At 39.0% G+C, this 72,089-nt stretch overlaps 5 protein-coding genes across 5 annotated transcripts in view; 3 read left to right on the top strand and 2 right to left on the bottom strand.

The window, feature by feature from the left end:
* Positions 1 to 1,078: 1,078 nt before the first annotated feature.
* LOC139739711 (large ribosomal subunit protein bL20m-like) lies at positions 1,079 to 11,277 on the top strand. The gene is made up of 5 exons (XM_071650321.1): positions 1,079 to 1,205; positions 7,144 to 7,254; positions 8,984 to 9,061; positions 9,917 to 9,982; positions 10,490 to 11,277. The coding sequence occupies exons 1-5, from the start codon at positions 1,119 to 1,121 to the stop codon at positions 10,676 to 10,678; spliced, it is 531 nt and encodes a 176-aa protein (XP_071506422.1). The 5' UTR covers positions 1,079 to 1,118; the 3' UTR covers positions 10,679 to 11,277.
* Positions 11,278 to 13,853: 2,576 nt separating this feature from the next.
* LOC139739654 (ubiquitin-conjugating enzyme E2 J2-like) lies at positions 13,854 to 38,039 on the bottom strand. Its single transcript, XM_071650266.1, has 6 exons — positions 37,929 to 38,039; positions 34,496 to 34,831; positions 33,773 to 33,916; positions 25,354 to 25,492; positions 22,959 to 23,039; positions 13,854 to 22,234 (listed from the first exon to the last, which is right to left on the bottom strand). Exons 2-6 carry the CDS (start codon positions 34,615 to 34,617, stop codon positions 21,992 to 21,994), a joined length of 729 nt encoding a protein of 242 aa, XP_071506367.1. The 5' UTR covers positions 34,618 to 34,831; positions 37,929 to 38,039; the 3' UTR covers positions 13,854 to 21,991.
* A 6,054-nt stretch (positions 38,040 to 44,093) lies between these two features.
* LOC139739682 (beta-1,3-galactosyltransferase 6-like) lies at positions 44,094 to 45,369 on the top strand (the record flags this gene model as incomplete). The annotated part of the gene is made up of 1 exon (XM_071650292.1): positions 44,094 to 45,369. A coding segment is annotated over one exon (1,023 nt), but the record flags the coding sequence as incomplete, so codon positions are not given.
* Positions 45,370 to 50,365: 4,996 nt separating this feature from the next.
* LOC139739709 (beta-1,3-galactosyltransferase 6-like) lies at positions 50,366 to 58,879 on the top strand. Its single transcript, XM_071650320.1, has 2 exons — positions 50,366 to 50,410; positions 57,584 to 58,879. Exon 2 carries the CDS (start codon positions 57,621 to 57,623, stop codon positions 58,599 to 58,601), a length of 981 nt encoding a protein of 326 aa, XP_071506421.1. The 5' UTR covers positions 50,366 to 50,410; positions 57,584 to 57,620; the 3' UTR covers positions 58,602 to 58,879.
* Positions 58,880 to 69,819: 10,940 nt separating this feature from the next.
* Positions 69,820 to 72,089, bottom strand: part of LOC139739681 (7SK snRNA methylphosphate capping enzyme-like) — a 25,236-nt gene continuing 22,966 nt past the window's right edge. Inside the window, exon 4 of the mRNA XM_071650290.1 lies at positions 69,820 to 70,676. Coding sequence (XP_071506391.1) covers positions 69,820 to 70,676 — 857 coding nt within the window. The remainder of the gene's footprint in view (positions 70,677 to 72,089) is intronic.

Raw genomic sequence — 72,089 nt, 5'->3', positions numbered from 1 at the left:
TTTATCCGACAAGTTCCTTCATGAAAAAAAAAAAAAAAAATGGTCCCTGTTCTCTCGCAGTTAGTCTCTTTTTCAGCCACGAGGCCTTGCCAAAAGGCTAGAGAAGCTAACACATGCCATCAGCATGCACGTACCAGAACTTAATATTTGCCCTAACCGTATAACAGCAGACACATAGCGCGCATAAAAATATTTGTGAAATATTTGTGAAATAATTGAGAAATTAATCATATGTAAAATAATGATATTACGTAGATGAAGGCGCAAATATTCTTATCTAAATGACGCGTCTCAAATACAACAACTCTAACAACAACTCTAACAGCAACAACAACAACAACAACAACAACAACAACAACAACAACAACAACAACAACAACAACAACGACAACAACAGGGCCTATGGCACAGTGAAGGAGTGGTGCATGTAGTAGTCTTGGCGCAGACTCCTTTACGACCAACAAGGGTTTGTGACTGCTCGCGTACCGCTACGTGTTTTACCATACGTACGCCTAGCCAGTAGCCTAGCCTGCAAACCAAAGAAAAGTGTCTTTGCATACCACCGAGCAGTTGCCAGATGGTGATTGCGGGAACCAAAAAGGGTGAAATTTGGTGATTTTTGAAGTTGTTTGGTGACAAAATTTTAGCCTGGTAACCAAATCAAAATTTGGTGATTTTTGGTAACTTTTTGGTGATTTTCAGACCAATGAAAAATTATCACACTATTTGAAAACGAAAATGCATTTTGCAAAAAGTTTTCCCCTTATTTCCTGTAGAAACATAACATGTGCCCCTTTTTGTCAATCGACACACACAAACACTGGATATCCATACACATTGTACACGTTTTGCATTTAGTGTGTGTGACTACGGCGCACCGAAAATTGCACCGAGACTCGCGCAGAGTGCTTGATTAAGGTTTATTGACATCATATTGTCTTGAAATTGAAGCCTTACCTACGCTTTTCCAAATTTGGTGATTTTTTATGGCTTTTGGTTATTTTTTACAAGCCTTTTGGTGATTTTGCTCTGTTGGGACCTGGCAACGCTGCCACCGAGCCGATCCTCATGCCTTTCGAGAAGTGGAGGAAGCAAAGTGGCGTGTAGATAGTTACACAATGGTGCATTTGACAGCAGCACGATTGCTTCGCAACAGGGGCCCGGACCGTTACTGGAAAAGGAAGTTCATACTTGATCAATCAACGGTAATTGCTCCCGTACTTCTCACAATTTTCAAGGTTTCAGCCAATCGAAGTAGAGAGAAACATCATTGTGTAGTCCCACTCGTACTCTCCTGTGTTGTAACATTATGTTTTGGAGTTTACACGTGTAATCAGTCAAGTTGTGGGCCAGGTGCACATGGGGGTGGGGAGGGGCCGGGGGCAATCCGGGGTTTACGTCCTCATACAATTGTTGGGATGATACTGTATTGTAGTCTTCATCAAAGCTGTATTCGAAACTAGGCATGTGCGTTGCCTTGTAATCAGGTAATGTTAAATAGTATTCTAGAAATCTAATGTAATGATATGATGCAGTGATGACTGATGTAAAAAATATTTTAGGCATAAATTAGTCTAAAAATAGCTAACGTTAGATCTAGATATCTAGATCTATAGAAATCCTATCTAGATTTCTACTAATAATTCTAGTATGAATAAAATGAGTGTGTAGATTTAATTAAAACTTTTATGTCAAAACATATTTTAAGTTAAATTTAACCCTGGTGCATTCCTTCACTGTCTACACTTCTGGAACGTCCTGGATTGAATAGCTTAATACACAACTGTACCGGTACATAACATATGTATCTAAGTTTACAGTTCCTCGTGCTAAACTTGTACAACTTGTACATATTCAGACTGGTCCTGTAGTCTTGAAAATAAATTTTTCTTTGTTCATCTTCTCAAGTGCTTCGATTCACAATCAGGGTTACATCCTCGATGCTTTATGTACGGTATACAGCTAAGCGATGATCAGCTAGCGTGTGTATGTTTAGTTCCAAATCACATAGATTTCACACAAACAAAGTGTAGAAATTTCATAGTGGCTAGCATACTGCTGTAGTATTAACTAATAGACCAAGTCAAGAAAAAACAAAACAAAACATCAATTTGGACAGTGAAAACTGTTTGAGGAACCAAATTATACCCATGGTGATTTATGCATTTAATCTACGTGATGGAGTACATCCTATGTGCATTAAAACTATCTAAAAAAAAAAAAAAAATCTTTAAAGCTTAATTTCATGTCAGAATACCACCACATACAGCTGTACAAGAATCTTGATGCAAACCTTCACAGCTGGAATACTTTGGGCTGGTGGCAGTTCTTCTTCTTCTTGTGTGTGTGTGTGTGTGATAATGTGTGTACATGTACTGACTGTACCTTTTCATTAACTATACACAGCCCAGTCGCTGTACATGGTACGTCGCGACAGGGCTGTACGAGCGCGACCACCAACCACTAGGAGAGCGACGTAATCGTATCACGATAGCTTTGACTTTCGATACTTACGTTCGTTTTTGTCACCTCAAACTCATCGAGTATACTCTTCAATATTTACTCTACATCTGATGCTATCAGTATTCAAATGTACGTAATGAAACTTACCGAAATTGATCATCATATCCAGCAGGTCCACACCGTACACAATCTTTCACGCCAGGCCAAATTCAGATATCGGGTGGTCACATGATGTGAATGCCCTTTCAAAAGGTCGCGCTGTCGACCGTGCTGCTACACTCAAGCAGCGTACGCACTGTTACCAGTATACAGCTATAAACTGTACTGGGCTTATGGCGGCGGCTGGCGTCTGGTCGGGCGAGGAGCATTGAGCTCCATACCACGGTTATTGTGTAGCAGACGCCAAGGTTTGTTCGACACTTTCAACGCACACGCGCTCGCTCTAGAGCACATCCGGTCACGCATGCGCATAAGTCAAGGCGCCATTTTGAATCCTGCAACGACGAAGCCCGACGGTCAGGAATTGCGCCAGAAAGTGTCATTTTATTTGTTCCACGGACTTATCGCAAGTGGTCTCCATGGACCCAGTGTGGCGAACTATTCTTCTGTAATAGAAACATGCATTTAACGTGAGTAAAGTATTCTGTTTAAAGGAGAAAAGTATACATTTTCCTAAGTTTTGTAGTTGTGTTGAGGTTCCTCACTTTGAGGCTGCATGCCGCGCTCGTCAGACGCTGTTTTCGCATAGCGTAACAGCGTCTGGTCGGGCTACCTTTTCATGTGCTTGATGTTTGTTGACATCCTTGTGGTTTGGTATGTTAATAAGGTGTTGAGTCTCAAGAATGAAGAAGGGACATTGATATGATTATGAAAATGCATCAGATAATGATCATTTACATATGGAGTTTGTGACACTGCACTGTACAAATGACACTGATAGTGTAGTAATGTAGAGTGTACAATGCCAATGGCAAGCTGATGTACAATTGTAATTCTCACTTTAGACTTAGAGCTACAAATTAGTTTGTCATGTTAATAGAATGCAATGTTTGAATAAACTACCACAATGTGTATACAAATATATCTCTATCGAAGAAAAAGGACGACTCCTATTACCTCTGCCAAGGAAGGACTTATTAAAGGACAAGTTCACCTTCATAAACATAAGGATTGAGAGAATGTAGCAATATTAGTAGAACACATCATTGAAAGTTTGAGGAAAATCGGACAATCCGTTCAAAAGTTATGAATTTTTGAAGTTTTTGTGCAGTAACCGCTGGATGAGAAGACTACTGCAGTGTGTGAATAATTTAGATGTCACATGCGTACAACAATATAAGGAAAATATAAAGAGAATTTCACAAAATTTCATCTTATGAAAAAAGTTCACATTCCCCCGACTCGTTACCGACAAAATGTTATGGGTAATATTATTCCCCCTGCCTTTAGAAAGAGCCAAGTCAAGTGCTCTTTTATTATGTGAAAAAAGTGAAAATATGTTGAATTTTCTTTATATTTTCTTTATACTGTTGTACGCATATGACTCACAAGCTGTAGTAGTCTCCTCATCCAGCGGTTCCAACACAAAAATTTTAAAAATTCATAACTTTTGCATCGATTGTCCAATTTTCCTCAAACTTTCACTGATGTGTTCTGCTAACATTGTTGCATTCTCTCAATCCTTATGTTTATGAAGGTGAACTTGTCCTTTAAGGAGGTTATGTTTTCATTAATGTTGGTTTGTTTGCTTGTGTGTCTGTCTGTGTGCAAAATAGCTCAAAAAGTTATGGATGGATTTGGATGAAACTTGCAGGAAAACTTGATAATGACACAAGGAACAGATTAATGAATTTTGGTAGTGATCTGGGAAGTTTTATCGATTTTTAAAGGATTTTTTAATCTTTTGGCTGATAGAGTCAATGAACTTTGGAGTTCAGGCTACCTGGTATGCATATTTGAGGTTTGCAAACGTGCTGAAGTGCATGCTGTGCTGGGGAAAGGCGCCACGCACCTTGAAGAGCTCTGATGACGTAAACAAAAGGCTTCTATGCTGGGAAATTGGATGATCAGCATGTGTTTATGGGTGGAAATCAGCTGCTTGGCAGAGGTTGGCACTCTCAGAGTGCTTTACTAGTTTACAGGCTTTTTTTTCTCTCTCAAAACTGGTAGCAACCATGCAGTAGAAAGGTCTACATGTACAACCTGTACATTCTGCTCTACCGTGTTCAAGGGAATTGTTACGACAATGATGCCAGATATACATTGTATGTGAGATTGTTTTCTTGTTGGTACAGGGGTTTTACTTTGGTGCCATTATTTTGATATTTTGTATTAAAGTCAATGGAAGAACAGTGTGCTTGTATGAAGCTTCACATTTCATGTGTTTCAATTAGCATTCGTAATTAGCCTTTGATGTGAAAAAGCATGGCAATAACCCATTGCCTTTTACACTTCAAAGTGAGGACAATTGTTTGGTCTCATCAACTTTGATGGAAATATTTGTAAGAATAACTGTAATGACACTGTAGCCAAAGCTATGAAAAGAGCTCAGTGTTGAATATGTCGCTTTGTGTAAGGTTTTATTCACATGAGACACAAGCTTGCAGTTTCTTCTTCTTCTGTAGAAGTGCATCCTTCATAGTTGAAGATCAGCGCACTGCAGAGTGGTCTGCATGCCGTCATGGCACTTTGAGAGACGGGCTCTCAAGGGCCAATCATTATTTACATAGAGTGAAGAATACATTGTGCAGTAATATGTACATGTGAAGTGCTGCTAAAAATTTTTTGCATGACTGGATGCTAGATGAGGGCTTCCTTCAATGCCTTGTTAAAGACATCGAGTGATGGGAAGATTGCAGGATCCTTCTTCAGGTTGTTCCATTCTCTGCAGGTGCTGTGAAAGAAGGATGAAGAGAGAACTTGTGAGCTGGAGTGTGGGATCCAGAATCGGCTAGCATGGCCTCTGGTATTTGACGTCAATGGTGTGAGATGGTCCTTACAATTAATATCAACTAGGTTGAACCGTATCTTGTAGAGCATTGCTAGCCGACTGTGCCGACGTCTGCTCTGTAGTGTAGGCCAATGGAGATCATTTAGCATGGCGCTGACACTTGATTGGCGGTCATAGTTGTTCATGACATATCTTGCACTACATGTATTTTGCTGGACCTGCTCAACTTTCTTGATGTTTTGTTGTGTGTGTGGATCCCATGCTACTGCTGCATATTCTACTGTGGGTCTTATGTAGGTCTTGTACGCTGCTTCTTTGATCTTATGAGGACTCCGTCTGAAATTACGCTGAAGAAAAGCTCGAGTAAAGTAGCTCTCTTGGAAATTATGTCGACATGGTTGTTGAAGTTAAGGTTGCTATTGATGTGAACCCCAAGATATCTGGCAGATGCAGCTTCTGCAAGACGTACTCCATGAATGTTATAGGTAGAAGTGACTGGTTTGCTTTTCTTTGTCACACGCAATACTTGACACTTTGCTGGGTTAAAGCGCATGTTCCATGTGTGCTCCCAGGCCTGCAAGTTATCAAGATCGTCTTGGAGTAGTCTCGCATCATGGGGAGATGATATCGTCTTGTACAGAGCACAGTCATCTGCAAAGAGCCGGGTTGTAGAGTTTTTAACACAGTCCGGAAGATCAAAGGCTAAGAAGAGTAAGGGCCCGAGGACACTCCCTTGTGGCACACCAGATGCCACAAGCACCTCTTTGCTGACTTCACCTTCAACCTGGACCTGCTGTGTGCGATCTCTGAGGAAGTCTTCAACCCACTGCAGAATACACCCTCTGACTCCATAGTGTTCGAGCTTGTGGAGGAGCAGTCTGGGGGACACCATATCAAATGCCTTTGCAAAGTCCAGTAGGATGAGATCAGTCTGTCCTTTGTCCTCTATTCCTCTTGCTAGATCATTGATGGTCAAGACCAGCTGAGTGTCACATGATCGTCTTTTCCTTGCTGAGCATCGCATAGGATTTCATGGACTGTGAGATAGTTCATCATGGCGCTATGGATGACATGCTCACACAGTTTAGATAGGATGGCAGTTAGGGAGATAGGCCGGTAGTTGGCTGGAGATGACCTGCTTCCCTTTTTGAAAACGGGAACAATCAACGCCTTCTTCCATGCTGATGGTTCAGTTCCTTGGTCAAGGGAGGCCTGAAACAGAAGTGTAAGTGCTGGTGCAATATCTTCTGCAATTTCTCTAAGAAGTCTGGCAGGGATACCATCTGGTCCTGTCGCCTTGTGGGGATTCAGATTCTTGAGTAACTTGACAATCCCCTTGTTGTTGATGGTGATACGGTCCATTGGTAGGTAAGGGGAAGGTCCAAGGTCAGGTAGGTTAGGAGTGTCGTCAACAGTGAAAACAGATGCGAACTGTAACTCTGGTAAAGCAATGCTGCAAGTGAGTGCATTCAAGTGGTAGTGATTCCTTGTAGCAAAGGTAGATGCAGTGTTAATGTGTTCTTTAAATAAATGTTATGTAGCCATTTATACTTCAAGAAAGTCATGTCACTCTTTTGTTTGTTTGTGAAGTTGTGCAGTGGTTATTATTCACACTATCTACAGCACCAGTATATGGGGATACCAAGATTTGCCAATTTGTGTAAATGAAGAAGACCTAATCAAAATGTTTCTTTTCTTTGTCTTCTTTTTCATCTGTTGCTGCTGTCCAGAGATACTTTGGGAGACGCAGAAATTGTTACTCTGTAGCCCTGCGAGCTGTGAGGAGAGCCTGGCAGAATGCCACCAAGGGAAGGCGTAAGAAAAAGGGAGATATAAGAAGGGTAAGTGGAGGGCAAGCATAATAAACTTGGCTCCATCCTACACATTGATGTGCATCTACAACTTGCCTGTTACATTTAAGCAGAAAATGTGTCCTAGGGGTTGTAATATAAAATGAGTTTGTATTCATAATGCTAGAGCCATACCTGTCTTAGTGGCCACCTCCCCGTAGAGACCACTTGCTTAATGCGGTATCTTCAAACTTAGATTATTTGTCACAGTACAGTTCTATATTTTCAAGTTGGCTTGAGTGAATAGAGTGCCAAACTGGACACAATCAGAACAGAATGGTAGCAGTGTCATCAAGTTGAACATTAGATAAGAAAGTTCTGGAATTCAGAGGCTTTGCTGTGTCTTCACAAATCGGTGATATTAGCCACAACCACATTGTTTGGTCTCAATTTTTGTCCAAACTTGTTTCAACTTCTATCATTTCGTTCATCTGATTTTCCTCTAAAATTAAAGTCAACTTTCAACATTTTTGAGATTTGGCAGCCACCTATTTGTACATATGTGACCGCCCAGCTCAAAACCCACAAAAGGTAGACCAAGATGAATCTTTGCTTAACAGTAAGCTCTAAGCTATAAAACGATATGTAGCTTGTTAAAATTGGACCATCCTAACACATCAAATCAAAATGTGATTGATATAAGGGAGAGAGAGAGAGAGAGAGAGAGAGTTAGGAGGTGCGGTTTCATAGAAAAGGGACAAAAGAGGATCGAAAGATTGATTACGGTCACTCAGGCATGTTGTGCAGAAGTGTCAATGAAACTCACAGTGAAAGCAGCATCTATCCCCAAAAGTATGGTCCAGAGAAACTGCTTGGTGGCTTTAAACAAAACTGAAACTGAGATGTATCTCAGTTTAAGTTTTGTTTAAAGCCATCAAATTTTGACAGTTGGTAGAGAAGAGATAACTCTCCCAGGTAAGACAAACTTTAAACATTTCAGTTGGCCAACCCAAATGACTATGTACACGTATTGTGGTTGATTGCAGAGAATCCTAATCTGTAGCATGACTTTTTGTGGATTTTGAGCCAGGCGGTACTCTGTCTTCCATGGGCAATGTTTCATTTTGTGTAGCAGCCACAGACTGTGAGTCTTGTCTGTTGACCTATCCACCCACCTCTCTACCAGTCCGGCTTCGGAATTGCAGCAGCCTCAATACATTCAAGTCTGCACTGAAGACTTATCTTTTCCAGCAACTTTGTGAATGATGTGTGACACTTTTTGGGAGCTGGGCGCCTTTGAATGTTGCTACAGATAAATGGCACCATACAAATGCTGTTTCATCATCATCATCATCATCATCGTCATCATCATCATCATCATCATCATCATCATCATCATTTCTAACTACTACTATTCTTTCTGCCAATGGTTCTTTGATACAAGTGTACCACATACTGACCCCTTTCACGGTCAAGTACTCCAAGTGAAGGAATGAGTTTGAGGAAGAAAAAACAAACAAACTTAAGGTGTTTGTAATGGGGTGTGACACCTGTGAGCACCGAGAGCATGATGCTGTTTGTTAACAAAGTTTTTGATGATGCTCTTCAGAAATCAGTCTCCAGATGAAATTTGTTGAAATCAGCACGCATTACAAAACAGAGCTGCAGTCTCTGAAACTACAAGAGAGTACCTTTAAGAAAAGAACAACATTCAAGGAAGACTTTGTTTTCTTTAAATATTTAATTTGATATCTGTGTTATCTTTGTCTCCCAACTATAGCTGTGGAATATGAGGATTGGTGCAGCTGCTCAAGAACATGGCATCAAATATGGAACATTTGTTGGAAACTTAGTGAAGGTTAGTTATAGTTATACAATTGTATAAGGAATATTTGTAAAATTACAGAATACACAAAGCTAGTTATTCTGTTTGTTTTTATTGAGATTTTTTCCTGTTGTTTATAATTTACTGTATGCTGTCACAATTCCTTTTTTTTTTTTCATCTGTAATCTTTGAACATTTTCATTTTGCTCCCGTGGGCAAAGATGCTGATGGTATACTGATACAGGTAATGACCAATTAAGGAGGGAGGTGCGTCAAAGTAATATCTCTTGTAAAGCTTGAGTGAGTGTCAGACTCCACTGGCTCATTGATGTTTCTTGAAGTTGAAACAAAATTGTTGATCTTTAGAATACGGTACTCAAAATGGGCTAGGATACTGTACCGGTATGTTGTTTTCCCGGTTGTATGTGGGCACCACTGGTGTTTGCAGCATTCTTGTGAAAATTCATGCAAATGGTCCATGTGGATCATTTTCAGATCCAATAGTGTACTGTGCAGAAATAATGAATTCAAAGACCCATCACATGCCAAGCTACCCAAGTACATGTATCACAATACATGTTTACTGAAGATGGAATGAGAATGTAGCAAACACAGCAAAAGAGGGAAAAGAATGCGAGTTAAAAAGGACTTGGACAATAGACTGGCTTACCAGCATATAGAAATTCTATGCATGTCTTTTAGATGATAGTTGTTCTTGGCAACCTGAAAGCGTGCTTGAGGTTTGCTTTACATAGCAACAACTAATGCATGCAAAGGGGTACTGTATTAAAAAGCATGGTCTATTCACAAATTATGATAACTGTTGTGATATTGAAACATTGTCTGGGACAAACCATTTTTTTTTTGTGTATCCCCTGTCTGTCACAGTACAACATTCAGCTGGACAGGAAGGTGCTCTCACACTTGGCCATCTATGAACCCAAGACATTTCAGGTGAGTTGGCACACCTACCCCTCAGTCTTCACATGTATCTTGTAGGGAAGCTGAGTGATCTTTTGTTTGTAATTCTTCCATATTGCTGTAAAATATGTTTTGTATGAATATGTCTGATCATAGTTGATTAGACTTATGCAAGGCTGACACGACTTTGAGAACAAAAGCAGTAAATATGTGGACATGTCAGCCATATGGGGGGGGGGGGGGTGTGTGGAGGTGAGTCATGGAATAAAGTTACAATGCACAGAAAAGTGGACTTTCACTGCATTTGAAAGTTGAATGCTAGTCAGTATCATTTTGTCACGCAGAAATTACATCATTTTAGAATGTACTTTTGAAATGAAAACTCCATGTCAGGACAGTTAAACATACTAGTATCGAGAGTGTCTTTTATGTTCGTCATTAATATCTTTTATGTTCATCAATGGAAAGCACTGATTTCTGTTTCATTTTTCAATTTTTGTACACTCCATGAATATCACCTTTTTGCATATCACCTTTTAGTGTTTGGCAGAACTGGCAAAGAGAAAACACAGAGAGGGAATTCTGGCTGCCTTTGAGAGAAACCCAGAAGGCATCTTTACTCGCCTGACAACCCAAGACGATCTGTTGGAGGAGAGCATCAGGAAACTAAGGCTAGACTCCAAGGCGACATCCTCTTCACCATCCTCTTCACCACCGGCTTCTTCATGAACATTGTGATCCTGTGACCCAACGTCTTACCATAGGGCCAAGGAATTGTGTGTGGACATCGAACAAGACTTTCCCACTGTTTTCAATGATGTATCTTGGAAGTGGTGGAAGAGAGGATATCGTACGTTTTTAAGTACGTACCTGTAGCTGGCACGAGCAAACTTTACTTGGCCTCCAGAAGGTGATGTTAGCGCTCTGGTCCCAAGAGCACAAAGACTTTGTTTTGATAACTCTCCTTGAAATTGTTATAACCAAACGGGTGCACTGAATGCATGTTATTAACGGTTTATACAGTGCTGATAACAATGACTTGTTTCACAGTGGTACAAGTGTAGCAAGACACTCTCTTGTGCATGATGGGGACCTTTCTGAGCAAAGCCTAGTCTTGATTCTGGACTCTTTTTGTTACCACTAATACCAGTATATCTTTATTGAGCTGCTAAACCTGTACACATCAAATCAAGCGATGGTGTCCAGGCAGATTGCTCTCAGCCGACAACAGAGGACAAAACTTCATGCACTTGTAATTCATGCATTTACTCCCTCAAACTATTCATGGAAAGTCATTGGCACAGAGCAATCGGTATGGATTTTTTTTTTTTTCCCCCATCAGTTCTTGGGATCACGCCATCACTCGACTAAACACGTACAGGTTTGGCAGCTTGAATGAATAAAGATATCATACAAAGAGTTCAGAATCTGGACTATGCAAAGTTAATCCAGATCCATCTTTCCCAATATCTCTGGAATATCTGAAAAGTATAATTGACTGATCATCAAGCTAAGGAATCATGATGAGTTGTACATCTGGGCAGACGAGGCTCCAAATGGGACTCACAGAGCATCTAACCCTCCCAGCACCACCATCTTCGAATGTCAATGACTTTGTGCATGAACATGCTGGCAGTGATACTAAAAGAGTTAATCAGTTATCTGTGGCTAGTTCATGTACAATTGCAGAATGTGTAATTGCATTGTTGAAGAAGTGTTATGTGTATTCGGATACACTTTACGTGGCTACCAAATGCAACCAAATGCTTTTGAGCAAGTTACCGTGGGACTGAAGACACAGGCCCCAATTCACAAAGGTGGTTTAAACCTGGTTTAAACCTAGATCATGGTCTAAAATAAGCATGAAATAGACATACCTTTGACATGCCTGTATCGATGTGCGTTTGTTACTGGACGTCTGTTGGCGTATGCAATCTGTCAATCGTATTTGTGCGGAAGAAATTTGCATAAACTATGGTTTAAATTTGTACCACCTTCGTGAATTCAGGCCTTTATGTCCCCTCTGAAGGACTAGGCAATGAAGGTAAAGTGCCATGCAGAGGTGGCACAACTGTTGTTGCTAGCACAGGCAAGCCGTGGACTTAATGACTGATGAGAGTGCAGTGTCATGCACTGAACCACAATGGCTCCTCAGTACAGTATAGGAATAATAAACGCTTTGATAAGTGAATTGGTATGTCTTTGCAGTTTGTAAATTTGTGTTCCATCTTTTGTCATAATATTATTGACGTGGGTTGTGAGCTGTGTGTCTGTGTAATATTTATGTATATAAATACATGTACATAAAAGTATATATATATAGTCAAACCTGTCTATAGTGTCCACCCAAGGTCCACCCGTTATAGACAGGTGTATCCAACTTTGTGTGCATTGCCTATATACATGTACATCGTCGCTGGGGTGACAAGACCTTGTATCTGCAATTTTGGTGAAAATGACTTTTTTTGATTAATAGTCAAATAATGGGTTAAGTGATATCCTGTCAAAATCCCAACCGTCTTACTCCAAAAATGAAGCCACCACGGCATGTCAAAGGAAAGACTATCCCATTTGCTACAGTGCTTTGGCTGCCATGTTTTTTGGCTCTCCTGAACATTTGACATTTTGTACATACGAGGTCTTGTCGCCCCAGCGACGACATGTAGCATCGTTGTATACCGGGTACATCTATAGGTCTAAGTACTTACATGTACCTGTATGTGTGTATGTATACACACATGTCTTTCATGCATTGAACAATGCCTGTGTTTATGAAATTGTTGCACAGTAGCATGTATACAGTTGTGAAGAAAGCTTAACACTAGTGCAGTATTATGACTGAATGAGTGATGAATGCAGCAGTTGCCCAGGAATGACTGGTACGACTACAAAGCAGAAAAACACGCTGAATTACTGGCTCGGCTACGGCCTGTGGCCGCCAAAGACAGGTTAAAATCTACCATGGGAAACAAAATTTGTGGCCGCTGGCCGCGTTAGACAGGTGGCCGCTATACACGGGGTCTTTAACAGGGCTTTTTTCTCGGGGGGGGGGGGGGGGAATTTTTCAGTGGCCGCTGTAGACAGGTGGCCGCTAAGGCAGGTTTTACTGTTTATATGTTGAGAATTCACATATTGGCTCCATGAAGAAATGAAGAAATAAACTGGTAATGCATTTTTTTGCCAATAAAGAATGAGTCATTCGACTCAAATTTTCAGCTGCCTCCGCCTTTTTCATTGTCAAGACTCCTGAAGAAGGCGAAGGCGGAGGCCGCTGAAAATTTGAGTCGAATAAACTCATTCTTTATTGACAAAAAAAAAATGCATTACCAGTTTATTTCTTCATTTCTTATATATATATATATATATAAATATAGTAAGTTGTCCACGTGTTGGTGTGATACTATCATCAAAAATAAAATTGAAACCAAGTTCATGTTGTATTCATTCACCAACAGTTTATTTCGGCACACACATTTTCGAGCGGTTCGCTCTTTCTCAAGTGTTGCTTTTGTGTGCCAAAGGTGAATACAGCATGATGAACTTGGTTTTAGTTATATATATCTATATATATCTATATATCTATATATATCTATCTATATATATATATATATATATATATATATATATTATATGTGTGTGTGTGTGTGTGTGTGTGTGTGTGTGTGTGTGTGTGAATAAACACCCTCATATAACTTCATCTTATCAATATATCTGTGTGTTGAATGTGTGAGAGAGAGATCAAGATGGCAAAGAGAGTTCAATGGACTCTGACTAAAGTGATTGAAAGCAACATATCACCTTCAGACAGCAACTTACTACACATGTATTGACAAATTGAAACAGAAATGTCCATGTGCAGGATCAAAGTCTTCTCTTCTTTATTTACATATATACATTGTATATATATGCTACAATTCATAATCATGTTCTTGTTTTCTCTGTAAGACAATGAACCGAGTACTTTCATTGACGACTACTTGATATGACTGAAACTGCCGCTCGCATGCTGCTATACCATTTTGTAATACTAAGCTAGGGCACTGCAGTAAAAGTGAACGAGTGAAAATGAAGGGGAAAAAACCCCCCACAAATGCTAACTGCAATGATAGATAAACCACTGATGGCTATTAAAAAAAAATGTGCCCTAGATTGCACAAGTACACTGCATATTGTGAATTTTGATAGCCAGATTCTGATCACAGTTAAAGCCTTGAGTGAAAAAAAGATTGTGTAAAAATCATGTTGCTAATTCCTAAAAAGCCATGAAGTTTGTGAGAAATGTCTATAAACTGTACCTTGGCACTTCTGCTTGCTCCTGAAATTGCAGTATTTCATGGGTTTTTCTAGGAAAAATAAGAATTGTTAGTAGGTGCATTTTTTATGAGTGCCTCTGCAGGCCTGGAAGTAGGTGCCTACCCGTGCTTTAAATGACAGGTTGTTAAATGGTTGCTACATGTGCACTAACACAAAGTAACTTATTATTTTGTATAAAACATCACCAATTTCATCTCCAGCCACTACCTTCCCCTTATGCAGTGCAATAGTTTGGTAAACCAAGTTGAGAAAATAAGGTAATACTGCTATTCAGCAAAAGTCTATAGCAGCATATCATTTGGCTGATAAAATCTAACTGTCAAAGATGCTGCTGTGCTGGACTACAGGGTGCACAGTCAACATCCTGTGGATGGGAACATATTTTAGTCACTAGTTGATTGTTTGTACAATCTGTTGTGCTACTATGCTATTCTAGCTAATCCTCCAAATGTTACAGATGTTCAACACATCATGATTTCACGCCATGTGCCATGACACTTTTTCCGCTGGCTAAAAACACACATAGGCCTATCTGTGGTATAAGCAACGACAGATATCAAAAATTTTTACTGTGCATATGATATGCACAAACTTTGTCCCTTCAAGCAGAAGGTATGTCCTTTTGTTTCAATAATAAATCATTATCAATTATTTATTCAATCAGTTTTGTTTTTTGTTGTTGTTGTTGTTTTTTTTTTTGGGGGGGGGATTTCAATTGTTGTTCTAACAAACATGACACAGTGGAACCTCAATATAAAGGGGTTATCTGACAGGTCCCATTACTTTTATATAACGAGATACCTGATGTCATGAGGATATTTCAGTGGTCCCAAATAGCTTGTTTAATACAGTATAACGAGGTTCCCCTGTGTCTACTATAACTGGGGGCTGTGCATGAAAATTTTGAATCGCATAAATTTCCCTGTCAATGTGTGAACGTAACAGTCACACACAATGTTTTCTTAATATAAAGGATCAGCTTTTACATGCCTTTGCAGTAATCATTGTGCCACCTTCATTCTAGATTAGTTATCTTTGATCATGGAATCATGTTCATTTCATAGCATCACAAGCCCAATTAAAAATCTTGTAGAGAAACTTAATAATTCTACTCAAAACATGCACATTGAAAAATGAGAACAGATTGTTTGAAGCATGTGAGCATATGTTTGAAAATTCCCCAACATGATACACCGCACACTGCAATGGACACTGCTGCATAAAAACGGTAAGGCCTATCTTTCAATTTACTGGTGTACATGGGATGGTAATCTTAACAAGCATCTTTCTTACAGATACATTGTACTGTGGACGAGAGACTTGTCTGAGCACCTGTTTAAATAGACATCCGTACTGCCATAGAGGTCATAGGTCAAGCTGTGGCCAATATGCTTAATTTTCATGATGGAGGTCAATACAGGCACCTGTATGCAACACATGGACATATTTGCACAAATCTTTAATGTCTTCTTGGCCAGTATGCGTTTGATCTATGCACTGCAGCAGCATTCAACAGCTGTAAAATAACATATCCACCACCTTCACATGTACAAAGCCTATGTATAGTATGATATCACTCCAATGCATTGAGTATAGAGTATGGTGCAGCAAACAACGAAGCACAACAATTTACCCATACATGGCGGAATTCCATGTTGTAATTCTCGCCATATGTTTCCCTTCCAACGCTGACTTCTATTTCTTGTATATAGCTTTCATATAACCACTTACACAGGGTCTATAAAAATATCATTAACAGCTTACAATTATGCATATATATGCCATCAGAAGATTAGTCAACAAACTGATTCAGAGGCCTGGCTTCACTATAATTATACTCACACAACTCAAGCACTGTATGGACTACTGGATCCCTGATTCTGTCTTTAACCTGTTGCAGTATGAGGACAGACTGATTACTACAACATGCATTTTCCCACAGACACCTGCCCGAGTATACTCGGGACTCGTCCTCAACGGGTTAACATACGCAGTAATACAGTAAAGTAGACGTTGACTCTACTCACATCCTCCTTGCTCTAATCAGTTTTAAAAACCATCAGGCATCAATTATGTGCAGAGTTCACTGGGTTACAATGAAGATGTATGGGAGACACATGTATGCTACTAAAGATGAGCCCATTAACCAGTGGCCACACTTGCTTTCCCACCTATAGCTGCTGTCCAGTGTGTACAACTTGTATCTTTATCCTCCAGTATACCAGGTGAATGCTTACCTTTGATGTTGGTATGTAATCATATGATATCCCCCATTTGCAAAATATCACCCATTCACAAAGTTTTAAGAATATATCATGCCTTATACTCCAATGAAAAAAAAAGTGTCATTAATTACTATAAACAACTTTGTAGTGACATAATGTGTGTTGCAAAAGCTTCATTCTGGAACTAAAAGTTACCTACCAAAGATGTACTTGCTCATACCTGATTCTGAAGTATACATCTCTACACACACATCTGGTATCACCATGCATCACAAACTATGTACGCATGCACTTGTACAAACAGTGGGCATTTACAACAGAACCAGTGATTCTGTAATACCTGTTTCACAGCAATATTTTAGTGCACATTGTTTAAAATGAGCTATTTCAGATTTTCTTTTCATTCTAATGTTGACTTTTCAGAGAAAAGATATGATCACTGTTGATGGTTTGATACCAAATGAAACATAGAACTCCACATCCAGGGAATAATGTGAGTTGTCTTTCATAATCCTTCAGCATTTTCTGTAAGGATCCCTGACGTAAAGATATCAAGGGCCTTGTAATTTATGAAAGGACAGAAATAGATATGATGATCCTCTTCACATTGGTCGAAGTCTTCAGAATGCATACTTCAACATTGATAACATAACCCATGATCAATCTATGTTATTTGTAGCATACTGCAGTTTCCAAGTAGCTTTTTAAGGTGAGGACAAAAGATCTACACTGCTAGTCTATAATGTCAGTTGGTTTTCTATTTGGTAAGGCACTGGTACACTTTCCCCAAATCATCACTGTTGTTTAATACATGAACATTTATTTTAATGGACTTATTAATACATCACCCCACTCACTGAGTCATCTCAGTCTAGTGCGGTCACTGCTAATAAAAATGGCAATATACAGATGAATTTTATAATCATATAATAATTATATAATAATACTCTTCTTTACTGTACAATAGTAAGTTTACAATGAGCTGATGGTAATTTGATGATTCAGCTTGATTTCTTCACATTTCAAGAGAGAAAATAAAAGCTTTGTTGGCACACGAAGTCAAAAGGTTTTGATCAGGAAGTATCTCAATGGGAATACTTTTTTCAAACACAAATGTCTTGTAGTAATGCACAGCAAACTCATATGAAATTCAGAGACAGAACTTATGAAAATGGGAAAAATTTACCAGATAAATGTTTTTTACTGGATCATTTACCTTTCATGAGCCCTGAAGTGAAATCCAAGAACAATTCAAAGTCAGAGAATGAATATATAATTTACCTGACCTAACTTTAAAGCCTGTTCAATAAGCCTGAACGACCTCTTTAGCCATAAGCCTTTTGGCTAAAAAGAAATGTCAGAAACATACTTTGACAGAATGATGCTTCAATCATATTAAAAGTGACATGATTTCTTCATATATCTTTGAGAGTGCGAAGAAACCTGAATGCATCCTTTCTGATTTCCTTACAATTCCCCCCTCCCTATTTATAGGAAGAAATCAGTTCACTTTTGGAAAATTCAAACTCTTCCACTCATCAACATTTACAGGCTTTAATTCTACAAGACATATCACTGTGGAATCTTCCAACTGCGGCATTTTGGGGACCTCTTTGCAAGTGCTTGATTACGAGAGAGTAGATCTTTCAGGAATGAAACCAATAGAAACACATGTAATGATTTAAATGATATGGGCACCTGCAGGTTGATTTTACCTGCCTTTTACAAAGCAAAACTAAACTGAGACTGCTGTGAACATTTGGCTTTTGCAACTTGCAAAAGGTTGACGGAAGATTAGTGCTGAACCATGCATTTGTTGGTTTCCCTGACTGCATCACGGCAACTTCTACAACTTTGGAATGTTTGAATATATGTTCATTCACAGATATCCGCAGAGCAAAGGGAGACCATTATCTCCTTTACAAATAATCCACATCATTGGCAGGTCAAGATTCTTTAAATTGATGACACTGATGAAAATGGTGTCCAGTGGCATCACTCCATACTTGGGAACTAAGCGACATGACAAGCATTTTTTCAACTTTTCTGAAGGTCATAGATAGATGTTATCATAGTTAAACACAACACCCAAAAGGAGAGTGAAACTGCTCGGAGCTACACCCATAACACATACACAATACACAGTGCACATCAAATTTCCAAAAGCCAACTGCATTTCCCTGTTCTGACACCTATCATTTCTTATTCTTCTGATTTGTACTCAATCCTATTAGTCAGTCAAACAAGGTTACCATTGTAGCATTATAAAATGGGCTTAAGAATCTCTGCAATCTGATTAGTCAATTGTCATGCATTGATCTTTACTGATCCACACTGAGCCATGCGTCCGATAAAATCCGAACGCATGGCTCAAGTCTTGTAGGTGAAAAGGACGCATGATGGGGAAAATGGTTGTATTTCATGAATTTACGGGCCCATTTTATAACACAAATGATGCACAGGCCTATATTGTGGATCAGTGAGAATTGGATGCTCTTGTTTAACTCTGGAACAGTCTAAAACCCACTCGCTGCACTCGTGGGTTTAAACAGTTCCAAAGCTAAACTCGCGCATCCAATTCTCACTGATCCACTCAGTCCTGTGCATCATTTGTATACTATCAGCTTTTCTTAGTCATGGACACAAGCTCATGATAAAGAAAAGCAATTGTTCAGTTTCACTAAAACAATACACACAGCATATCTATCTACTCTTTGCAGTCTACTGTTCTAATGGATTATTTCAGAAGAGTTAGAGAACTTAATGTCCGACTACTGAAGCAAAAACTGACTTTGTGACGACTTGGCTGAAATCTGGTCTACAAGGCTGAACATATATAATTTCTAAACAGTCTAGATTGCACAGACTGGTAAGATCAGGAACAAACATAAAAAACTTTGTGTGAAAAAAAAGAACATTTTGTGTACACAAACTACAACTGAACCCAGCATTATATGTGGGACTATTATGATAATTTTTCGCTTAGGAAAAGAGTTTGTCAGCAATTCAAAGTGGCAAAAATGTGGTCATGGGGCACTGCTTTATGATAAGACTTCCTTTACCTAGCACATCAATCATATTTGTGATTGTGGAAGAAAAAGGCAATGTAACAAGGTATTCTTGCATTTGTCACCCCTCAGTGCTCCATCCTGTGTTTGTGCTTTGTAATATGACGTAAGCCAGTGACTGGAGGGACTTTTGAGTCATGTCTTCAGAATATAATGCATAAACAGGACAGCCATCTTCAAGTACACAAGTACACAAATCCGCATGTAAAGGCAGGAGACAACTTTTTCTTTTTTTCATCCTTCTGTACCACTCCATTTTTGTACACTATATTAGAGTTTGCTTTGATGATTTGTTTAAGAGTTGCCATCATGTTTTGCTGTTGTATACTCTGTTCATTTCAAAATGTTTTGTCTCTGTCTTCCTTGATGGTACAAAAGAGTGAAATGTATGCGATTTTGTTTTGACAGAAAATGAAAAAAAAAAATCAACTGAACCTGAATTCTCCATGACTAATATCAGGCAAGAAATGAAAGGCTACAAAATAATTTTGTATTTACTTTAAAACAATACAAACTCTTATACATACTATGATATCCCCTCAACAATGTATCATATGCATCTTCAGAGGAGGATTAACTTGCTGTACACAAAAATGACCAAGTACCCAATGAAGTATTTGAAATCATACTACAAATATGTACTTTTTTTTTCTTAACAATGGACTGATCTACTAAACAAGGCATTTTCTGTGTGTTGTTTAATACCAACCAACGATGCTTGGAGCACTAAATATGTCACAGAAAAAGCAAGAGGATATGATTTCAGCATGAAGCTACTCACGCTCAATGCGTAAATGTGAATTTTACAGATGAATTCAGAGTCATTGTTCTCAGGAATGCAGCAATCAGACAGTCCCAATTATCTGATTTTTTTAAAAGAAGTGACTTAATGTCAGATATATCATACATGTAAAGCAACTTGTGAACAGGGAAGACAGCAGGACAATGGGTTACAATACAGTAAATGGAGAACAGTATCTTTCCTTCACAATATTTCCAGATAAGGCAACTATTTTTCAGCTTAACAGATCAGAAAAAAAAATATTCTTGCTTAAATCATTTTAAAACTACCAAATTTCAGCTGAGGTCATGGTATATCACCATCTTGGAAAAAGCATAATATAGGAGAATAGCACAAACAAAATTGGCTGTGTTCTGCCAAACTGAAGAGTGCCACTTGAGTCTCTATGAATCTCTCAATTTCATTCGAGAATGGGCACTGGGTATTAACCCATTGAGGATGGCTGATTTTGGTATAACACGCATTTCCCATAGACACTTGCCCCAGTATATTCGGGACTCATCCTTAATGGGTTATTGAAGAAGACTGCACCATTGGTTGATATCAGACTCCAAAAACTGTATTGTATTTCACTTTAAACATAGAAATATTTGCAGTACAACATACACTGTACATTCATTTTTGCAGATTTTGGGCTACTTTTGGCTAGCACAGATTCTAAAACCTGCAAAAAATATCTGAACAATTTTATGTGCACATTTTAAATAGGTTGATTTGTGTGCTTCGTCAGATGAAAAACACTACTACAGTAGAAGTATGTGCGTATGTATGTGTCCTAGTATTAATTTGAGCGTTTGAGTATGCTAGCAGCTTTCAATGCACACCATACAATTGAATGGATCATGCATGTGTAGTTGTACTACACTGATTTTCGTGCATGGAGATGTCATATAAAATTCTGTTCTTTTTGTAGACTTGATTAAAACATACAAGTGAGCAAATTTAAGATCCCACCAATATGTTTTAAGATGCTCAGCATAGTATACAGTATAGCTGTGGATTCTTTCATAAACAAACAAAACTAGTTTACAATATAAAGTTAGGATTTAGAACGCTGCTTGAGCTCACAAGCAGAATTATGCTATAATGTGCACTAGAAAGGCTTACAGGCAGTGTGTGCCAAAATTACAGACCTTTAAGGGGAGATGTGTTCTGCTTCAAACCCTGGCATAGGCCAGGGCCTGAGTAGCACCGCTAAGTCTTGGATTATCTACAATTCTTAACACTTTGAGAGTGCCCAAACCTGCCACATGAATATTACAATCTTACACAAGATTTGAGCTCGAGGCAAATGGTAATCAGACTCTGACTACATCAAGTATGACCTGCAAAGCATTTCGTCTCCTCTTTTGAAAAGCAGGAATAAACTGCCAAACATCACTTATTACACAGAGACATTCGGTAATAATACCAATAATTGCTACATGTATGACATATAGCAGAAGTCTGCTGTGTTCACATGTGTTGCAATACTAAATAGCAAGCATTTGATGTTCCCATGCCTTGCTTGGTATGTATGAGTGCTCAACTGTGGTTTAGCAGCACAAAGAGACATCTCCTTTTCTGGCTCACGGTGATATGAACACACAAGTCTGAGTCGCCAAATTCCATCATCTGAGGACTAACATGAGAGCTACTGGTCTGTGTTGGCTATGCTCCGTAGAACATACTTGACCGTCCATGCAAAGGCTGCGAAGCCTATGATGACCAGTACATTTGCCATGGTGCTCCCTACGATACCAGGAGCATGGTCAGGCTGGCCATTGAAGTTATTCGTCCGTTGCCGTGCCTGATGGTGGTCCGTTGCCTGGGGTGAGCCAGACTCTGCTCGCTGCTTCATTTCCGCTTCCTCTTTCTTCAGTGCTTCCGCAATTTCCTGGTGTCAGAAAGATCATTGAACCATTGTAACAGGTACATATTCCTCTTCTGTATTATTTAATGACCTTCCTAGCGTTTGTTTCAAAAGTGCACAGTCATCAGAAAAATATGTGAATTCGGAAAATGGAAAATAAAATTTGAATGTTAATGGATATGCAAGATAGTCAATTTTTGTCAATTTTCATGAAATCCTTGCTCTGTTCTCTTGAGTACAGCAACTGTACAATGTCATACCTGTAAATGCGATCACCAGCTTTGTACATAGATTTTCACGAATTTCCACTTTCCTTGGACATGTTGGTAGACTATCAGAGCAATAGGAACTTCAAAATCTGGCACTAAATCACATAAAACAACAAACTCTAACACAAATCAAAATCAATGTGAATGATTAGGTATTGCTTTAAACAGAGAATGTTATATTTCAAATGTTATATATAGTGGACTTATCTTTTTAACCAAATTATGTGGAAGTAGTAAAATTACTTGCGACATATCAAGAGTCTGTGATAACAGTTTTTGTGTGTTTGTTTGCCTTTTTTTTTGAACAAGCTAGAGTACATTGTACTACAGATTAGATACTTGACAGGAAAGCTTCATACTTTATGGCTTTGCTCCAAAAGGTGAAACATAGCACAGCTAACTCAAACTTTTAGGGACTTAAATTGTTTGGGAATTTTGTTTGAATCATTTGTCACATATAACGGCATGGACTAGCTTACCTGCGCAACATCAGGAAATAGCTCCACAAATGTTGTATTTTTGATGTTGAATGCCCCACTGTCATGGGCAAACTGCTTTTTCTATGAAGAGAAGTGTTAACATACAATGTGTAAATACATCAAGGGAAGAGAGAAGTTATTGCGATGGAAAACAAGAGACCCGGGGGTCACGCGCTCACCCGAGTATTGCAAGTTCACCTTCCATGCATTCTTGCAGATTCTTACCTGAGAACATTGGAAACTTATGGTGGGGGTAGCTTTGAGAATGGGGGCATGGTGTCCATTTACGTATTCCATCACACTGGTAAAAATACCTGCCAAGTACACTGTACTTAATAGAATGTTGGATTATGCAGCTTGGGAAAAAAGACTGAAAGCCCTATCACTTTTGATTAGAACTAGAGAAAAATAATATTGAATATTCATTAATTTAGGAGGTTTGGACCCCCTGGGGCCCCCAAGGAAAGCATGGTGCCCATTCAAACACTTTGAGATCTTATCCCTATGGGAATGCTACTTGACAAGTTTGGTGAAAATCCATTACCGGTATGTTGTTTTCAGCAAAAAGATTTGGACCCCTCCCCCCATCCCATCCCGCTTCCTTGGGTCCCAAGGGGGTGGGGGGGTTGGGGGTTGGGGAGGGCACCCCTGATTCTCCCATGAACAAACTTGAAACAACAGTCATCAATATACTGACTCATTGTATTAACTAAGCTCAATCACTTCCAGTTCTAGAGAAAATCTGTAAAGATTCCTTACAGGAGGGGGGGGGGGGGGGGGGAGGGGGCCCATGGGGGCCCCCTAGGTGGGGCATGGTGCCAATTTGATGGAATTGAGATTCTATCCCCCTAGGGATGCTACCTGCAAAGTTTGGTGAAAATTAGTTACAGGGTTTACAAGAAAAAGCTGAAAATTTACAATTTTGGTCCAAATTTAGGCCCCCTGGGGCCCCCCAGGTGGGGCATGGTGCCCATTTGATGGGAATGAGATTCTTTCCCCCTGAAGATGCTACCTGCCAACTTTGGTGAAAATTCATAATGGCATTTTCAAGAAAAAGATGAAAATGTACAATTTGGGCCCCATTAGGACCCCTCCCCACCCCCCTCCACTGGGTCCGAAGGGGGGCACCCCTGATTCCACCATGAACAAACTTGAAACTACAATCATCAATGTACTAATTCATAGTATTAACTTTGCTCTATCACTTCTGGTTCTAGAGAAGAAGATTTTTTAAGATTCCTTAATTTTGGGGGGTTTGCAGAGGGGGCCCCCAGGCGGGGTATGGTGCCCACTTGAACAAATTGAGATCCTATCCCCCTAGGGATGCTACCTGCCAAGTTTGGTGAAAATCGGTCGAGGGGTTCTCAAGAAGAAGATGAAAATGTAAAAGTTTACGCACGACGGACAACGCACACCGGACGAAGAGCGATCGCAATAGCTCACTTGAGCCTTCGGCTCAGGTGAGCTAAAAAAAGTTTACAAAGCAGCTTATTCTGCAGAGAAAGGATAAATTATGTGCATGAAAGTGCTATTGTGAGTGATATCAAACCCAAATAGAATTGAAGGCTTTTCTCAGGTTAGGCAGCAAAAAAAGACAAACACGTGTGGTAGCACATATCAGCAAAATCTTGACATACAAAACTTGTATCTTGATATCAGATCATTATGTGTCAAGGAACTGTCAACTCTGTGCTTTTCAGCAAAAGAGCCAAGTGAGTAACGTACGTTTGTATATAATATTCTCCATGAATGAATAGGTTTCTAAACAGTACACAAACCCTGGGTCTTCACATATCTTTTTGTTTTTCATTGTCATTATTGGATGTAAGAAACATACACGACAAAACCCATGAGATACATTGTATGTGCTTGGTATTTCCTTAACCTTATGTACACAAGAAAGTCATGTTATAATGTGAATTCTTTGTGAAAGAAGAAAGATCCATTATCAACAAAACAGCAAAATTTGCACATATGTCTTACTACCCTACCATACAGAAAGTTGCAAGATGTGCTGGTTAATAAACACCACTGACTGCTCATTTCTCATCATGGAAGTCACTATATAAATGGTCTTGATGTGTATTGCCATTTCAAAGCCACCCACTGGGAGATACCATACCAAATGTTTAAAAAAAAAAGACATTTGATTTTTCTCTCAATTCCAGAAAATTCTCTTCCTACTCATTTTTTGTTAGTTCTGTAGGAAGTTCTATGACTGAATCATTTTTTTAAAATACCAAATACCATAACAATTGTTAGGATGTGGTAACTGGGAATGTTAAAAAAAAGACTTCTCTATTATCATCATCGACATTATACTTGATTTTGAAACAAATGTATCAGAAATATAAAGGTGAAAATGTGATAAATGCAATGCAAAAACTTTACTCACCACAAAATCTGTGGTCTCGATGCTACCCCACGTTGGGTTTTTCTCCACCATGAAACTGAGCAGGCCTGTGAGAATCGTTGACACTGACCAAGCTGGGTTCCATGTATCAGGGTGAAAATCACTAATTGATAAGCACAACCTATTGCGAGAAAATACAAATGTGTACAAATTGCAATATCATGATATGTAGATGACTGTCAAAACATTTGTCGCAGGCATCAAAGATCTGTATGCCCTCAGTAAACAAACTCCCATTTCCCCATTTGCTACCTTTTACTAAGAATTCTAGGCCTGTTGGTGCAGTGGATTCGATTATGGTTCATGAATAGCATATCTCAGTTATGAACTACAAAACATTGAGAAAAGAGTAATTGCATAATCTTGATGTTTCAAAGTCACATCACCACGGCAGATTATCACATATGACATGATTATTCTTAAAGGCATAATTTATCATTTTGCAGATGAAACAAAAACCCAGCATTAGTGCTTCAAAATAATTCTAAAATGTGAGTTAGGGATAGAAACAACTAATGTGAACATTTGAACCAGTATAATCAATGTTAAGTATTGTTAAATATACAAAATGTGAACAATAGTTATAATAAAAATGTTTCCAGACCAATCCGTCTACAGTTACGGTTTAATGAAAAAAATAGTGATATCTCCTTATATTTTCGTGACACAACTGACCTACACATACGCATCAAAAATGATATCTTGAACATTTTTTAAATCACTGCTCCCAAAGGTAAACAGGACCTTTAAAATGCACTGAAATGCATAATAAGCTCAAGTGCATCCTGGATTAATTTCTGTATTTATCCCTAGTTGCAAGGTACAAAGTAACGGCACATCACAGATCAGAAAATATCTTTTATGAGGCACACCTGTGATACTATATAGGAAAGTGTGACCATCTTTAGCAAGTTCTTCTAACACAACATAATTTACATCAAAATTTAAAATGGCATCTGTAAAACTACAGTATATACCAAAATAAACTTTGCGTTAAATTTACGTGTAACGCAAGCGCCGATCGGTACTGCGTTAATCTTTCTGCGTTACAAAATTAACGATCACCGTGCGTGAATGATCGTTACACATCGTTACAGATCGTTACTGTGCGTTACAGATCGTTACTGTGCGTTAATTTTTAGATCTTGCGTTAGCGGACTTGTCATGTGGACTGGCAAGAAATCTCGGAAATTGCGAGACTCGGAGATGCCTCGGTTAAGTAACTGTCGTTCGTAATATTTACTACGGACAATTTCCTGCCGGCGGAAGGCATTTAAATAGCGATATCAAATACCGAAAAGATTTTGTAGTTGAGCAGAACTCCCCTGGCAATGTCGTATTGTCATGGTCGTCAAATTTGTACTCATGGGCGCAGTCAATGGAATCGGGCAAGCAAAAATTTCGAAGCCACATTTTTCCCCACAGCCAACATATTCCATCGAACATTGAACCCATGAAATCACGCATACGCAAGCCTAAAACTAACGCCGACTGTCTAACGTTAGCGATGTCACGATTTCAACAACGGTCAGACACTTACTCAATTCAGGAAGGTGCAAAAGTCCATTTATATTCCAATACACAACGTGTGTCTCGCCGAATAACTGGTGGTAGTGTGTGGTGACAAAGCCGAGTATTTCGGCAATAAAAGTAGCTGCAGCAGAAGAAAATGTCTACCACGTTCTGCTCGCATTATTACACTGCCAGCAGGTGAGTCAAGTGGTGACTTGATAGGCACGCTTCACATGAAAGTTTACCCAGAAACATGAAAAATCCCACGATGCCAAGGTGCCAGAGTGGGGAATGGGGAGGGGTGGAGAGAGAGAGATACCAATCAACAGAAGAAACCGCGCGTACTGGCGCATTCTCGGAGGTCATGAACAGTCTGGGGTCTTGGAGATGAACAGAGAAGGAATGTTTAATTAAAGATAGCTCAAGTCGAAGACCCAGGATTACAAACGTTGATTCTTTTTTTTTCTCCTTTCATTTATCATGCCTTCACGTTTAGAAATGGTTGCACTCCTTAAAAAAAAAAAAAAACTCTCCTGCGATTTTTAAAACGTCAAACTTACCATGAAAGTGTTACTACGTGTAATACAATAGTTAATACTATGCCTATTGCTTTAATCATACAATGTATCTGTATAACACAAATTTGACTACCAATGACAATAAAAGATACTTGTATTTGTTTTGTGCGGAGATTTTTTGTGTCTTTATCCTGACTAGTTCCTATGAAATTTCTAATGTTTTTACGGCAGCATCAACAGCCTAAAATAAATTACTGAGAGATTTATAGATTATGAAATTTTTGGCAACCATCCATTTGAACGTCAGGCATGAAAAGCTCCTGATATTCAGCAAAAACAACTCAACAGATCAGAGACAAAGTTCCTTCAAATTTTTGAGAAGTAGCACGCAGATTTGCTGGGCGTGGTAGGGTCCATGCTTTGAGATCGTCACAATCGTGTTGTCACCAGGGAGGTGGAGTGTCTCTCTTCCACCTCCCTGTTGTCACGGAGTATCGGGAAGTTCTCACAAACTCCAGGATCACCCCTCCCTGCCAACTCCATGTTGCTCCCAGGGAGGCGGGACGAGTCTCTTTCCCACCTCCCTGTTGCTCCCCAACGTGCATTGTGAATGCGTGGCGTTTCTTGTCACCGTCAGTACCCGAGGCTGCTTTGTATTTGTCTTGGAATATTGATTCTTCTTGTCATAACATGAGTGTAGTAATCGTTTTGCATGGCTATGTAAAAAATTGTGATACAACGTGTACTCAACTCGTCTTTGTGATTTTTTTCTTCAGTCCAAAAGGAAGACAAAATAGTATCATGACGTTTGCAATTGTTCGAAAGGTCTGCTTTTGATAACTCACAGACTACTCAGTATTGTCACCCTTGTTTTCCCGCTCCCAGGCCCTCCAATTTTATTGAGCAATCCACACGCGCGCGCAAATTCCTTTGCCATGTGGTTTTGCCAGCCAGCTGTCGGAATGTGCTTTGAAGTTACATTTCAGCCTGGCCTGGCTGGCATGAATGGGTGTCGAGTTTCAATCAATACCTACTGTTGTTTTATTCTTGTATTTGAACATGTCGTTTCACCTGACAACACACGGAGATCGGGAAGGTGTAGGGCCAGGGAAGAGGTTTTTGTTGTGTGTTGCAACCTAATCCGGGCAATTAACCCCAGAGGGCAATTACCCCCCCCCCCTCCCCCGCTAAATACTGGTTAATGGTAAGGTTAGAGTAAAGATTAGGGTTAGGTTTAGGGTGAGGAGTTTGGGTTATGGTTAGGATTAGGGCCAGGGGAAGGGTCCGGGGTAATTGCCCGCAGGAAGAAAAGAGGGACGCGCTTTTGTTCTTGGTCAAATCGATTTCCTAGGTGATGCTGTGGAGCTGGAAAGGAACAAAAAAAGCAATTATGATGTCTGGCGTACTTCCGGGACGTCTTATTTTTCTTGCACTCTGAAATTTCATATTGTTTGGCGTTATCAATGTCGTTGATTGTCATATAGTTACCCTCTTTCGCATTATAAACTTAAAGTCCATAGAACATTCATACGCATTAAGATCACACTCGAAAAGCTATACTGGTGTATAGTTTGAACACAGCAAAATGAAATAACGAATATCCCGCAGATTTACCAAAATTATGCGTCATGTGGGTCCATTCATTTTCTTTTCTTTTTTTCATTTGTCTTCTTGTCGATGTGGGGGGTATAGATTCAGGATATACTTTTCCTTTTCCCCTTTCGGCCCGGTGCGATTACTCCTGGTTCTGACATTCTTTCTGCTCGTCTTCCGATTATACTGTTGTAAATGAATGCGCATGGAGCCCCAGCTGTATCGCAAAAAAAAAAGTCTATCTACTGAAGTTGACCTTCAAGTACATGTACTTAAGTAAAATCTGAATCAATTAGCCATGGTACGGGTTTGCGGTTTCAATCCCCTCGAAGCCCGATATTTGCCTTTAAGCAAGACACTTTATCCACAAAAGGCCAGGGCTCCACACTAACTTTTATTTCGGTGGCCCGATCGGGCCACCAAAATGATTGATTTTTATTTTTTGGTGGCCCGAAAAGAAAAAAAAAACAAGCAAAACTATCGGTCCTACTAAACATAGAAAAATAAATATCAAGTATTACTGAAGTGATACAGGTACCCACGTCTAAAATAAGGAGAAAATTTAATCATCTTATACCGTTATTCTGAGTTCTAAGATTTCGCAAATAGGCTTATAGATTATTATGAAAGTTGATGCCTATTAAATTGGTCAAAATTTACGTTTGAAATGAGAAAGTGGGAGCATTTGCAGACATTGTAAACATCTGACATTTGTTTTAGCATCGTAAAGAGCCAAAAAATTACCGTTATTTATTTCTGGTGGAAATTCAAGCAATCATTCAACATTTATAAGTATTTTAACACCTTCCGGAATGTATAAAACCAAGCAACCGACATTCATTCTATCATCTTACGAACCTGAATATCATCCTTATTCATTTCCGAACGTGAAAGCAAACATCCGCTCTTTATTTTATCATCTAACTGAGCCGATTGATACCGTTTATAATTTCCATAATGTACAAGCAACAATCTGTTACTTATTTTAGCATCGTACGGAGCAGAATATTACCGTTATTCATCTCCAAATTCAAAAGCAAACACCCGACATTTACTTTATGATCGAAGGAGCCGAATGTTACTGCTGTCCACTTCCGAAAGTGAAATGAATCATCTGACATATTTCAGCATCGTACAGAGCCGAATGTTATACTGTTTTTCACATTCAAACGTCATCCGACATTACATTTACCATCAAACGCAACTGAATGTTATTGTTATTCATTTCGAAATGTTAAATTTATAGCAAATGTCTGATATTTATTTTAGCATCTTAATTATGGAGCAGAATGTTACTGCTTGTCACTTCCGAACGTTCAAGCAATCATCTGACATTTATTTTGGCATCTTCCGAAGCCGAATGTTATTGAGCACTATTTACTTTCAAACGTAAAAGCGAACATTCGGCATTTCATCGTCGTACGGAGCTGAATATCACTGTTATTCATTTCCGAACGTCAAAGGGATCATTCGACATATATTTTAGTATCTTCCGGAGCTGAATGTTATTGCCATTTACTTTTGAACGTAAAAGCGAAGATCCAGCGATTATTTCATCATCGTACTGAGTTGAATACTATTGTTATTCATTTCCGAACGCCAAAGCAAACATTCAACATTTATTTTAGCATCTTCCGGAGCTGATTGTTATTGCTATTTACTTTCGAACATAAAAGTAAACATCAGACATTTATTTATCATCGGACGGAGTTGAATACTATTGTTATTCATTTCCGAACGTCAAAGCAAACATTAACTTCACCATCAAACGCATTTAAATGTTACTGTTATTCATTTCGAAATTTAAAAGCAAACATCCGACAGTTATTTAGCATCGTATGGAGCAAAATATTACTGTTATTCACTTCCGAACGTAAAAACAATCATCTGACATTTATTTCAGCATCTTCTGGAGCCGAATGTTATTGCTATTCACTTTCGAAAGTAAAAGCAAACATCCAACATTTATCTCGTCGTTGTACGAAGTTTATTATTATTGTTATTCATTTCCGAACGCCAAAGGGATAATTCGACATTTACTTTAGCATATTCCAGAGCTAAATATTATTATTATTTACTTTCGAACGTAAAAGTAAACTTCCGGCATTTATTTTATCATCGTATACGGAGTTGAAATTCATTATCATTTATATCCGACCGTCAAAGCAAACATTCGACATTTATTTCAGCATCTTCCGGAGCCGTATTTTATCCCTATTCATTTCCGAACGCAAAATCAAATATCTGACATTAATTTCAGCACCGTACGGAGCTGAATCTTACCATTATTCATTTCCAAAAGTATGAGCAAACATCCGACATTTATTTTTGTATAATACGGAGTCGAATATTACCGTTATTCATTTCCAAAATTAAGAGCAAACATCTGACATTTAATCTAGCAGCTTTACAGGCCTCGAAATAGGATTTTGGAGGGGCAAGGCCATTTAGAAAAGGGCACTTTTTCCAAGAGGCCAGTCAGAGGGGCACCAAGGCCACATTGGAAAGGGCATGTTTGGTGTTTATGAAAAAAGAAAGAAGAAAAACAAACACACACACACACACACACACACACAAAGTGCAACACACAACAAAAACCTCTTCCCTACAGCTGTAACACATTCCCGATCTTTCTATCAGGTGAAACAACATTTTTTAAAACAGGAATAAAACAACAGTAGGTATTGATTGAAACTCGACACCCTTTCAGGCCAGCCAGGCCAGGCTGCCATGAAACTTCAAAGCACATTCCGACAGCTGGCTGGCAAAACCACAAGGCAAAGGAATTTGCGTGCGCGTGTACATAGATTGCTATGATTAGTCTGTGACAGACAGTTCGTGACCTCCAAGAATGCGCCAGTACGCGCGGTTTCTTCTGTTGATTGGTCTCTCTCTCTCTCTCTCTCCATCCCTCCCCATTCCCCAGTCTGGCACCCCCTGGCATCACATCGTGGGATTTTTCTTTTTTCTTGGTGAACTTGGAGTTCACTCTACTCTATCTGAATATGCGCTGCCTAGCATAGCTAGTACATACTCGCGGCCGCTGCGCTGCGGAGGCAGTCGGGACGGTAAAAGCCGGTCGGGCGTACATGTACATGTACGTACACGTCGTCTCGTACATCTCGGAAAGATACTTTGAGTTTGAATCAGATACATCGGGACGCGAGTGAACTGAAGGTATGATATTTGAGATCAGGAAAGTTGTTCAAGCTTATTAAAGAGACTTTGAGAAAGGGCATATCATACGTCATGAATAATAACTTTCATTCTAAAAGGGCACCACGGCCTCAAGAAAAAGGGCACATTTTTTTTTTTGGCCGTAACTTTGATCAAAAAACAAAAGGCATTGCGGCCAACGAGAGGGGCACCGACGGCCATGGCCGTCGGTGGCCGTCGGTTAATTCGAGGCCTGACTGCTTACGAAGCCGATAGTTACCGCTGTTCATTTTCAAAACTGAAGGCAAACATCCGGCTTTTTTTGGTGGCCCGGCGTGCGTTTTTGGTGACGCCGGTCGCGAATAAACCATTCGCGAAATCGTGATTCGATTCGACTCCGCTAAATCGCTACACTCGGCAGGGGCTACGTCGTCCTTTCACCAGGTCTCGTTACAAAACCAAAATCTCGTGTGAGTTCTTGCGTTACCTATCGTTAATTTTAACGAAACATCGTTAATTTGCGTGAGGGATCGTTACTCATCGTTACTCATCGTTACTACAAACGTTAATTTTCCCGATCGTTACTTTGCGTTACTAACGATTCAGGTGAAACCGCTTGCGTTAATGAAACGTTAATGTTGATTAACGCAAAGTTTCTTTTGGTATATACTGTATAAGGGCAATTCCGCGGTTAGTAACGTTACATTTGAACAAATTTAGATATTTGTTTTTACTACTAAATTACCGTTTATTCATTTCAAGCCAAAATTATGTCAAAAACATGTTCATCATTCCCAGGTTTATGATACAGAAAAGAATGAATACAATCCAAGAAATAATAGCATTGCTATGGCAACTTAAAGGGCTGGTAAGTAACGTTACGAAAAAAGGACATGACAAAAAAATCAATGTCTTGTAACAAAAAGTGTGCAAAAATTCAAGTTACTTCAAACAAAGTGTTGCATTAATTTCAATTATTGCATCATGACAAATGTTCACATAATGTTTTTTAGCAGTTCGACCAATAATTTCTTAGCTAGACCCGCAAAAGCATGGTTAGTAACGTTACGGTTAGTAACGTTACGTTTGTCCGGAGTAATTCCGCAGGTCATTTCACCCTTTTGTAATTGACCAAATGTCACATGACTTCTGGAGTATTTAAATGTATTTATCTTTTACCCTTTAGCAAAACTTTGAGGAAAAAACTTCAAAGGAACCCACTGTAATTTGCATTTAAGTGAATTTCAGCATCCCCAGTCCCACATGTACATTTTAAATGATGGTTTTAGATCTCGCGAAATCAATCAATACGAAAGATAAAATCTACTGAATTTGAAAGACCTTAATGATTGGTGAACATCCATGGCATTAGTTGATACCTAGATTAAAGAGTAAGATAAAGAGGCACATTTCTTTTATCCATGTCATGTCCACCTAACTGCGGAATTGCCCATAAGAGATTAATATTTCACAGACTACAGATAAAGAAAGTTTCTATCATTACCTGCTCGTAATTAGTGACCTGTGTATTAAATCCATGGAGATTTCAGAATGCAAAATGAAATGGGTTAAACTAGGCAGTTGCATTTTGCATGTACAGTACCTCAAAAAGACTACATTACCTTGTGTTAACCTTGAACCGGCCATTGGGTGTGATCATGTAGATGCTTGGAGGCTTGAAGGGAAATTCTCTTGGGAATACAAGCTTGCCATGATAGACACCACCCTCATAAGGCGTGTCCTTGGGTCCCCTCACCACATAGTGCCTGTGAGTGGGCAGAAGAGAGCATGCAGTAGATGGCTGGGATGATACACAATCAACGCATTTGGCATTGTACTCATCACTAAATTGTCACACTACATGAAAGACAATCACTTTCACATGACAAACACTGGTACTCACCATTCAACAAAACCACTACTCTGTGGATACTGAAAAAAAAAAAAAAAAAATGGATTCTGGTAGATCTTTTTTTCCCCTTTTAAATCAAGCTCCAACACATGCTCTGAAACTTTGCCAGAGGGTAATTCACTTTCATATCCCCTGTAGAAAATAACAAAGCAGGGAAAACTAACTACTTTGCAAAGATACTTTGTAGGATAGAGGATGCTAAAAGCTCAAGATATAAGGCATTATAAGAATGACATGTACACACTTGTTAAAAAGAGTAAAGTAATGTTCCACAGACTTATTCCATCACCTTCATCCTTCAATACAGCCCAATAAGGTGTGTCAAAAAACTGAATTATCAAAGCAATATTTCCAGCAAACTTGAAGGATGGCAACACCAGCCAACATCAACATTTGTTATTGATTCAGGATTGATATAGTGTCATGAACTTACCATTCTAAGATATTTGAAGGTAGTGGCTCAGCTGTTACATACGGAACAGGGTCCTTTTTTAGTCTCATGTAGTCTTGTTTTAAGCGTGCAGCAGCTGTTGTGTTCACCCGCTTGGTACTCATCCTGCCGAATTACGTTAGGATTTGCAAAGAATGATTTTCAACCCTGTATCCCAACTTTCTCCTCTGGAGTGTCCTTGTGAATAATGTCACCTCTTCTGAATTAGTCTGGCGTTGAGGATCAAGAGTGTCTAGAGTTGTTTCTGGAGTACCACGTAATTACAATCTGCTGTTCACTGCGTCAACAGGTATGACCAGAAAGGATTACATATATTGCCTGTAAAGGTAAGAAAGACATAAGTTGTAAAAGTGCAAAAGGCTAGGTTTTTGCAAATGGGCATGACAGTGACAGTCTCCACACAATTGTGAACAATTTATAATAGCAAAAACAATAGAGGTCAAGTCAAGTCAAATCATATCAACTTCACTCTTAATTTAGGTACTTTAAGAGCTTGTGCAGTCCAAGCTGAAAACTGGGTTATGTACATGAGGCTTGCAACTCACAGTGGGGTATGGGGTATGTGCAGCAATAGCAGAATTAAACTTGTAACAGTGTTACAAAATACTAGTACAATGTTGTATCAAATTGCCAGTAGTAGGCTCTCTAGCAGACAGAAAAATCAATCTGTACGGAGGAGTAAATATCGGCTCTCCTCGGAAGTAGTCGGACCAGACGCTATGCAAAGCATGGCGTCCCTGTGTGATGCTTGTGTACAGCGAAAGGGCTGTGTATAGTTCTCTGAAGGCGGGTCTTGTCTGTGAAGCCAGACACAGTCTCTGTGGAACATAGAAAGGTATATCCTCAACGACCACATCAGTTCGGGAAACCCACTCACAAGGGGGGCCCCTCCTTATAAGTAACCCGTCCCCCTTATAAGTAACCCCGTCCCCCTTATAAGTAACCCCCGGGGCACCCCTTATAAGGAGTCTCCACGCTTTTTCGCAATGCAACGCGAAAATGAAAGGACTGCGGCAATTCGCTTGATTATGTCCATAAAACTTCACAAGTTCCCTAGTTACTCACGAAATTTGAGCAAAATCGGTTTGAGGCATCATATATAAAATCATGGATTTAAATGCGATGTCAAACGACCCATGCGAATGCTGAAATGCGAGCGATTACTGGCGTGAGTGTCGCCAGGCGCGGCGGCGCGGCAATGCTTGAGTGCAGACGTGGCGACTGAGTACATGTACTGAGTCGCCACGTCTGCACTCAAGCATTGCCGCGCCGCCGCCCCTGGCGACACTCACTCCAGTAATCGCTCGCATTTCAGCATTCGCATGGGTCGTTTGACATCGCATTTAAATCCATGATTTTAGATATGATGCCTCAAACCGATTTTGCTCAAATTTCGTGAGTAACTAGGAAACTTGTGAAGCTTTATTGACATAATCAAGCGAATTGCCGCAGTCCTTTCATTTTCGCGTTGCATTGCAAAAAAGCGTAAAGACTCCTTATAAGGGGTGCCCCGGGGGTTACTTATAAGGGGGACGGGGTTACTTATAAGGGGGACGGGTTACTTATAAGGAGGGGCCCCCCTTGTGAGTGGGTTTCCCGAACTGACATACAGACTGATCTTTCGGTCAAACTCTAGCTCTAGTCCCTACTGTATGCTTTCTTACACATCGACCACCCTTTTTGAAACCGACCGCGTAGTTTTGGCACACAAAACACTTGTACAAGTTGTAGTACGCACTGCACTGTGCGCAGAGCATATAAAAATGTATTGGCTTTGACCGTTGATGAGGATGTGTGGGGAAACGCGAAAATTCACTGCTCATGTTCATTAATGGTTTTAATCACGAACAAAATTTCGAATGAATATTTTAACCAAATCGTAATGTAAATGTCAATGCATTTTCTAAAAAGCTTTGTACAACACGGTGTTAAATACAACTGGGTTTGTGTGCATTGTTACGCAAAAACATTGGTCTGTCTAAAAAAGGAGTGGCACCACAGGGAGTTGAAAAGAGGCAAGTCAAGTTCGACGGCAATATTTTTGCACTGAAACTTCGAATTGAAATGGGAACGACAGCATTTAATAGTGGTAGTGCTGGATTTTCTCTATCACGTTGGACAAATTTTTACGTGAATTTCAGTGTTAAATATTCTTATCAAGCAAATAAAAATTAGGCAGTCGATGAGTAACATTATTAGTTAGGTCCAACCATACTCTTACTAAACTGTTTGGCAGTAAGTAGCCTGATCAGACATCGTGCCTCACACGGCGTCGCGTCCCCATACAGCGACACAGCTGCAACGCAACGTAGGGCTGTGAGCCTGTGTACATTAGTCATAGGCAGTAAATAGACTACCATGACTACAGGCCTGACTGTTAGACTTTTATTTCCTTTTTATCTAGAAACCTTCTTGTCTAGCACTCTAGTCTAGATTATTGACACACTGTGACTGGTGGTGCCACCAGTGCAGCACAGTGGTGGGTCTGTAACAAATTGACAATGTTCTGAAACTTCGAGTGCAGTCCCTCCAACTATATCATGACAATTGCAATTCAAGTTTGCCCCCTTTAAATCTAATTTAAACGAGATCTGTAAATTACCACCGGACTGTGCACTGACACGACTTTACTTAGTCTGTAAGAAGACTCAACATTGTTACCGAGAAACGTATTAAACGATACGAGGTCGAGAGTCAGTACACTACTACTACTGGTACTAGCGCTAGTAAATTTAGTACATTGTCATTAGTACTGAGTACGTACAGGAGCAAATGGCGAAAGACAGCAGGACATACAGTTTGTAGGCCCTCTTTAGGCTAGCCCTAGTCAACTACAGTAAATTTACACATGTAGTTCAATACATGTATAGGCAGGTATCCTATTACCGAACAGTATCCTATTACCGAACGCGTACATTTTCAATGGAAGCCCGTTAAAAACAACTCGTATACGCGCGCATCCATTGCACTACGCACGCACTGTTATCCCACAAGGGAGGCCGGTGCAGAAAATTGCTAAACTGCAGCAAAAAACAGAAAATTTTTGTAATAATCGCTGAAATGTTGATGTTTGTTATTCTGCGTTAATAACATTGACCGAAAATGCAATGCTTAAATTTCCCCATACAGAGGGGGCATGTTCGGTAAATACAATACGATTTGCGTCGGTAAAAAGACACGGTTTTTGTGGAAGGGTTATTTGAAATACAGATTTTGTTAAGTGCGTGGCTTAGTTTTCAAATAATACTGATACAGCTAAATTTATCAGAATTTTAATTATCTTCTGGGAGATCTTTAGCTAAATTGAAGCATAATGTTGCCCGTCTGGAGAAATTAAATAAAAATCGTTCGGTAATAGGATACACCTCCATACCACATAGATTTTGTGTGCACTCGACTCGCAGCAGCAGTTTACCTCAGACGGAATATCTGGTAGATCGGCATAATGAAATCACTTTTTGTGTATATTGTATACTCTGGTCACAGCCAGTTCTCGGTGACCTGTCCGCCTGTCTGCCTGTCAAGCTGTCTTGATTTTGATTGATGGACCCCCACGTCCCGCATAAGTTACGTCAGTTGCTGATTTTTGTTCTCATGCGACATGACAAAGTCCTGTGTGTGTATTACGTGACCAGCACGGGTGTGTACATTGACGGCGTACGGTATAAGGTACGGACGGGCGCGCGTTCAGGGAATATACCGTCTACGTACTGTTCCTCTATGTATGACTACTTTTCTTTGCCCTCCTGTGAACGCACGGTCGTCACGACACACACACACATATACACACACGTACACACACACACATGCACTGGCAATTACACGTTGTTGCTCGAGAAAAAGAAATGTGTGAGATTGTACCTAAGTACATAATATTTCCTCATCAATACATTGAAATACAATATAACGAAATGAATATATATGTAGCCCTATATCTCACTTTTTTCTTTTTTTTACAGTTCACTGAGAAGACAATGCCTTGGTGTTGCTTTGATGAAGTTAAGCAACCACAACCTGCTTCAAAATTTCGGTGATGGATTTATGATTGAAATTATACCATGTAAATAATATTTCACTCAAGATAATGTATTAAGACAGTCATCACAAAGTAGTTGCAGATCAGAATACAGTAAACTACGGACGATGACATGTTACATAATTACTAGTAACAGAACCTCTTTGTAGCAACCTACTAACCGTAATTTGTAATACTGGTGTAGTATTCTGAGCTGAGTTATTGCGGGACTGATAATAGCTCCATGGTTACACTCAATTTAGTTCCTAGTCAGTTACTTCCACTATAAAATTCCAAATTGATGACGGCAGCAATAAGCGTGAAATTTATAATTATCACATCGATGTAAACGAAACTACAATTAAAAGTGTAAATATTTTCACTGAATAGTAATTATCGGATACAAGCGCCTCTGGGCGATGACACCGTGATGTTATCGCTTTCAAATAAACCACGGAACACATAGGCCTACTTTTCAAATATGTTTGTGGATTAGTAAATGCAGTGATATATCACCATCAACAATACAAAAAAATATAGGGCTATAATGATTTTGATTCTGGAGCCCGGCGACATCTGATCAGGGAAATAAGATGCATGAATAAATAAATAAATAAATAAACAAATGAATAAATAAATAAATAAATAAATAAATAAATAAATAAATAAATAAATGAATGAATGAATAAATTAATTAATTGGTTAATTAATCAATCAATAAATACTGCTACTACTACTAGGTCCCTGAATGATAATGATAAAAAGAATAACAATAACAATGATAAAGAGAATTCATCATATCAAGTTCTAATTTTTGTATAAATAGCACAATGAAAAGGCGATTCGCTTGATTTATGCCTCTTTCAGAAACAGGGGAAAATATGAAACTCTCTTGTATGATAATGTGAGAGGGCCTACCAAGAAGAAGGAATTAGTGCATTTTTCATATAAATTGAAATTTTGTGATATTCTCTTTATATTTTCTTTACATTTTTGCCCATGCATGAAGTCAGGAACAGTTTTTGTAATTCTCTCACTATCCAGAGATGGCGGCACAGAGTCATAGTCTGCATGCACCATTATTAAGCGAGTGCTGTTTACAATACGTCAGCTTCCGGGGGTATAGGCCCTACGTAGTGTAAATAGTAACCTTTTTTTACCGTCCGCCCAAGGTTTTTTTTTAAAAATTGTTTTACCTTATTTCGAAGGTGTTGAATCTAAATGATGCAATTCTTCAATCCTTGGGAGATCTTTTCAGATATTCAAGATGGCCGCTAACACGATGGCCGCCATGAAAAATGCCCATTTTCCATCAAACGAATCAATGTAGGTGCCTATATAGTTGAAAAAGAATAGTTTGATTTCGATGGTACTGCATCCAAATATGCATGGCTGATGCAACTCTTACATCCTTGAGGATATCGAGACATTCAAGATATCCACCAAAATCAAATTCTCATATTAGGCCTATTTCCTACAAATGGTGAAAATTGAAAATATTTGATGGTTTTACCCTCTTTCGAGGACGTGCTAAACCCGAACTGGTTAGTGCAACTCTTGCGCCAAGTAACTGTTTGTTTGATAGTTTTTCTTTTGAGATATCCATAATGACAGTTAAAAAAAATCCAATATACTATTATTTCTTAATGAATAGTAACAAAAAAAAATATAATGGAGTGTTTTACCCTGTCGAGGGTACTGAATCCTTATCTGGTTGAAGCAACTCTGGCATGCATCTCAAAGGGTTTTGAGATAACCAAAATGGCCGTCTGTTGAAACATTATCATTTCCTTACCAAATGATACAAAAAATAAAATAATTTCATTCTTTTACCCTATTTCAAGGGTGCTTAATCCTTATCTGGTTGAAGCAACTTTTGCATCCCTGAGAGTTTTATGATATCGATGATTGCCTCCAATTCAAAAAAAAAAAATCAATTTGTAAGTATTTCCATATAAATGCTGATTTGAAAATAACCGAATTGTACCATATTTCGAGGGCGCTGAATCATGGTTAATGAAACTCTTGCATCCTTGAAGGCTTTGATATATTCAATGTTATATTTTTTATTTTGACGGCTCTCTCAAGGACCCTCAGACACAAAAACCCAAAAATCACATTAGTTGGAGTTTAGATGCGTAGCTGTAAACCATGTGATTTTTTTATTGTTTTTCATAGCTTTTTTAAAAGTTTGATGTGAGGATTAGGATTAGGGTCATGGTTATGTTTGTGGGTAGAATTTATGTTTGGCTTAGCGCGTGCTGGGCTGATATTTCATGAGAGGAAAATATATCGCAGGAGCAAAAACGATCAGGTGACCATTTCTCAGATCACGTGATACTAACACGTCTGCAAAAAAAAAAAAAAATCAGTCTTTCGGTGAACGGAAATCAGATTACACGTCCGGGCCACGTCCACGATTCATACGCGAAACACACATAAAAACAGCGGATTTGATCGCTTTAAGTGCGTGCAAAGACCCTACCAACCTGCTACATACGTTGGTAAGTCACCATCATTAAATGTTTGCACCATTTTGTTTGTTTTGCGTTTCTCAGTAGATGGCTAAAATAACGGCTGGATCTAGTAAGTAGTACATCTGTAACTAGACAGAAAGATCCGTCTGTCCGGAGGACTCTTTTGTATTTTGCCATTAACGCCGTCCTCCGTAGACAGACGGAAGGTTGTAGTACCCATTGCTGTGTGGAAGTTCTTAACCACTGTCTCTATGGAAAATTGGGTGAGGTACCTCACCCTTCTCGATTGCGTCTAATTCACGGCCCTAGGTCGGCAAATTTAAGCTTGAATAGTTAAATCAACTATTCAAGAATAGACTACACTCACCAGATTAATGAATAATCCAATATTTCGGTCGAATTTTCAACGCAAAACACACATCAACCAGCCCGTCGCGTCGTCGCATTCAAACTGCAGAAACATACAGTATGAATCTATTAGCCAATCACATGCGAGGTAGTTTCTACGTGTTTTTTTTACTTAATAAAGTACCTCGCATGTGATTGGTTTACAGATTCAAAATGGCGACCGTCAGCTAGCGAACGGCGATGTTGCAATATGGATAAAATTTCTGCATTATAACCGCGTTACTGTGAGTATTTCGATTGCAAAATGTGAGAAATTAACCCCAAATATTGCTGCATAATGTGTCATGTCATGTCAAACTTGTTTGAATGTAAAAAAGCTATCTGAAATTTGGTTTATCGTAACGTTTGATCTGTGCGCTACTGCCACACAGGAGCTGGCATCATTGACTTCGGTCTGTATACGGAGGGGATCCGTGAAGCCAAACGCAGTCTCCGCGGAACATTCCCCGACGGACAGATACAGACCGATCTTTCGGTCAAATCTGTAACATACCTGAACCCGACAGGCCAGGCGCGCCGCTCCACTGTCGAGATGTCTCCATGCACTGTGCTGTGGGAGCGCCGGAGCCAGCCCGAACGCTACGCGTTCTGGCCCGAGCTGGTCGCAGTTAATTAAGTAGATAGGGCATTGGCAAACTACTACCAGTGCCGAAGTGTACACTACTGAATTCAACTGATTGATATGATTAAATGAAGATGTATCATGTATGTTACGCTCCCGTGGTGATGTTGACCAATGCAGTTACTGTGTTGTGAGCCATTCGTTCTCGAGCGAGTGCAGTATGAGCAGCATGGGGGTCTGCACAGATTTCGCGTCGTTGCGGCATACGATACGTACCCAGGAGAGATGGATCAGCACAGTAAATACAGCACAGTGGTTGTTTCTTTACAAGTCGAACTTAAAATTTAAGATTGACAAAAAATTATTGAATGCTATGTGTGTCTTCAATGTTGCTCAACTCTCTAATTGAAAATGAAGATTTTGGAGACTTTTTTTCTTGCAGCCATTGATAATATTAAGATAAATTATTCAATGGAATCATTCTGTAAACATTAATGATAATTTCAATGGGTGGTGATTAGGCTAATGGAATTGAATAGGGAAACCAGTGGCATACCATAATTTTTAGTCAATCTTAGAGCTTAGATCAAGTTCAACTTCATTAAACACCCCCTGGAAGAATGAGTAGTGCAGAAAACATAAACTGTACTCTTTATGAGACTACAGGCCCGCCCCACTGGACTGGGGACTACACATTTCAGACTAACTATACACAGCCCTGTCGCTGCACACAAGTGTAAGTCGCGACAGGGCTGTACGGTGTGGACACTACGTAATCTCAGGATTCCGGGGCGTCGACTCAATTTCGAATTTACTGCACCATATTTGTTACTCAGACTACATCAGAGACTCCAACTCTACCACTTTCGACGGGAGATCTCCCGCTGAAAGCCCATTTTTGTAAAATCTCCCGTTCTCCCGCTTGAGATTTAATTTCTCCCGCCCTGGATCTGTGTCTCCCGCTTGTTAATGATTTCTTACTTTTTGTCTTCGTATGTTGAAAAATAGGCCTTAGATAGCACGAGAGAGCATCAAGAACCCTAATTATTAGAGCTTCCAGGGCCCAAGCGGGCCCCGGACCCCGGCCGCAAGGAACTTCGCGCACAGCAAGTTGGAGTCTCCCGTTTGCTAGGGGTTTCAGGCGGGAAAATCTCCAGATCAGAAGGTGCCTGGGGTTGGAGTCTCTGCTACATACGGTGAAAACTTTATCTATTTAGCTACTGTCGCGTCTTTGGCTATCAATATTAAGATAACTATTTCACAACTTACCAAAAATGACACTTTTTTTAGTCCTGTATGTTGCAGAAATCGTAAAAAGGCAGATATGATTCGAAATGTCGGTGGCACTGCGAATGGTGGGCAAAGGGGGCGCTGTTGACCATGTGGGTGGTACAAACTCTGCAGCGCGCGCACAAAAGAGATCAACAAGGGGTGTTGACCCCATCAGCACACACGCCGCGCTCGCTACGAAGCACTTTTGGTCACGCGTGCGCAATTTGCATCGCTCAAAGCTGGGGAAGATTTATTTTGAGTTGCCCAGCGGTGATCAGCATTCCGGTTAAAATTTGACTTTTTTGCTCAGTGTATGTTGCATGAGGACTCACTATGGATTGATATACCATGCTCATAGTCCAAGTATTTCAATTCATGTGAGTGATTCGTAAAATTTGTGATAATTTTCAACAGTTTTGTTGTTGTGTGGCCGTGTTCGAGGGGTTCGTAGATACGTGTATCGCACACCGTCAGATGCTGTGCTAGTGCACGGTGTCTGGTTGGGCTAATTTTAGACATATCAGACCGGATGGGACAGCCAACTATAAAGTAAAAGAGGGTCTAGATTAGACTGCAAGTCTAGTAGAGTTATACACTGTATTTAAAAAAAAAATCAAAAAATTCTATGCATGCAAAAGAAGATTAGGATTGAGATTAAGATTACAATGTTATCTAAATCTCATATTTCGCAAGGAGTGAACAGATAGGCATTACATGTCTGATGTAAGTAGAAATCTTTTTTTTCATTCCTCCTTTCCTGTATTTATCTGCCACATATGATGTACTGCAAATAGAAAATTTAAAACCTCCTTTCTTGTCCTTATGCACACAGGTGTGACGCCGTGATGCAACACCATTACGATGTCACGGAACATGCGGAGGTTTCTTTGGCAGCTTTTGCTGTGCATACCACTCTTTTCACTCTCCGCCATGTTCATTCTAATGATGACATGTGATGACGGCCAAGCAGGGTTGAAGGATTGCAAGCAGACACCCTTGTCTGTGGAGAGGAACCATGACAGTGGAGGATCTGATGACCAGAAAGTAGTGAAACCGCTGTCTGCATTTGTCGTTGTATTAGTGATGTCAGGGCCCAAATTGCTGGCAGGACGACAGGCCCTGCGAGAGACATGGCTGATGCTGAAAACTGATGAAGTTCTTGTGAGGTTTGTCATAGGAACTGACGGCTTATCAGCCGAACAAATGCAACTCCTCGCTCACGAACAGGAAAAGTTCAAAGATTTGCTCTTTCTGCCCGACCTAACCGACAGTTTCAGTGCACTTACACAAAAACTTATCGATATGTTTGTGTGGTTGGATCACAATGTTGATTACAGTTTTGTATTAAAAGTTGATGATGATTCCTTTGTGCGCTTAGATACAGTACTTACAGAGCTTCAAGGGAAAAGCAGAGAGAAATTCTTCTGGGGATTCTTTGATGGACGAGCCCGTGTCCACAGGGCAGGGAAATATGCCGAAACTGACTGGGTCTTATGCGATCGATACCTGCCGTATGCCAAGGGTGGTGGATATGTCCTCTCTTCAGATTTGGTGCAGTTTGTCAGTGACAACTCTAGGTACTTGAAGAAATATAAGGGTGAAGATGTGTCACTGGGTTCCTGGCTCGCTGCAGTGGAAGTCAACCGCGAGCATGACACCAGATTTGACACAGAGTACAAGTCACGCGGATGCTCAAACAGCTACCTCATCACTCACAAGCAGTCCCTGGAGGACATGAGGCAGAAATGGCTGAACTACAAGAGGACAGGTAGACTTTGTGCCCAGGAGTTTCAAATAAGACCTTCCTATAGATACGACTGGCAGAAACCTCCAACAGAATGCTGTCAGAGAGAACAAGGTTTACCGTGATACACACAGAAAGGACACAGAGTTTTTATATTCTTTTGAAAAGAAATCATGGAATTTTTTTCTGTATGTCATGCTGCATTACACTGTATGCTGTTTTGACACTTGAGGAACCCACAAATAAGATCCTGCTAATGAATCTGACTTGGCGTTCAAATGTTGTTTGCTGGCAGCAGGGATACTGGGGACCGCAAGAATTTTCTCATTATAACAAAATCATGTTAAAACAGATGCCCATGCAGTGTAAGTTGCCACATAGAATGTGCATAATGTACAGGGTATGTTGAAGTCAGTTGAACTGTGTACATATGGTCATGACTCATTAAGCCTCTCTTGCAGGTAAGAGTCTTTTTGGCATAGTATGTGTGTATGTGTCAAATTCAGAGCATTTTGGATCAAGTACATTTGTAAACACATGTATTTTGTAAACTTTTGACAGGGAGGTTGAGGAATTTTGCCACTTCTCTGCTCATGTTGAGTATGTGTCAAGTACATGTGTATGCGCTGTGTGTGCATACATCGTGTAGAGAGGAGATGGGGAAGAATGGGTTGTTTCCAATTTTAACAAACTTTGTATGGATTCCTTCCATCAGTGTGGGGGTGAAATCTTCTGCTATTCTTAGCCTGAATATCAAATAAATGTACAACCTCTCCTTTGACCTCATAATGCATAAATTGGTACAAGATGTATGGTGTACTGCATGTAACACTTACACTTACAGTGCTTGGTGAATGTTACAATGTATCTCTCAACCCTGTCATGTTTGAAAGAAAAAAAACACAGGAAAACAATGACATTTTTAAAAAAAAAGAAAAGATGGAAATCCTCTTGCTACGACTTTTATGAAACTTGCTCAATATGTTGCACAAGTTTTGCCAAAGACAGTGCTGAAATTCCATAGTGAGAAAATCTTTTTGCAAAAAAAAAGAAATAAAACCTGGTATCCATGTTTGCAGCTATGTACAACTCCTTGATATTGAACTACACGGAACATTGTTATATGTACACAGGGTGTATCAATTTCTAACCTGGCACCATCTGTTGCCATTTAAATCGTCAGTATTACATTTTAGGATTTACAGCTCTGCTTTGCAAATGATATGTAAATTTGCAGTCAGGGGACTGAAATGGTAAACTTGTTTATAAATAGAAATTATTCGTCTGGTACTAATTATACAAATCCATTGTCATGTTTAATTCTCAGTGGGTGTCAGCTCAATAAATACTTTTGTGTAGTGGTTGGTGGATAAATTCAGGATTTAATTGTGTTGCATTTGATGAACTGTAAAGTGCTCATTATGCCTCAATTTATGCCTCAATTTATCAACAAACTGCCTGTATTGCATTTGCTTAGGTTTAGATTTTCATTTTTGTATATCAAATACATTTCTTTTGATTTATTATGCATGAAAAGAAAGAATATATATGAGGATGTGAATGATCAATGCTTATTTTCCATCAACTGAAGACACATTTTTCTATACGATTTGGTTTTGGACAGAGGAAAAGCTGATTATTATCTGATGTATTCCAATAAATATAAAAACATGTTATAATGCAGGAGAGCCCAGTCTCACTTTTTGTGAAGCATTATTGGCCAGCTTCCCTACTACCGATGCTAGAATACACTGTATGTGCTCATGTATTGTGATGTTAAGATTTTCTTTTCTGGCAAACTCTGCTTTGTGTTCAAAATAATTTTGTATTTTCAGTCGGGTAATGTAAGTCATGACTGAACATCATTGTATCTCCGGGTAGTATTATTTGATATTACTGTGACCAATTAGCCAATATCACTGTTCAGGAAAGATAATGTATGTGTAACTTCATTATTCCATATATCTTTCTTATAAATTTCTTGTCCATTTAGCGTAGTACAGATTGTAGTAATTATCATGAACTATGCATGTACTTGTATGCAGGGCTCCACACTAACTTTTATTTTTGGTGGCCCAAAGGCAAACATCCGACCTTTTTTGGTGGCCCGATCAGCCCACCAAATTCTTCATATCTGAAATTTTGGTGGCCCGACGTGCGTTTTTGGTGACCCCGGGCCACTGGGCCACTGTTAGTGTTGAGCCCTGCTGTATGACTCCATCATGACATTTGATTTAGTGTATCAATGAGGGTTGGCTGGATGGACTAATCTTTCTGAGATGTACTTGGACAATGGCCCAGGCAACTAGGCAAGGATTTTTTTTTTCTACAGAGTGCCGGGATTGATTTTATATTTAGCATGTGAATTAAAATGAAACATAATGTGAAGATGTAGGAATTACAGTGAAAAGTGTTCTCTTAAAGTTGAGTGCTGAGCTGATGATACTTGAAATCGAATGTGATGTACATTGTAACATGTGAAGGAGAGGTACATGTAGGTACATGTGTATATTCACATTTGCTCTACAAAACTTAATGAAACTGAAAATCCTACACAGCTCCCCACCTGTGTGTGTGTGTGTGTTTTGAATTACAACAATGATTTGATCAAAATTACATTGTTTAATTCATTTCATCTTGATCTTTAGCTTTATAGTGTAATCTGTAGATTCACAAGTATTGTGAAATTTCACTCTCAGTGATTTCCTTGGCCTTCTTTCTGTCTAGTATCATGGACCTACTACATAGGTCCATGCTAGTATCCAGTGACCAGGAAAAAGGGTTTGATTTGAAGGACAGGGAAATCTAAAATGTGGTTTAAAAACTTAAACTACATGAAGTTTGTTGTCATGTTATTTGTTATGTCACATGTTATATGTCATGATTTATATTATTATCATTGTCATGCACTGTATTATCAAAATATTATTTTAACATGGTGTACTGTACTTCTTGCCATTTGTGTTTATATTTGCTGGAAAGTGAGTCTTTGTTGTACTGTATAGGATAATTAAAACAGTTATTTATACAATGCACTTCCAAGTGAAATAATATGTACCTGTGTTGTTAATATGATGCAAGAAAGTATTTGAGATGTAGGGTGTGAGGAGAAGAGGAGAAGACCCAGAAGGATAAAAACTTTAACCCATATCCGCCGATCTATGGGATATCCCGTAGTTCACGCAAACACTGCGAACGCCGATCTACAGGATAATATGTAGCAGAAATGGCTTGGACAATGACATCAGTTATATAGCTTTATATTAAATTATAGCCTGTGAACTATGACCTGATATCCCTACAGTCCTTTGCATCACTTCCTGTTACTGATGTTTTCACTTGGATTCATATTCACTTCTGAGGTTTACAGCAGGCTGCTGACTGAATGTACATCTATGTGAGATCGAACACTGCTGTACGTGTACGTATAGGCCTACTTTACTGTAGTCCCACCCATAGAGTCTATGAGTTTATAGACCACGCTGGTCTGCAGGTGCAGCTCTTTGAGTTATTATTCGATATTTCTTCATATTTGTAATAGTATGAGTTATATACCATCGGAAAGCTTACATTATGAAAAATTCAAAATGTATAGTTTTTCTGCATAAAAGCTATGGATATTTTTCATTAGTGGTTTCCTTTGAATAAACGATGTGATTATTCATAGATATGGAAATCATATGAAAATATTATGACGTCATATAATTCATGACATGATGCTTATTTACATCTTATATGAAAGGCCATTTCTTTCTCTTTCAATTGATATATAGTTTTCCATAGTTTTCTTTTCATAAGTGCCGGTGACATTACCTTGAATTTGAGACAGCACAGTTTAGTGAACTTATGGGAAATAGTCTCCGGCAGCAACAGCCTGTAAAACTGCATTACTGCAAAAGTGGATATTTTCACGCTACTAATTTTTCGCGCTTGGCGGGGTAAGAAGAGTTTTGCATGTTTTTAATTCCGCGGAATCAAGATATCACACACAGGAACATATGGCAAAGCAAAAATATTCGCGTGCTTTTATTTTTGTGGTAGTTTCTGGTTGCGCGAAAATTTCAACAACGCAAAAATTTCCATTCAGTACACGACCGGCGGATATGGGTTAATCAAATTGTCACTAAGGGATAAATATGAACAATGACAGAGAGCTAAGATTGGAGGGGGAAAAGTACAGAAAGGGGACAAATTGCACACAATCTCAAAGGCTACCTATTAGAACTATATCATTTGATGCATATGGGTAGGTCAGTTGTACATGTATCACAAAACATTGTACCATTTTTTTTTTTCAATAAAGCCTAAAATATAAGGAGATATAATTGCTTTTCTCACAAAACCATACTGTATAGATGGCTTAGTCTGGAAACAATCTTATTCTAACCGTTATTCACATCTGAATATCAAACTCTTTATACTGGTTGTTTCTATCCCTAACTCACATGTGTATAGAACTATTTTGAAGCACTAAAGCTGGGTTTTTGTTTAATCTGCAAATGGTAAACAATGCCTTTAATACCGAAGCAAAGTATTACAGGCTTTGAATATGTATATGTGTTAGTATGCACCCATACAACACACACTCACACGTAGATTATATATATATATATATATATATATATATATATATATATATATATATGTGTGTATATGTATAGGCCTAGAGAGAGAGAGAGATGGAGAGAATGTATGTATATACCAGTTATTTTTTAGTAGATGTTCATACCAGTAGATATTCAGACACGGATAGACACTATAGAGAGAGATGGAGAGGGAGGAAATGTTCTCACACACACACACACACACACACACACACACACACACACATCCACATATTTCAGTACATTTTTTTTTTTCGAAATCATATCTTTATAGACATTTGACAATATTTGTTGTTATGAAGGACCGTAACTTGAAAGTTTGGAAGATCTAGATGCCCTTCCGTTCCCGTCATATCTCTTATATAATAGATAAGCCACCAAATCCTACTCCGCACATGTCAGGTGTTGTTATAACAACCATTGACCTGTTCTCGCGGCGTCTTCATCACCGGCAAGTCACAATTCTCATCAGAGACCAGCGATTGCCCATTGAATGCAAAGGTCAAAACCAGACGTTAAATGCCCTCAGTCAAGTTTGAATGCGCAGACTACAGCTGTTCCACGTTGAGGGGAAACAGGGTACCGCGGGTGACCTCGCCGTGCTCTCATTATGGCTCAAGTGAGGGAAACTGCCAAGTCAATAACTTTCCAAACTGACACTGGTAGTGGTATCGCTGCGCATATTATATGCGGTCGCGGGTTAGGACGTTGCAAGCTTGAAGCTGGAGAGAGGTTGGAAACAGCTCAAATGCAGATAACTGAGGGCGTCGATGAAATATCCAAGAGACCGTTCACAAGAGATCTCTTTAAGGAAGGTAAGACTGTTTGCTATAAAGTTATTGTTTGAGAACTAAATCTGGCACCTGATGTTCAATGGGTTTACAAGCATTGATCCGTACTTGTGCTTGTGTGTTGTGGTTGGAAAGTTACAGTTTCGAATATCGTCGTTTGCAACGTTTAGATTTTGGGTTACCTTCAGCATGTGATCTAGCTGTTAAAATATATATTAATTTACTGACATCAGATGTCGGAGTCGTGATGTACCTCCACATGAACCTCCGACGACGTCAAAATTTATGTCGATATGAACAAGAGATTAGAGAGCTGTTGTTTGGCTACTGAGTACTGCTGGTAGCTGATCAAACCAGCGTTGCCACGTAGACAGCCATAGACAAAATTGGTGCGGTCTCAAGGCAACGATTACCGTACATCCGCGTACCCCGAGTTCGGCTTTAGTTATCGTCAACTTTCTTTGACTAAATTGCTCCATACGCATTGTCATTTGCTAACAAATCCCGATGAACGGCGTAGCGTTGTGTAAATCCAAAACTTTTAACCAATCAAAGGAGATTATAGACCACTGCAGCTGAATCCTTAGTCGTGGTTACTGAAGTGTGGTGTTACTGTATATTCATTTTAGGAGTGCTGTGGGGAATCCAATACATGTGTCATGGGCTCAACTGCGTGGTAGCTATAGTGATATAGTAGATCGTTATCATAAAAATTTATGTTTTGTGGCATTATAATTATTTGACATAATCATGAATGATTCACTCCCGATTATATGCTACTAGTCTGGTTCTCTATTTGGTTCATTGTCTTTCTGTCTCTCATTGTCTTTCTGTCTTTCTCCTAGCTAGCTGAGATAACCACTTCTATGGGATTAGAGGGAACTCAAACCCAAAGAGCAATGTGGATTGAGTAAAAGCATTAACATTAGTATTCAATTCAATTCAATTCAATAGAGTATTTATTTCCATCATCAAAAAGAAAAGAAAAAGTTGACATAATCCAAAGTGATACAATTTTTTCATTTTTCTTATACTCGTCTGATAAAGGATTTTTTTTTCCAAATACAATATAAAGTATATGCACGAATGATGTCATAAAAAAGAAACAATGCACTTTGCCATGGCAACAAAAATAGTAAATAATCACAATGAAGGAAAACAGTGTTCCACTAAGAAAGCCAAGCTTGTAAGACATGGAACACTGGAACAAAACAACAACAGCACCAATTTGTTATACCAATAAAACATATTCATTTTCAATTCTTCTATATACTATTGTAAATTTACTCGTTGATATATGATGCTGATACTATGAACAATACTTACTAGAATTATAGAATGCAAACATATAAACTATATAATATATCACATTTGTGACACAGACACTATGGGGCCAGGTATGCCAGGAAAATTGAACGGAAAGGAAGATATGCAATCGGCCACAAAAAAAAAAAACCCAACATAACGACAACAATAACAACATAAAACACAGAAATAACAGAACTTGAGGAAATGCACTCAGACAGATACTGGACAACAAAGAACGAGGAAAGAGGAGCAGGGAAGAATAGAGAAGGAAAAGGAGAGGGATGGAAAAGGTCTGTGGACACACTACAAAATCTCAAGGACAAGTGAAACATGACAGGTTTTTTCATTAAACAAAATTAACTGGTATATTTAGAAAACAAATATTTTTAAAGTTTATACTTAGATGTTATTGACTTCAGTAGAACACATCAGTGAAAGTTTGAGGAAAATTGGACAATCGATGCAAAAATTATGATTTTTTTACAGTTTTGGTGTTGGAACCGCTGGATGAGGAGACTACTAGAGGTTATGACGTATGAGTGGACAAAAATATAAAGAAAATGTAAAAGGAATTCCACAAAAATTCACTTTTCTAGCAATATGAAAGAGTACTTAATTGACAACCGCTTAAAGAAAGTTGGGGAAAATCAGTGCTACCCCTAACATATGTCGGTATCAAGTTGATGGAATGTGTAACTTTCATGAAAAATTAATTTTTATTGAATACCCTTTATATTTTCTTTATATTGTAGTCCAGTCACACATCATAACCTCTAGTAGTCTCCTTACCCAGCAGTTATAACACCAAAACTTTAAAAATTGATAACTTTGACATTGATTGCCCGATTTTCCTCAAACTTTCACTGATGTGTTCTACTGATGTTACTGCTTTCACTCAATCCACATTGCTCTTTGGGTTTGTGGTCCCTTTAAACCCAGGAAATTGAGCACCTATTGTGCAGGGGCTGCCAAACCTGGGGGGGGGGGGGGGGGGGTCTGGACAAAAATTGAAGGAAAAAGAAATCAGAAAAATTCAAAACATCCATACTTTCTGATGGTGCCATCATTGGATCCTTCCCATCTAAAAAAAATGGGGGGGGGGGGGGGGACCATTGACCCTTGTCTCCCAGCCTTACAAAACATTCTGCAACCCCTGTCGTGTAGTGTACACTGTAGTAGTACTATACTGCTGTTACTTGTTCTATACTACCACTACATTATTATACTACTACTACTACTACTGCCACTACTAGTGCCACTATGTTGCTGTCACTAACAATTTCTACTACTACTACTACCACGGTACTACATACTACAATACTGCCACATGACCTAAATTGTCTCCCTTTCTTTCCTGTCTTTGACTTTATCCATCTCACAATCATATTGTATTCTAATGGAGGGTTACCCACTACATACATTGGTTACATTGTATTGTTGCTATTTGGAATGATGGTACATGTACAATGTATTATATTTGTTTGGTTTTTTTTTTACTGCTGGGGGTGCTCTTTGCATGAGAGGGCAACAGTGCAAAAGCATCTCTTCTTTCTCATCATGTTTGCTTGTTTGCTTTATATCATTTAATCATGGGATAAAATGCCGTTGATCAGCCTTGAAGTAAGACTGTTTTTCACAGAGGCCATGAACAGTGGCGGATCCAGAGGGCGGCGCACCGGGCCCCCTCTTTATATTTTGTTCTAACAAAAGAAATAAAAAAACTAGAGATTGTAATTTGTCATCACTGACAAATTAAGGTGATCCGATTTTTTTTATCAATGATTCGAGTCCTGATCGCAATAGGCATGACCATACAAGTTCCATCTCTGTTTAGAGACATTGGCCGTGTGATGTTTGCATTCTCATTTAGAAAAGGGAGTCATATCTGCCATCTTTGGTACCAAATTCTGTATACACTGAATAACGAAGATACAGCAATGAATACATATGACCTTTGACCCACCTTTGCACTCCCAAGATTGCATCTGATGAAATAGTGGTTATTTTGTGAAATGATTCTCGCGACATCGTCTATACGTGTGAAAAATATGGGAAAGATAGGACAGGTATTCACTAAGATACAAGATGAAACATTTATGACCTTTGACCCTAATTTACATTCCCAAGATGTCCGATCTAGTAGTTGTTATTTTATGAAATAATGTACGAGACATGAACTAAACATGTGCAAAATATGGGGGTGATAGGGCGTGTTTTTCTTGAGTTATTGCAAAGAAAGTTGCAGAAAGAAAGAAATATCTCAATACATAGAAGATAAGCTTTAATTTCAACCAATTTTTTATCGTCATCCCGACATCGTATGAAAAAACAAAGGAAACTAAACGATAGCGCAAAGTCTCAGCTACAACATATTAAAATCTGGGAGAAATTCACCGAAGGGTAAGTGAGCTAGTGCTCGATAAAGACAATCATGTCAATTTTCACATTAAAGAAAATTCCCTCCCATAGAGATAACACGTCATAACGAAGATACAAAAAGAAGTACATATGACCTTTGACCTCAATTTGTACAGACAAGATGGCATCTGAGTAAAAAGTGGTTATTTTGTGAAATGATTCTTGTAACATGGTCTTTGCGTATGCAAAATATGGGAAAGATAGGACATGTATTCACTAAGATACAGGGTGAAACACTTATGACCTTTGACCCTAATTTACATACCCAAGATGGTGTCCGATCAAGTAATTGTTTTTTTATGAAATAATTCACGTGACATGAACTAAACATGTGCAAAATATAGAAGTGATAGAGGCCGTTTTTCTTGAGTTATTGCAAAGAAAGTTGCAGAAAGAAAGAAATATCTCAATACATCGAAGATAAGCCTGAATTTCAACCCAATTTTTTGACGTGATTCTGACATCGTATGAAAAAACAAAGGGCACACTTACGGTAGCGTAAAGTCTCAGCTACAACATATTAAAATCTGGGAGAAATTTACCGAAGCTTAAGTGAGCTAGTGCTCGATAAAGATAGTCATGTCAATTTTCATTTCCAGAAAAACTGCACTCCCATAGAGATAACACGTAAACTGGTCAAATTTGACAAGATTACTTTCAATCCATTTTTACGAGGTGATACCGTTATCCAATCAAAATATTGTAATTTTATGTTTGAAAGAACATGAAATAAGCTACATCATACTGAAATCTGGGTGAAAATTGACAAAGGACTAGTGAGATATGCTCGAATGAACTTAAAATTTGATGACGTCATTTTGAAAATTTACTTTTTTTACTTTATTAAGAAATTTGATATCTTTTAATCATTTTGTCAGCATTGCCACCCCATGAAATGACATGTACAACTCATCAGCTTTCAAAATATGTACAGAAAATGGGGGGTCACCGTCCATCCTGACGAGTAAAATCGGATTTAAAATTGGCAGTTTTTTGGCATAGTTGCACTGTATATCGCCATTGACGCGCGCGCGGAATTTCAACTTTGACGGGCCCGTATGACGTCATATTGAGTCGGATTGACTTGAAACTTGGTATAAATATTCCTTAACATTTCAGACATCCGATCAAAGTGAAAAAACTGGAAATTTCAATTGCACATGAGCTGTGCGTGCGTATATGCGCGCGCGCGTACGCGTCCGTCCGATTTTTTCAATTTTTCAAAAAATGCTCCAAATGGTCTGAAACGTGTGCAAAAAAATTTTGAGCTCGATTGGAGCATACAAATATTTCAACGCGCGCGTACGCGCACGTTTTAAGAGAAAATATGAATTTTGAGAACATGAGTAGAATGCGCATAATTTGAAATATATGTGACGTAAATTTCATTGAAAAATTTCATTCCATTAATGAGATATGATTGAGAATGTGTTTTCATATAATGACGTCATAGTGACGTCACGGTCCACTGATCACAATGATACATTAGATTTGTCGTCTTTGGGACATGATGCATACATGGTATAATTTTGAAATTGATAGGCAGCGGACTTTCTGAGCTAACCTCTGCACAACTTTTGCGGAGAAATAAAGAAAGAAAGAAGAAGAAAGAATCCGTACAGATACAGAAGGTGATCCGAAGGATACTCGGATCACCTAAAAAAGAATGAGATGAACCCGGAATTAGCACCAAAAATATTTTTGCGCCCCTGCACCCTTTACGAAATTCCTGGATCCACCCCTGATGAATACAATGTTACAAATACAACAGTCACAAAAACAACAAAGGAATGGGCAAATCAATCAAATCAAATTACAGTAACAACGAAAAAGAGAAGGTGACAACCAGTTTCGCATTTAAAGGACAAGTTCACCTTCATAGACATGTGGGTTGAGTGAATGCAGCAATATTAGTAGAACACATCAATGAAAGTTTGAGCAAAATCCGACAATCCGTTAAAAAGTTATGAATTTTTGAAGTTTCTGCTCAGTCACGGCTGGATGAAAAGACTGCCATAGCTTGTGATGTCACATGAGTACAACGATATAAAGAAAGAATAAAGAAAATTCAACATATTTCCATTTTTCTCGCATAACAAAAGAACACTCGACTTCTCTCTTTCAGAAGGCAGGAAGAATAATATTACCCTTAACATACGTCAGTAGCAAGTCGAAGAAATGTGCACTTTATTCAAAAAGTAAAGTTTTGTGAAATTCTCTTTTTATTTTCCTTATACAGTTGTAGGCATGTGACATCATACACTGTAGTAGTCTTCTCTTCCAGCAGTGACTGCACTGATACTTAAAATATTCACAACTTTTGAACGGATTGTCCAATTTTCCTCAAACATTCACTGATGTGTTCTGCTAATATTGCTGCATTCTCTCAATCCGTATGTATATGAAGGTGGACTTGTCCTTTAAATGCAAACAAATTACCTCAAACATTTGAAATCCAAGTTAACACACACAATCAAATATTGCAAAACTTTTTCAGCCTGGAAGTTGTTAGATATCTTAGCACTGGAATAAATGCACCCAAATTTCATTGAATTTGTCCAAGGTTTTTGTAAATCTGATAATGTTGCATGATTAATGTACTCCCGCCCCAGTTGTTTCCATCTTCATTTTCTCTACCTTTGTTTTCATTGTCAGCAGTTTACCCACCCTTTTTCTGTGATTGCCGTGAGCAGGGAACAAATATTTAGACAAGATTGTCTCAAGTTTACTAATAGTGCATAATGACATTTCAAAGGAAAAAAATAGCCTAATTCAAGAGACAATTGTCTTTATTTTTGTTATCAGACATTGAAAACAGTTTGAGAATTTGATAGAATGTAACATACTCTCTTTTCTCTATCTCTCTCTCTTTCTCTTTCACAAAGTAGCTGTCTGAAGATGATATTTGTGAGCAGGTAATAGACTAACATATCTTTCACTTTTTCTCTCCCTTTTTTGCTCCTCTCATTGCTTCGAATTGTCAGAGTTGAAAAAAAAATTATTATGAGTGGATGAATAATAAACAATTCTCTTTGTTGTTTATCATTGATACAAGCAAGTACTGAGTATCTTTAAATAGCCTTAATAGATCGTTTTTTTATCGAAATTTTTTTCTCTGTAATGGTGTACTCAACCAAAGGAACCAACTAGAGTTTACAAGCATTGATTTTCACATAAATTTAATGGGTTCTGTCACACTTCCCACTCTTATTTATTATGGACCTAAATCTTTGGTTCCATAAATTATTTAGATGATATTCTTGTATTATTTACCTACTCAGTCTCAGGTCTCATTGCATCTACTTTTGTTATCAGTTTGTATGTTTCTATCAGTATTTTGATAATGTTGATATTTTGTTTGGTGATAAATATATGTTTGCTGATGTTGTGAAATACGAGAAGTAAATTCGGTTCACTGTAATATTGTTTTTTTTCTCTGTCTCCCCTATCTACCTGTCTCTTCATCAACAGGAATATAAATACTGTAAGGCTTATCCGAGATCCCGTCATGGCACGGAAGGTGAAGTCCCCAACAGTGACGCTGCTCCTCATCATTCCAGTCCTCTCCTTTATCGGGGTGTTTATGTACATGTCAAAGTGCAACCCTGGTCCTGCCCCTGAATGCCCACCTCAAGACACTGCCCGCAATGAGGGGCTAAAGTCGGTCAAGCGAGACCACTCGTCCTTTCTGGTGGTGCTCATTATGTCTGGACCACAGCTGGATGCACGGCGTTACACCATCCGGGAGACATGGATGACAAAGAGAACCAAGGACATGATCATCAAGTTTGTCATCGGGACGTACGGCCTGTCCGGCGAGGAGAAACGAGCACTGGAGAAAGAGAGCGGCCAGCATCATGACCTCTTGCTGCTTTCTTCCGTCCAAGAAAACATCAAGTCTAACACCCAGAAGCTCATCGATTCCTTCGTCTGGGTGGATAGGCATGTGGATGCCAAGTTTGTGCTGAAGGTCGACGATGATTCGTTGGTGAGACTGGATGCTCTGTCACGGGAGCTGCGCAGCAAGAACCAGGAGAAGCTGTACTGGGGCTTCTTCGATGGACGCCAGCATGCGCACACGCGTGGAAAGTACGCAGAAAACGACTGGCTCCTCTGCGATCACTACCTTCCCTATGCTCTCGGTGGAGGGTATGTGCTTTCCAGCGACTTGGTGCACTATGTAGCTGTGAACGCTAAAATGCTCAAAAAGTACAATGCGGAAGACATCTCACTAGGTTCATGGATGGGTGCCATTGACGTCGATCGCGAGCACGATCCACGCTTTGACACAGAGTACAAGTCGCGAGGTTGCAGAAATGTTTACCTCATCACGCACAAACAGACAAACCAGGAACTCAAGGAGAAGTGGAGCCACCTCCAAAAACATGGCAAAATGTGTGCGAGGGAGGAACAGCTGCGGCAGTCCTATGTGTACAACTGGAACAAGCCACCCTCGGAGTGCTGTGAGAGAGTTCAGGGTGTGCCATGAGTGTTGATGATGGGTTAGGAACCCATAGACTCATTTCAGCTTGCCCTCTAAGAGGAAAATGCTAACTTCAAGAGAAGTTAAACTTTCTCCAAGAATGAAATGGAAAAGCACAAGATATTGCACAGATAAAACTTGAGTGGAATGAATGGGAAAATTATGTGACAGCACTAATGTAGAAACTTTACCATGGTAGTACGATTGTACTCTCTAGAAAAAATCGAGTGAAAATATTCACTCTTGAAAGAGTGCATTCAACAAAGAGTGAATTAAGGGTGAAATTGGAGTGAATTTTGAGTGAAAATGGTCATTTTCACTTGTTTTAGAGTGACCTCAGGGATCACTCCAAAATCTTCGAGTGATCCTTGAGGTCACTCCAAAATGAGTGAAACTTAACATTTTCATTCAAAATTCACTCCAATTTCACACTAAATTCACTCTTTTTTGAATTTGCTACTCTAAGAGTGAATATTTTCACTTGATTTTTTTTTAGAGAGTATCACACAGAAAACAGGGTAATAGCTTTCATTTTTTCATTTACAATGAATCATTTTATATGCAACTTTTCTCCATGTTACCATGATACAGTCGCAATCAGTATATCTGTGAAAATTGGAAATACGGTACTTTGGTTGAAAAATAAGAGATTTATATTTGTGTCAAACTCAATGCTGAACAATCTCCCTTTAGACGTGTGTTTTATCTTTACATACTTGAATGTTTATAATAACTGCATCTCAACGTCAAAGCCAAATTTGTGTGGCCTGCAATCTTGCCATTTTTATGGTAGGTTCGTGGAAATGAAGCACCAGGTATGCCTTTTATATCACAAGAAAGGTTAGAGTCTGGAAAAAGTATACATGTATTTACTGCAATTTGAAAATCAATGCTTTTCTTTTATCTAACTTTATCATGTTTTGTGGTGAAAGTTCATATTTCCATGAAATCATGGTAGCAGCTCACATTAAAAAAGAGAAGCCGTTCAATATGAACATATTAAATGTATTGTCTCTGTGGGATACAAAACATTCAAACACTACAGGACAAACTATATTGCAATGCTATTTTTTAACTGCATATGGGTAACAAATAATTGAAAGAGGTTATTATGGTTTTGATACTACAGTACATGTCTTTTCCAGCAGCCTCTGTAATGGAAAAAAAACACACCAGATAGCATCTTGAGCAAAAATATTACTGAAATGAAAATCAGTCGAGATCACTGCATAAGTAATTCATTGCTCAACTCATTATGTGTGTAGTAGTATCAGGGAGGTGGAAGTCCAACTCCCTAGTAGTATGGGGAATGAACTCTCCAGAACAGAAACATTGTAAAATTTTATCACACATTTCTGTGTAGATTTCAATACTTTAATGATTCTTGAAAAGACTGATCAGGTTAAAGTATGTTTATCACATCATACACAAACTATAAAAAAAGACATCAGTAGTTTCACACAAATGTTAGAAAAAGCATTTTAACTATTATTTCATATTGAAAGTAGTGAACACTTGAACAGTACTTGACAAATTAGGCTAATGTCATGACAGGTGAATTCATATGATGTCGTTGAAGGAGACGTGATCAATGATAAATAGTGATTTTCCCCATTTAGAAGTCTTTCTTACTCAAATAAATCTCTTACCTATTTCATTATTAAAGTGAACAACTTGATGTGACAAAAATTCCCAGATATTTATCTTGCTGTTGCCACATTGAAGAGATATGATTTCAAGTGAGATAAATATTTTGTCTCTTAACCCATTGAGGACGAGTCCTGGGGGTGTTTCATCAATGAATTAGTCTGCGCTGACAAGTTGTCAGTCTCTGACAATTTCAGTAAAATCCTTGGTTTTGATTGGTTGAGATGCTCTTGTCACTGACTGTTACTATGGTAATTGTCAGTGACTGACAACTTGTCAGGGCTGACAACTTTTATGAAATGGTGCCCTGAGTGTACTTGGCAAGTGTCTGTGGGAAGTGTGTGTTGTAGCAAAATCAGTCCATCAACAGGTTAATGAAATGTCTTGATAAGAAGGTGTCATAGTAGATGCCTTTTTACTTGAGACTCTGTGCTTTGCACTATTGTTGGTATTGTATGTGCCTAATTAAGTAGGTTCAGTGAATTCACACTGTATACATAAAGCTGAAATTAGAACACTATAGTTAGTATTTTCACCTCTACTGATTATATGTTTGTGTTGATGTGTAGACAGAAACTGCATTTAAGTCTCCTTCTTTCAGTGGCAGATCTCAAGCTTTGAGGTCACTTTAATTTCTCAAAATCTCTCAATCTCCCACTTGAGTTTGAATTTCTCCCAGTCTGGCTGTTTGTCCTTAGCTTGCCTTCAACCGTTCTAGATGCCTTACATTTAATCTATCTTGTTGTATCATACATATACACTCAGTCAGTGATGCTTGTTTTTACACTGGTCATGGTTTTTATGTCTGGGAGAAATGTGTATTGACTTTAAGCCATTCCACACATTGGTCCAGTGAACAAATTCTGATGTAATACTCTTGCCATTACACCCGTGCTTTGGATATGTGTGTTTTATGAAACATCAATTCTATGCAGCCTTTTCAAGTGTATGATATAGTGTACAGTGTACAAATTATTGTATGAATATACCACTGGATACTTCTGAAAGTTTGTATCCCAGACAGGTAGAGCACATAATGTGTGTGTTTATATGTGTGCCTGTTGGTTTATTTGTTGATTTTTTTTTTGTCTGTAGGATGTAAAAAGGACTATTGATGTATGGTTAAATCCTCCTGAAGGGTTTGTAAAACTGTAATTATAATTTCATGTGCAGAATTTAGTTAAAGCCTGGGGAAACTGAGATTCTTTGCATTGCTTATTTAGTGATTAAATTTTGAGCTTCAGGTTGTAGAAAAAGATTTCTTCCTGTCCTTCGTTATGTATGCTTGACAATTCAAATATCGGCATGTGTAAATAGTTAATGTGTTATCAGCATAACATAGACACTTCCACACCACCTTCTGAGTATATTGATAAGCAAACTGATGTGAACGTCAGTGTGCATTCATTTTTTGTACTGCTCTTGATTTGGGAAGGTGTGTTGTCTGAAAAAATATTTTCTTGCCTTTGAATGTTTCTGTGATATAATGCTATTGTATATTCTTATCATTCCAACTGTAATTGCAGAGCAGAGGAAGAATTCTTGAAATGACTTGGTGCTTTTAAAGAGGACTGTTTTTCTGTCTTGCCATATAAACTAAGCCACAACATTTGCCAGTTCTTGTATGTGTAGTAGTCTTGCCACATAAACTAAGCCACAACATTTGCCACTTCTTGTATGTGTACAGTGGTAGTCTACTCATTAAAATTAAGTATGATGTGCTTAACATTAAGTGGATAAAAGTTCATTTTGCCACAATCAGTTGTAAATTACCTGTTTGATTATACTGTCACTTACTGGATCTGTAGGCTTCTTCAGATCGAACACTGTGAGAAAGTTGTTTTCCCACTAGCCAACGTAGCTGGCGCGTGACGATCTGAGAGAACGGGATCATATTTTGAGGAAAGGGAGTATAATTACCCTAGGTCTCGGTTGAAAGTTTTTCCTTGTTGTTTGTGAATGTGGATGGCTTCTGTTATCCATCGTGAGGTTTTGACAGAGTCTCTGGCTAGGATGGAACACTTTCCCCAGTAGATGTGGTGATTTTCACTGGCCACGTGGTCACTGATTGCGACAAAATGAACTTTTATCCAGTTGACATTCCAATCAGATGAATCTGTTCAGCAAGCTCAACAGTAATATGGCAAAATTTTTGGCCCATGCTATTACAAAACAATACTGTAATTCTTCTGTAATGAGTATGTGGAATTACAATGATTCATGGTCAGGTGTATTCTGCTGCTGCTCTGTGGTGTTATTTTTTTTCTTTTTATGTTTTATAATCACTTGCATTGCAACGTTTGTGTTACTGTCATTTTATATAATCAACATAAATGTCACCATCTCAGGTATGCTTTTATTTCAAGCAGAATTAAGACAGATGAAGGATGAAGGAGCTGCATGACCTACAATATCTCTTCTTACTTTATTGTAAGATTGGGCTGAAACTAAAAGGAATTAATGGATCACTATAATTCCTGCAGGTCTGCTTCTGATTTTGCTGCTTGTGTATAACATGTAATCTGTTCGACTAGACTTACCTGTGAAAATCACCGTGAGAAGAATTTTGTTATTATCATGAAGAGAGCAGTAATTTGTGATTTTCACAAGTAAGTCCAGTTGAACAGATTTGATTAAGTCTTGTTATCATACTACCTGGATGAATAAAAATCAACATGGATATACTGCCAGTGTTTAATAGTCCATTTACCCCCTTTTAGTGTCAGGGTCAACTAAGCAAAAGCAGGCCAAGTACCGGTATAAGCAATGCTTTACTTGGCGAGCTGTAACTCAAGCTTCCCTGGTACCTCCTTGGTATAGTAAGGGACATGAGTTTTCCTCTCATTCACAACTACATGTTGGTCTTGGAAATACATGTATGCATGCATAACAGACATCATATCACTGTAGTGTTTGATTACCTACTGCCGCAAATTGAAGTTTAGGAAATTTACAGTTTGTACCGGTTGTAGGTTTGTAAGAATGTTATCAGTATTACTGATATCATAATTACGATAGTTGTGATTACACTGTATTATGATTATCATTGTTATGATAAAAGTAATTCTTATTGAAGGTATTTTATTCACTCCTGATAATCATGATCACATCCTATAACATGTTAGGGATGGTACAGCACAGGAGAGAGATATCTCTCCAACACTGAATATACTATCAAAAACAGAAGCAATTCTGTCAGTATGCTTTTCTCTCTGTTAAATTTCACACCTACATGTATTTGTGATGACAAATAATAGCACAAATAACAAGAGAAATGTGTGATCATGTGCTGTAGCATTGCCACATGATTAAGTGTCAATCCCGGAGATCATTGTCTTAACAGGGATTGAGGTTAGAGTGCAGTAATGCATTAATATTTTGCATTATGAATACAAATATGTATTTGCCACACACTTTCTATGTCATTTTTTTTTTTTCTGTTGCAAGTGTGAATAAATGAAGTTGAATGATCAGGACCAAAGAATTGTCTATCCCCCATGATTTTATAGCCAGCTAAACAAACCGATACAGACACATTCTTATTCCTCCCCCTCCCATCCCCTCTCTCTTTCCATGTACAGTACTGTAAAAGTGGATATTTTCGCCTGAGAAATTTTTTTCGCGCTCGGTTGGGTAAGACGAGTTTCTAGTGTTTTTAATTCTGCGGAATCAAGACATGAACAACTGGAACATATTGCAAACAAACATATTCGCATGCTTTTATTTTATCCTAGTTTCTGGCTGCACGGATTGCGTGAAAATTTCAACACTGCAGAAATTTCCTCTTTTACAGTGAGTATCCTAGGAATAACATACTTTGTGCTCAGGATCAAGCTGTACAAAGTCTAGTTAATTATGTGGAAGTATTGCCCAAGTCAAAACTAATTCTTAAACTGAAATAGTAAAAGAGTGCACTATTTACACCATGGAAATTCAATGTTGATGAAGTCAATGCTTACTACAAGGTCGAAAAAGGTGTAACGGTGTGCATGGTTGATTATTTTTTTCTGACTTGTTGTCAATGGAATATTTATATTAGAGGTAACTTGTAGCAGGGCTCCAGTGCAGTAAGAACATTGTGACAACAACCTACTGTATACGATGAATATTTCGCGAGGTTTTTATTTTTGCGAGTCAGCTGTTATTCGCAAAATTAAAAACACGCGGAAATATTGACCCTAATGCCGATATGAACGTGACATATGTGTATACATTTCTCCATTCAGTACAGGACTCCACGATTGCGAATTTAACCAAATTGTTGGGAAGTCCCGATTCGCGACAATTTAGACTCGCGAAATATATGGTGTATGTACAGTACTTCCACATCTGGAAACATTATTCTTACACTTGCCTAGAGCAATCAGACAGACACACACCATTTTTCCATACATCCTCTCAATTTCTAAGTGACTGATAATCACATCTGATACCACTCCCTGCAGATCAAGATATCATACTCCTTGAACAGGCTAATGTGTAGAGTCCTGGTTTTTCTCTTCTTTTATTGCAAAATAACACTTTAATGCAAATCATTCCATCACATTTGGGCAAAAACTTATTTCAAATGTCATTTCATGAACACGGGGAGCAGATAAGTAGTGGACTACCCAACTCTCAGTAATACTCTTAGTATTCAAATAACCATGAAATACATATTCTTCATTTCCTAAACAGTGAAAAAAAGAAGAAAATAAAGTAAATCGAGATGGATTGTAAACATTAGTTTCCCTAAGCATTTCAGCACGTTAATTTTGTCTGTGAGAACAGATAAATGTACACTTACTGCATCTACTGCACAAATACTTCATATGGAAATTTTGAACACATTCTCAACATTGTGCCTTTGTCCACTGACACACTTTATCAAGAGAATTTGGCAGGGAAGGATTGTGAAACAAGACAAAGGCCTGCAGTGTTCACTTTTCTCCTGGCAGTCTTTGTAAACCACCCCCCTTGTTAATGCCTCACAATGTTATGTACTGAATTCTGTGGCTGAAACTTTGTATACTTGGATCTGTTCCACACTTACCCTTTCATTTGCACCAATGAAATGGTTAACCACTCAGTGTAATGAACAATGAGCTATAATTTGGAAGGCATTGAACAGATTCATGACAAGCATTTTTTCAAACTATTGCTGCACTAAAGCAGAGAAGTGACAGATCGTCACTCAATATTGAAGCCCTAGGGTCTAAAACACTGTAGAGGCAACCAGGACAGATTTACATTGTACAAATATGGTATGTGATCGCCGTGCTTCAAGTTCCTGATGCTCGTTTTGTGCCACTTAAAAGTATCTCGACTGGACTCTCGCAAACTTTTTGTTTCCCTAATTCCAGAGAAGAACAAACAAAATTTAAGTCTTCTCAGGAAAGTGCACAATGCACAGTTGGAATGATGTTAATGCTGAAGAACATTTAATACTCATTTCAGAAGGATGAAAATGACAAAATTTGTTTCTCGCACTTTCCAAAGCATCAAGTACTTTTCACTTTATGGCAGATATCAGGAAACATACATGAACAAACATATACAGCATACTGGCATTGAGAAACATTTCCATTTTTGCCATGAACATCTTTGCATAATACAATGTTTTGGTCACTGTTTGGCAGCACATAGTACAAAAGTGTTCAAAAAGTTTCTAAAGATTTTAGTTTGGTATCAAAACTGCACCAAGTACAAGTTCAAATCTTCGTCATTTGCACATCATCTTTTTTAACTTCTATGAAATATTAAAAATACATTTTCAACAATGCCCTTCTTGATATTTTCAAATATTGTCTGCATTTTGTTCATAGCGACTATCCTAGTCAATGGAAATATTTCTGCTCTGCCACTTGTAAATCTTGAAGATGACAAACTTACATTTGTACTGCTGGAGCAGCAAGGTACACATGAAATATGAACACACATGCAGTGTAAATATGGACACACATGCACAGTGTCAAAAAAAAAAAAATCATCAATGACTATTAAACAGTACATTTGAAATTGAGGTTTGCCTAGCTTTGTTTGGCTGATCAGAGATGTATGTGATACCCTATGGAGAAAAACAACTTCCACAAAAAGTAATGAAGAATCAGTAACTAAAAAAAAAATATGTGTAAGATTGTACCATTTTCAGTGGAGTAACTTAAATGCAATTTTACATGTTACTTTTCTTTCCAAAATAATCATTCAAGCAAAGGCAAAACCCCCATGTAAAGTCACTACAGGAGAAGCTTGTTATAAAGAGGTTGAAAATATCAGTATATCAGCTTTTGAAAGCAAAACGTCAATTTCCATTTTCACTTAAATAATTTGGGTGCAATGACTTTCTTGTAGCTATAAATATAAAGAATTCATCCTGAACACAAGTAAATCAATTTGACCCCTCTGTTAACATGCTACTTTCTCCATATGATATATGCTATTTAATGTGCTCTGTCTTATGAAATCATTATGAATGCCAGTTCCAACCTCTTAATAACATGCCTCCCTTTTACAAAATGGCTTGTGAACTACTAAAACAACTACTAAAACAGCTATCTGCATATACATGCATGACACCTTCTTCACGCTGCTAACCACATGGGAAAACTGAAAAGTGTTGCTTGCCGATCATTTTGGGCACAGTGATTTGCAAGATCATTGTAATCATGTACTATCAATTAGTCCAATTTTATAACTAGAAGAAAGCCAACTTATTTGTATGACCAAGTGCAAACCCCCTCCCTCCCCCCACCCCTCTCTCTCAATAAAAAAACAAAACATAAAAGGATATCATCACTTCCTTTACACTGTATCATTACCACTGCAACATGCTGTGTAAAAAATAAAAGTCCATGGGTTAAGCCTCATTGTTTCCCTTTCCTCACATCTTTACATGACAGCAGTCTGTAAAAATGCTTCCATATCATCAATATCGAACCAAGGCAAGAAAGTAGTATGACTAAATGACACTGAAAACTGGTCACTGAGCTCTGTTTCCAAGCCACAAGGAAACAAAAAACAACAAACCTTTCAATGAACCACATCAAAACTCTGAACCAGGTAACACAACCTGACTGAACAGATGCAGCATGTGAATGTCATCATGAAGAAGTTGTGTCACCAGCAGAATAGATTAAGAGAAAACCAGAGCTGTGTGGCTCTTCAGATCCCTCCATTTAGTTGGAAAAAAAGAGAAAGAAATTATGCCAATCAAAATGTCCAAATAGATTGGCCAGCCATTCAAACAACATTTAAGTTCATGCCTGAGTGATATTTCCAATGGTGTTGCAGTCAGAAGAGAGAGAGAGAGAAAAAAACAATTGGTACAAACCCACATGAGTGAACTTTCAAGAACATGGGAGACTCCTTACGGTACTGTACAAGCTGTTATTTTTGCAAGGGTTTAATTCTTGCGAATTTTGCGAATCGCTGTGCGACCGCGAATTTGACAACACATGAAAATGTCACCGTACGGTAGTATTAATAGTGCACTTATGTCTCACGAAAATGTCTATGACCTCCTCATTCGCAAAAATATATGTATGCGAAAATAACAGCTTATACAGTATTGCTGTAGGTCCTAGTCTTGTTTGCTGACAAGCACTCAGCCCACTGAGTACAAACCACCTGGCAATACGGGTGCACCTTTAATGCTCTCAAGAGCTTATGTGACTGAAATATGATATGTCTCGATTCTACAGCTGCTGTAGGTGTCCGTACACAAAATAAATGCCTGGTAATCCAACTTCCCTGCATGTTGCTGTATCACTACACAGGTGAAATTCATCCAACCCTTTACATTAACAATATATGATTTCTTGGTGTGCATTGATCTTTGTACCATTTCTCACTTGGAAATAGCAGTGCCTGTTGCAAGGTGACCATGCAACCTGCTGCCTCGTGAAGCTTGAAGATGGTACTGTTCAAAATGCTTACAAGCTACAGCGCAGCATCACAGGACAGATTTATGATGAAATGAACATAACTGTCTCCTCCTTCAGTCATATTTCCACGAGAAGCTGTGTGAATTACTTTCCTTCAAAACAGTTTTTGAGTGATTTGGCAGAAAAGTGTTAAGTGATAGAGACCTAAGCTTGGATGCTCCCTTGGAGTCTCTATAAAAGAATATTGAAATAAAAAAGATTAAAAAGCCTAAAGACATCTACAAACTGTACTGCACAGATTGATAAAAGAAAGGCAGGTTTTTGAGCAGAGTAGAGTGGCAGGGAGCTCACAAGCTCTTTATGACCCCAGTGCGAGGCTCGGCCGCAGCTCGGCCGCGGCCGAGCCCAGCCTCACTTCAGTGTAAACGCGCAAAAGGCCAATTGCGAGGCCAAAAAGGCCTCGCATTTGGCCTCGCTCTAGAGGTGGTCTCGGCCTTTTCGCAGTGTAAACGCAAACTGGGCCAAATGCGCGGCCAATTTTAGTCTGGCTTCCAAACCCTCTGCCTGTATCTTGCGCTATTCGGGATATTAACCCCCTCAACGTCGAAAACTAATATAGTTTAAGGTGGTTTTGTCCTGCAAAGGATTTTTTCCTTCGGCAAAGGCCTTTGCCCGAACGGCGACTTTGTCGCCACGGAATTCATTTGGCAAAGGGTCTGAAAACCAGACAATACCAAATTGCATTTGTTTACAAGCAGAGCGCCACTACGACAACATATTGAAAGGTTTGAATCAAAAGCGCGGCCGAGCCCGGCAGTGTAAACGGACAAAATTGCGGGGCCCGGCCTCGCAATTGAGGCTGGGCTCGGCTGCGGCTCGGCCCAGCCCCGCACTGTAAACGGGGTCAATGTATATTCTCTAAACACTCTTGGTATTAAAGGTCAGATGCCAGGGCTCAACACCAACTTTTCTACTCTGATGGTCCATTAAGACCACTAAAATTTCAAAATCGGAAATTCTGGTGGCCCGAAAAAGATACATAGTGGCACAAAATAATAGCAAATGTAACTATCCATTCTGAATTTGCCTGATTGGGCCAGCACAAGATAACCTTTTCAAATTTGGTAGCCCAAAGTCCACTTTTAGTGGCCCTGGGCCACCAGTAACGTTGAGCCCTGTATGTGCCGTGAGAAGAGGTATATGTTTATCTCTACAGATAGAACACTGCCCATGTGATCAGAGGAAACTGTGCTCAAACTAAAATACTGAATGGCCCTGGTACATTGATACCTGTCCCAACATAACATTACTTGCCACAAGCACTTTTGACGGATATATACACAAAAAAACAAAGTGATCATGAAATAATGTTAAACATAACATGTCCAACATCAAATGCAAAGCAAAGGTTAGAGCTTAAGCAAGCAAAAGTCCCCAACAGCTTTGGGTGATGACAATAAAGTCTGCTGAACAACGCTCATTGTCCAACCAGTAGGGAGTAACAAAGGCTGAAAAGGTATCAAGAATTGGCATAACTCAAGTAGTGCAGATCACGAGAAACTAATCCTTCAAATTCTAACTTCTCTTGCAGCAGAAAAGTATGAGTAAGTCTGAATGTGGAGCATGACTTCACCACTTTTTTTCCATTTCCCTCATACACTGTCCTTCCAGTCTTAATCTTTCATCTCTCTGGTCACATCTATGACAAAAGTCACTTAATTCTGGAGGTGCACTTCACCCTCTACCGTGCTCTGCTCTTCTGTTACCATCACAGATTCTTCTGGTGATGCAGCATCAATAGTAGGTTCACCTCTGGGCTTGTCTTGTGCCTGCTGGATTATGCCACCAGGGGGAAGACTGCCAATATCACCATGGTTACGTTTGGTTTCCTTCGTTGATTTCATACCCTCCTTGGGCATGACGTGATCCTTAATCTCATCAGCTGCTTTCGTCATCTCGTCTGGAGGCAGATTGTCATTGGTGTCAATGCTTTTCTCTGATTTGGCCTTTCCTTTTTCATCCTTCCCTTCACCTTTCCCTTCTTTGTCCTTCCCTTCTTCATTCTTCTCTTCATCCTTCCCTCCTTTGTCCTTCCCTTCTTCATTCTTCTCTTCATCATTCCCTCCTTTGTCCTTCCCCTCTTCATCCTTCCCTCCTTCGTCCTTCCCTCCTTTGTTCTTCCCTCCTTCGTCCTTCAAGGCCATGGCATCGTGCCCATGCTCACGCGATACCCTCCGTTTCTTCTGTGCATCCGTTCCTCCTTGAGCCAGCCTGCTGCTGGTCCCCGCTCTGGATGAAGTGTGTGATTTCTTTCTCTCCGGTATCTTCCCTTCTCTGCTCCTCCTCCCGTGCCAATCCCAGGATGACCTCGAGGAGCGCATCTCGTGGCGGCCCCGGTGATCCCTGGAGGATGAGTCCCTGTTCCTCTCTTGCTGCTGCCTCCTTGACAAAGCCTGAGAGCCTTGGGCGGAGTCACTGGTAGTTGTGGATACCCTCTCTGGCGAGGGCAGCTGGCTGACTGGACGACTGCCAGCCTGGAGCTTGGTGAACATCAGTATGGGCCGACGGAACCCTGCAGAAGTTTTAAATGAATAGAGAAGGGGCAAAAACAAAGAGAGAAAAGTGAGTATGATATATCTATCTCAAAAATCTCATCAGCTTCCTCCTAAATACATGTATGTCAAATTGTCTACCATGTCAAATGCTGTTCATATTGAGTGAGGCCTAGTAATTTGTAGTTCTAATATCACAACAGCACACATCCTACCGTTCTGTCAAGTTATTCATGGTGGGAAATTGTGTCAAACCCTGCACAAATATAACATTTTAAAGAGGGAGATATAGTATGCAACGGCAAAAAAACAATGTAATGCTTTTCAGGCCAACACAATCTTGATAAGTAGCACATACAAATAACAACAAGAGACCCGGGGCTCTTCCGCTCACCCGAGTATCGCAAGTTCACCTTTCACGCAGTCACTAATCTAAATTACACACAGCTCTACCAAAATTTGACCAGGCATTCTCAAGTGGAAGATGGAAATGTACAATTAGGGCCCAAATTTGGACCCCCCCCCCCCCTCCACTCACAGTATTAATCTTAGCTCTATCACTTCTTGTTCCGGAAAAGAAGATTTTTTTTTTTTGAAGATTCCTTAATTTGGGGGGGGGGGGGGGGGATTGGGGGCCCCCCTGGGCGGGGCATGGTGCGCATTTTAACAAATTGAGATCCTAACCCCCTAGGGATGCTACCTGCCAAGTTTGGTGAAAATCCATCATGAGGTTTTCAAGAAGAAGATGAAAATTTACAATTTAGGCCCTAATTTGGACCTTCCCACCCCTCCCCCTGCCCCCAAGGGGGGGGGGGGGGAAAGATTTTTAAAGACACCTTAATTTTGGGGGGTTTGGGCCCCCTGGGAGCCCCCTGGGTGGGGCATGGTGCCCATTTTAACAAATTTAGATCCTGCCCAAGGGATGTTACCTGCCAAGTTTGGTGAAAATTGGTCAGGAGGTTTCCAATAAGAAGGTGAAATGTATAATCAAGGCCCACATTTGGATCTCCTCATCGCCCTTCTTGGGATTTGCAAAGACATTTTATGGAATCTCATCACCAATTGTTTGAAAGCAGAACACTGCTGATGATCAAAAAATGTTGACAGACATCATGCCACCTGTGCTTTTGGAAAGGAGCTTAAGGGTTACCTACATACCAGTTACAGGTTGAAAGAATAACTGATCAAGGAAATAAAACCATTACTACATGGTGGTAATGTACACTGTAAAACAAAACAAAATCAAAGAATTAAGAGAAGTCTTTGAAATTGTAAAAGAAGCGTAGTGGTGCTAAATAAAATGAAACACAGCAATCTCTTTAGAATCTTAGTTGCCCGACTGAACCGCCAAAACATATGCTCTTTGAAAGTTTGGTGGCCCGACATCAATTTTCAGTGGTCCCGTGCCACTGCTAATGTCGAGCCCTGCCTAT

The sequence above is a fragment of the Diadema antillarum genome, unplaced genomic scaffold, assembly GCF_040938485.1.
Source record: "Diadema antillarum isolate AM-2024a unplaced genomic scaffold, OU_Dant_1.0 seq00000810_RagTag, whole genome shotgun sequence".
NCBI lineage: Eukaryota > Metazoa > Echinodermata > Echinoidea > Diadematoida > Diadematidae > Diadema > Diadema antillarum.
This window is presented reverse-complemented; position numbering and strand designations above follow the sequence as displayed.

Coding starts and splice junctions, on each gene's coding strand:
- LOC139739709 (XM_071650320.1), top strand. CDS start 57,621: ATGGCACGGAAGGTGAAGTCCCCAACAGTGACGCTGCTCCTCATCATT.
- LOC139739654 (XM_071650266.1), bottom strand. CDS start 34,617: ATGAGTACCAAGCGGGTGAACACAACAGCTGCTGCACGCTTAAAACAA. Junction 33,917..34,495: donor CCTTCAAATATCTTAGAATG/GTAAGTTCATGA, acceptor GCCCACTCACAG/GCACTATGTGGTGAGGGGAC. Junction 25,493..33,772: donor CGGTTCAAGGTTAACACAAG/GTAATGTAGTCT, acceptor TTCTCGCAATAG/GTTGTGCTTATCAATTAGTG.
- LOC139739711 (XM_071650321.1), top strand. CDS start 1,119: ATGGTGCATTTGACAGCAGCACGATTGCTTCGCAACAGGGGCCCGGAC. Junction 1,206..7,143: donor TCATACTTGATCAATCAACG/GTAATTGCTCCC, acceptor GCTGCTGTCCAG/AGATACTTTGGGAGACGCAG. Junction 7,255..8,983: donor AAAAGGGAGATATAAGAAGG/GTAAGTGGAGGG, acceptor TCCCAACTATAG/CTGTGGAATATGAGGATTGG.